Raw genomic sequence first — 67521 nt, 5'->3', positions numbered from 1 at the left:
AAGCGGGATGACGGGCCCGAGAAGCAGGAGGACGAGGCCGTGGACGTGAGCCCCGTCATGATCTGTGTCTTTGTGGTCATGTGCTGCTCCATGCTGGTGCTGCTCTACTACTTCTATGACCAGCTCGGTGCGTCCCTGGGGCGCCCGGGGAAACCGAGGCCCGGGCCCCAGTCCCCCCGGAGAAGCTGCTTGGTTGTGGGGTGAACGGAGGCCGCCATCCCCAGCCCAGAGGAGGGGGCCTTGGGCCGGGAGCCGTCCCTCCCATCCACCGGGTGCTGGCCACCCTGAGGGGCAGGTGGCATCACAGCCCCACGGAGCTCTTCCTGGGGGCGGGGGGGCGGGGGGCCCCAGGCGGCCCCTGCCCCTCAATGCCTGCCCCACCCCGCAGTCTATGTGATCATCGGGATTTTCTGCCTGTCCTCCTCCACGGGCCTCTACAGCTGTCTGTCACCATTGGTCCAGAGGCTGCCATTTGGCAGATGCAGGTAGGCCCCCGTGGGCGGCCCCTGCCCGGCCTGGCACCCACGCTCTGCTCGCCCAACTCCATTGGCCTCCCGTCTCCTGGTTCCTGAAGCTCCGAGCTCTGCTTGGACGGTGCCGAGGACGCCCTCCCTGTCCCGTGGCCCCAGTCTGGCATGGCGTGGGCAGGCATCCCACACTCGCTCAGCGCTGGCGGGGGCTCCCGGCCTCAGGAGCAGGGCAGAGCAGGGACGTGGGTGGTGGTTCTCCGGCCTCCCTCTCCCCGCATCCCGTTCCAGCTCAGGCCCAGTGGGGACAGCGTGGGTGCCTGTCGGTCCCAGGCAGGGGTGGCAGGGCAGGGCCATGTGGGCGCAGGTGCTGCTGGTCCAGGCCTGGGCGGGGGCGGGGGGCTCACCTGCCAGGGGCCTGGTCTGGTTCTGAACAGGCCGGCGGCCCACCGCTGAAAGGTTTAGACGAAGACGGATGGGTGCTCAGAAAGCTCAGCTCGTGGGGTGAGGCCTTTTCAGGCTGCTGTCCAGGGTCAGAGGTCAGGAGCCTGCAGCAGGCAGGGCGGTGGGCTCCTGCGGGCAGGGCGCTGGCTGAGGTGTGCCCACGCCTGAGTGCCCACCCCAGCTCCGCTCTGCTCTGCCCTGGGGGACCTCCCTTCCGGAAACGCCATAAGGCGTGAAGACCGATGTTAATAGGGAACGTGGAGCGGAAGAGGGGGCAAGGCAGGGGAGTGGGGCAGGGGGTGAGGTGACCCCCTGGGTGCTGGTGGCGGCCAGGAGCCGGCCGCCCCTGACGGCCCCCCCGCCCCCAGGGTCCCCGACAACAGCCTGCCCTACTTCCGCAAGCGCCCTCGGGTCCGCATGCTGCTCCTCGCCCTGCTCTGCCTGGCCGTCAGCGTGGTGTGGGGGATCTTCCGGAACGAGGACCAGTGAGTGCCACCCCCTCTGCGGGCTGTCCTCAGACGCTCCCTGGGCCTCGCCCCCCCGAGGCTGCGGGTATGGGCTGTGTGGCGGCCAGGTGCTGCCGCCCGCATTCGGTGTTGGCACGTTTGTCCGGCTGCCGTGTGAGCGGCGGCGATGGGGATCTGGATACGAGCCGCCCGCCCTCCTGGCCCCAGGTGCCCCGAGCGCGGGCCCTCCAGGCGCCTCGGCGGGGCCCGGTGCCCCGGTGCAGGGAGGCCTGGAGGCTGCAGGCCCCCCCGCCGCCGCCAGCCCCTCTGACACCATCTGGCGCTCCGTCTGAGCCTCTCGTGGGGCAGTCAGCCGCTCTTGGCCGCGCTGCCGCTTGGAGCCCCGACAGATTTAATTGGCAGAAGGAAAACGTGAAAATATTTTGAGTCCTTTGTACACAAAGAGAACGCGAGCTCTCACAGTTAGACTCAAGCCAGGAGACTTGCTCCGTTCTGTAAAATTAGAACCGGCCCTGTTCCCCCGCGTCCGGGCGCCCCCTGGCCGCCTGCGAACCTTCTCTTTGTTCTTCGCGGCCGCCCCGCCCGGGAGAGGCTTTCGTCCTGGTTCCACGAGGGTGACCCGGGTGTGGGCAGGGGCGAGGCTGCACGCGGCGCACGTGGCCCTGCGGTGGCGGCTCCCTGGTGGTGCCGGGGTCACACGTTTGCCTCTGCGTCCCCTCTGCCTGTCCGTCCCTGAGCCCCCGTCTCCCGGGCCGAGAGGTGGGGTGTGGAACCTGGCTGGGCAACAGTTTGACTTTTCTAAATTGTGTAAAAAATAGTTTTGAAGAGAGATTTGAGTCCTGTAGCTGCACGACGCCCCCGTGCCCGCCCCATGATGTGTGTGCGGTGTCGGGGTCGGCGGTCGCTGCCCCACCTGTGCCCAGCACAGCGAGGGGCCCTGCCCGCCCTCCTCGGGGCCCGCGCCCGGGGCGTCACAGCGTGACAGGGTCGGGCTGGGCGGGGGCAGCTCGGGAAACTCGGCAGCGGAGGAAGGAGCGACCGGCAGAGCCCCTGCCCCAGCGGGTGACCGCCGCTCTGCCTTCCAGGTGGGCCTGGATCCTTCAGGACGCGCTGGGCGTCGCCTTCTGCCTGTACATGTTGAAAACCATCCGCCTCCCCACTTTTAAGGTGAGAGCCCCAGGACGTGGGGCCGTGGGCTGCGGCATCCTGAGGGCCTCCTCCGTGTCCGCCGCGTGCCTCGAGCGGCTCAGGCCTGCCCTCACCCGCCTGTGCTCGGGCGTCCCTGCCCTCCATGGGCAGCGTGGTCGTTGTGCCTTGGTCTCTCCCGCCGCCTCCCCAGTGACAGGGCTTAAGGGGCCGCTGAGACCCGCCTCCCAGCATGGCAGCCACGCCAGTGACCCCCGGGCCGTGAGGAGGCCTGGAACCCTCCCCGGGGGGGGGGGGTGCTCACATGGGCAGGCAGGTGCGGTCGGCGGCCCCCAGCCGAGGCCCCAGGCCGTCGTCCCCAAGGAGGAGCATGCGGGGAGCCGTGACGGGCTCGGCATCCCACATCCACGGCAACCGGTCACACAGCGTGTGACCGTCCCCCAGAAACCTCGCGAGCCTGACCTCGTGGTGCCGGGGGCGGGACTGGGTTTGCACGGATGTCCCCTTGCGGCTTTGTCCCAGTGGCACCCCTGAGCCTTGTGAGGGGCGTGAGGGGTGGGACGCGTGCTGGGGTCTGTGTGCCTGCCGGCACCTCGCCGGCCATCAGGACCTCGCCTCCCCAGGCCTGCACGCTGCTGCTGCTGGTGCTGTTCGTCTACGACGTCTTCTTTGTGTTCATCACGCCCTTCCTGACCAAGGTGGGCGCCCCGCCCGCGCCCCGCTGCCGCACCCCCCGCCCCGCGCTCCCTCCTCTCTGACGCGGTCCCCCCTTTGTTAGAGCGGGAACAGCATCATGGTGGAGGTGGCGACCGGGCCCTCGGACTCGGCCACCCACGAGAAGGTACGTAGCGGGCCCGCGGCCGGGGCGCTGCCGGGGGAAGGGGGGCTCAGGCGGTCCTGGAGCCTGCTGCCCCCTCGCCCCCCAGCTCCCCATGGTCCTGAAGGTGCCCAGACTGAACGCCTCGCCGCTGGCCCTGTGTGACCGGCCCTTCTCCCTGCTGGGCTTCGGGGACATCCTGGTGCCAGGTACTGGGGCGCGCCACGCTGGGGTGGGTTCCCGGGGAGCGTCTGGCCAGGGTGGCCGGCAGGTGCAGCCGGAGTGGAGCAGGCGGGGGCGGGCAGCCCCCCGGGCTCCTGTGTTGCTCGTGGCGGCCCTTGTGCTGGGCCCTCCTCCGCACCGAGGGGTCTGTACCTGGCCGCTGGCCAGTGGGCCGGCCGTCTGGAGGAGCGGGGATGGTGCACGCTCTCACGGCGCCCGGCCCACGCCCTTCTCCCCGCAGGCCTGCTCGTGGCATATTGCCACAGATTCGACATCCAGGTACAGTCGTCCAGGGTCTACTTCGTGGCCTGCACCGTGGGTAAGCGCCCTCGAGCCCGGACCCGGAAGCGGGCTCGCCTCGCGCCCTTCCTCTTGTGTCCCCACGACTCTTGAGGTCGCGTGTCCTTCCTCGTATTCTTTTTCTTTCCTCTTCTGTCCTCGTCTCCCGCTTGTTTCTCTGGTTACCAAAGCTGTTCACGCAGAAGTGACCTTTTCTGTGGGGCCCCGATTGCTTTTAACGTTTTGCAAAGCGGTTGGATTGCCCGCCTCTGGCCAGCCCTCCAGGAGGAGCCGCGAGCTCACCCGATGCCGCCTGTCGGCGTGCACGCGTGCTCCCCCCCACCAGGCGGGAGGCGTTCTGACCCCCTCGTCGTGCGTGGGGGGGGGGCAGCCAGGCCCGGCAGAGGGGAGGCCCCAGGGCGACCCAGGCTGACCTTCCGGGTGCACTTCGGGGTCGGCACCGTCTGCCCCTTCCCGCCCTGGCTCCTGCAGGTGCGGGCACGCCCCCTCGTCCCCCTCGCCATCCCTGGACCTCCCCTTGGGCTTTGCGTCCTCGCGATGGTCCTTGAAGTGCCACTGCGGGGGTTCTGTGTGCGGCCCCGTTTGTCAGGTGGTTTCTGTAGTTCCTTGTCGTCGAAACCGCACACCTCTTATCGGCAGCAGACGCCTTTATTCCTCCGTAGTTGGCTTCTGTTGAACCACTTCTTTAGGACGTGGGCTAAGTGTCAACAGCGCTCTCCCCCAGGAGCGCCAGGTGAGGACCAGACAGGAGCTGCGGGCGGAAGTAGGTGCTAGAGACCAGCTGTGAAGGTTTGTTTTCTCGTAGCTCCTTCCTGAGGTCCCTGAGGTCGCGGTCAGGACGGGGAGCCGCTGTGTTGTGGGGGAGCCCACACGCCGTGTTCGTGCCGGACAGAGAGCCGGCCCCCTCACCCCTCACCGCCTCCCGGCTGTTTCACGAGAGCGGAGGTGCCCTTCTGTACCCCCACGGGCCGCTCACCGAAGTTTGGATTTCCTGATTTTGTGCATATGTTGCTTGCGTGCAGCATTCTCTTTCTACCTGAACGCCTAGAGAACGGGACAGTCAGGCGCGGTCACAGGCCTTCGTCTAGCGGCCTCTCTGGGTCCGGAGCCTGGGCCTCGCCGCCGCCCGACTGTCGCCCCCGCCGGCCTCCTGCCCGTCCCAGCGCGGCCGGGCGGGACCGTGCGTCCGGAGGAAGCCAGCCGGTCCGTGCGCGTGCAGCCCTCCCCGTGTGCCCGTCCGGCGCTCCGCCTCCCCGGTCCCGGGTGCTCCTCGGTCCCGCTCCGGCGTGCCCACGGCGGGGGTGCGGGGCCGTCAGCCGGGGTGACGCGCGGCCCGTCTCTCCGCAGCCTACGGCATCGGCCTCCTGGTGACGTTCATGGCGCTGGCCCTGATGCAGCGCGGCCAGCCCGCTCTCCTCTACCTGGTGCCCTGCACGCTGGTGACAAGCTGCGCCCTGGCGCTCTGGCGCAGGGAGCTGGGCATGTTCTGGACGGGCAGCGGCTTTGCGGTGAATACCGGTTTGCTATGACTGTCTGCGAGCGGTAATAACCCCATAAGCCCTAACTAGAATTACAGTTGAGTAAAACCTCCCGGTTTCACGACTAAACCCCACAGCCCGTGTCCCGTGCTCAGTGTTTCCCCGTCCCCACGAGGTTTGCTTTGCTGTCGTGTCCCTGTGGCTCTGTCCCTCCGGGTGTGGCTTGAGCACAGTGCCAGTCCCAAGGGGCGGTAACACCCCATCGGATTGGACCTTGGCTTCCGGCTGTTCCCACCGTCAGGGACGCGGCGCAAGCTCAGGGCCCCGGAGCTCCTCTCCAGGGTGGGCTCACGGCGCTCATCTTGGTGCTGCCGGTTTTTGCACCAGACGAGGGGGCTGGAGGCCCCTCGTACCGTAGCATCGTGCGTTCGATGTGAAAGCACGAGGTCTCGTGTGTCCGCGCCCCAGGCTGTGCTGACCTCCTCCCGCTGCCTGTCAGTGAATCACGGGGAGCAGCCCCTCCGTGGCGGGAGCTCCGAAGGGCCCTAGGCATCTCCCGAGTGTGACCCGCGGCCCCCAGGGCGGAGCCTGTTGAGCGTGTTTTGGAAGTGGAAACACGCATCCTCTCCATCCCGGCCTAGAGACGCTGAACGGAGTGGGGCTCCAGGGCACCCCATTAATTAACCAGACGATGTAACCCGGTGATGGGGCTTTTCGCCCTCCCCCGGACCCTCGGGGAAGCACCCCGGCTTCACTGCCTACCGTCCTCAAAGGGTCTCAGTCCCAGTGAGCGCTGGCTTTGCCACAGAGCAGGTAGCTTAGTTCTGGAAGGTTCAGGAGGTGGGGAACGAGCCAAACACGTCAGAGCCAGGGTTTCTGCCTTGGGTGGCCATCCCGTGGCCCGCCTGCTGGTGGTCGTAGGTGGTCCCGAGGGAAGGTGGCTCCTGGGCCTGGAGCTGGACCCTCCAGGGACGCTGACTCCTCTGCCCTCCCGCCCTAGGCTGCCCCCCAGGCTTTCCCGACCCGCCCCACACCTGACTGCGGCCTCTCTTACAGAAGGACCTACCTCAGTCTCCTTGGGCGCCATCTGCAGCCGAGGACCCGCAGCCTCGGAAGGACTCCGACACCGGCCTCCCCCAGCCGCCTCCAGGCGAAGGACTGGCCAAGTGCCCCCCGCCCACGGAGCAGCCCCCGGAAGTGTCTGCGCCCGAGGAGACGGGGGCCGGAGCCCCCCCCCAGGAGCCCGCGAGCCCCGCAGGCCCCACCCCCGAGCCCACGAGCCTGGTAGGCGCCTCGGCCTAGGAGGTGGCGCAGACTCTCAGGCCCTCGGGGCTGTCCCGCCACGCCGAGAGACCCCGAGACTGGACCTGCCCGGCCCCCAACTTGGTGCTCCGGTCTGGCCGATGTCCCCGCTCTTTCTCCTCGAGCCGAGCCCAGCTGCAGCCCGGACCCTCTCCAGCCCCGCTCCCAGCTCGCGTGGCTGCCACGAACCCCTGCCCCGCTCTGGCCCACGACGTCACCATCCGCGTCACGCGAGCGCCCAGCTCCACGGTCCTGCCTGTCAACTTGGTGTTTCCTTGGCAAGGGCAGGAAGCGCCACCTCCGACCGCCCACGGCTACAGATCGCCCACATCTGGTGCTTACCACGCTGCCGCTTCCCTCAGGTGGTCGCCCGCGCCACACTGGGCCGGACGCCGGTCGGCAGAGCCCCGTAGTGCAGCCCGGCTGGTGTGCGTGCCGCCGGCTGGCCGGGGTCGGCGGGGGCCGCGCAGGAGCCTCTTCCGTCCGCCCGGGCCGCCCGCATCTGTGGTCCAGCTTCGCCGCCTGCTAATAAACGGCCACGACTTGTTGAACTCGGGTGGTGTCGCCTCTTGGGTCTGAGTCTCTGGGACGGCCCTCGTCGGGGCAGCTGGGCGCCCCGTTCACGGGGCTGCTTCTTTCCCGTCAGCTCCGTTCTTTCGGGTTAGAGGGACTGGGGGGTGCCCCCACCCGCCTCATGACATCTGCACGCTCCCAGCCCCACCCCAGCCCGGCCTCTGGGAACAACACTGGCCAGGCGAGCGCACTTTTTATTTAAACCACCTGGGAGCTTCTAGAATGTGGAGAATATTCTGGAACTGGCATTTTGTCTTCTACCTCACTGACAGGGCTCTGCGAACGTCACGACGGGAATGCTGCAGCAGGACTGGCCGCGGGGCAGCGGCCCCCACACCGTGGCACACGCCGGTCCACGCAGCCTCCAGCCTCAAGCCCAGAAAGCTGTGTCCACTGACGTGACGCGAAGGAACAGACCCCCCGGCCACGTGGCCCAGCTCTGTCCCCCGTCTGTCTGCTGCTCAGTTGCAGACAGCAGGCACGGGGTCAACCATGATCCATTCCAAAAAATACCAGCGCCAGACAGACTCACTCACAGCCTTTGTTAGCCATGCTGCTCTAAGGAGGAATGATGTTTATTCCAAAAAAAAAAAGACGTCTTCCACCTGTTTGTGTGTCTCTTAAAACAGCAGGTGACCCGGGAGGGAGACCAGCCGGCCCCAGGGAGCCGCCCGACGGGGAGGCCAGACCGGGGTGCAGGGTCTGAGCGGACCGTCCCCATGTCGACCCGCACGTCCCTCGAAGCCATTGTGTACGTTGGCGTAGGAGCCAGAATCTCTCCGTTTTCCGTGTTTGACAAGCGCCGGGGCGTTCGAAGGCGGGGGTTCGTTCCTGGGGTTTCCGCGTGCAGTCTCCGCTCGCTCCTGTTTGAGTCTTACAATTAAACACAGCTTTTGAGAGCTGCTGCTTGGCCCTCGTCTCCTCCGTGCTGTGGCCCCGGCCGGCAGGGTCGGCTGCGCCGAGGTGTGGGAGCGAGTCCACGGCGGCCCGGCGGGGCCGGGTCCCCATCCGCGGCGTGTGAGAGTCGAAGGAAGCTTGGCAGCCTGTCGCGGGCCCGTGGACTTGGTGTGAGGAGCTAGCTGGCCGGCGGCTGGGCTCGCCCCAGCACTCGGCGCGGCCACGGCCAGGACGCTGCTGGACATGGAGATGTGGAGTCCCACGTGGTTTCCCCAGGTCATGGAATAGCCTCCCCTGGATAGTTTCCACCTAGTCAAAAAGGTGCAGCCCTTAGTGAGCGCCTGCGAAGGTCGCCCCCCCAGCCCTGCCACCTGCGGTGGTGGCCACCAAGCTGTCCTCCGTGGGAGAGAAGGCGTGTCTCCAGGGCCGCTCCACTAGGCCGCATGGGGCCGACGGAGACGCAGAGACACATCGACTCCTCCAAGACCATCCCGAGACCGGGTGCTCGGCACTGCGCGCCGAGGGTCCCCAGCCAGGCCGCAGAGCCCGGGGGCTCTGGTGGCGCACGCCTTGGCCCGCCGGCCCTGCTCGCCCCGGACTGGTGCTGGGCCACGCCATCGTGAGGGTGGCGAACGCGCGGGTGCCCAGGAGGGGGGCCCCATGCGCTTGTGTCCACGGGGAGGGGTAGCACAAGTTGGCCCTGGGGAGACCGAGTTCCTGCTCTGTGTGGTGGGGCACAGCTCTGCGTGGACGTGGGACTGCAGAGTTGGAACAGTGCTGTGAGGACAGCGGTTTTGTTTTCCTGAGTCGCAGGGCTTACATAGTTTTCATTAACTATTCATTCCATCCGTCTTCATTGAGCACCTGCTGTGTGCCCCCGACTCCACCTGGGGGTACGTGTGTGAGGCTCAGACCCACTCTGCCCCAGGCGGCTGAGCCTGGGGAGCTGGGGAGGAAGGACAGGACACGGGTCCACACCTGCCTCTGTCTTCGGGGGCAGGCAGGTGTCAGGGAGGGTACGTGGGGGAGCAGGTGGGGCCTCCAGTGGGGAGATGAGCGTGGCTGGTGGGAGGGCAGGGGTCGCTGGCCACATGGGGAAGGCATGGCCCATGTCACCAGTGGGCTGGGAGGCAAGAGTCCTAGAAAGAGCCCAGCGGTGGCTGCCCTGTGGGGAGAGGAGGGTCCCCCCACACACAGTGCCCCCGCTCAGGGACGGGTGCAGCAGTGGGAAGAGCCCACTGGCTCTGGAGTCCTGGCTGCATGCTGGAGCTGAGTGGCCTTGGTCGTGTCACTCCCCTCCCTCTGGGGCTGAGCACGAGAGCTGCTTCTGCAGGGCCTGGCTCGGGAGATGGGGCCACACGGCAGGCAGCTGGCGCCCGGAGGGACTGCTCCCTCTCCAGCGCCGTGCTTGGCTCCCCGTGGCTTCTAGCGCTTCCCACAGAGGACGTCCCCACCTAGGCCTGAAGATGTTGCCAACGTTGGTCGTAAGACAGCTGGTCCCTGAAGGCAGTTCAGAAAATACCCCCAAAGTGGCTTGAGCGAAGGTGATGGTTCTAACGAAGGGTGTGTTCTCCTGGGTGGGCGTGGAGGGGGTAAGCGGGGGGTGGGGGGTGGGGAGGCTGGGCTGCCGCGTGGCTGTGGCAGGTGCTGCAAAACCGAGGCCAAGCCACTGCCCCAGCCTGACCGTGAGAAGCACAGCAAACCCCAGCAGAAGGGCGTCCCACAGACCCCTCCTGGCCTTCCCCGACAGCCCACGGCATCAAGATCGAGGGGCCGCGAGCACAGAGCGAGTGCGTTAGGGAAACCGGGGATCCGAATCAAGGGTGGATGTTGGCTAATAATGTGTCGGTATTGGCTCATGCGTTGTGACAGTGTATGGCTCGAGCATTAGGTGGGAAACTGGGTGCAAAGGACCATCTCACACCTTGTCTGTAAATGGAAAGCTGTTCCACAAGTTTACTTTTTAAACTGTCCTTATTCACACACAGCCCCATCCCCAAGCTGTCTCCCCAGGGTCGTGCCCCCCGTCCGGGCTCACCTGCCCCGGCCTTGCCCTCCACCTGGACCAGGTGCGGAGGCCGCAGCGGCCCCGCCCCCGGCCCCGCCCCGGCCCCGCCCCCCGCTCGCTGGTGCGGGCGGCTCCGGCGGCGGCGGCGGCGGCGGCCTCGGCGGAGCGCGGTGAGTCGGGGTCTCGGGGAACGGGCCGGGGCGGCCCCTCTCCGCGCCGCAGCTCGCGGGTCGGGCAGAGCCGCTGTGTAGCCGGCTGGACGGGCGGAGCGGACGCCCCGGGGTGCGCGGAGGAGGCCGGGCCCGTCGCGTTCCCGGTCCCCCGCAGGCGCTCCCACCCCCGAGCGCGCTTTCCCGCCCTGTCCCCGCTAAGCCGGACGGAGCCGGGCCGGTGCGGCAGGCCCCGGGGGTCAGGGCCGCTCTGCGTCCCCTGCCTGGCCCTCAGCATCTGCGTGCCCAGGGGGCACCCGTCTCAAGGGTGCTGGGGGCCACCCTGGGAGGGGTGCGGTCAGAAGGCCTGACACTGGGGGAGGATGTGTGGCAGGAAAGCCAGCCTGGCACCCATGGCGGGCTGTCATCGGGGCTCTGCGGTCCTGCTTTGCCCAAGAACCGGCTGAGGATGGGGGGGCAGGGCCCTCCTCCTCCATCCCCCATCTCAGGGGCCAACCCCACGCTCCTTGGACCCCGCGGGGGAAGGCGTGGTCTCTGGCGGTGGTCGGAGCTTTGGGGACCCTGTGTTCACATCAAACACAAGCCCTCCAGCCCCATTTCGTGTCCACTTTCTGGGATGTGGAGGGAAAGCCTCTGGGCACCTGGCAGGTAAGTGGACTCGTGTTCTGTGCATCTGCACCCAGGACATGGCCATGAGGGTGTGGGCCCCGTGGACCCAGAGCCTACACAGCCTGCCTGCCTGTGGCCCCTCGCCACGTGTGAGGTGGTGTCTAGTCGTGTGTGTGGTTGTGGGGCGGCTGTGTGTGTCGCTAAGTGTGGGACCGCGTGTGGGAGATTGTATGAGTTTGCACGTGGTTGTCCGGGGTCGTGTGTACGGGAGCGTGTGTGTGAACTCACCAGTGTCTGGAACATGGGGTCGCCGTCACGCACGCGGACCTGATGGCTGGACAACGGCAGTCCCCCCAGAGACGCTGCAACACACAGCCCTCTTGTCCCACCAAACCGGGGGTCGAGACTTGGGCGCCGAGCCGACCGCGGTGCGTAGTCGAAGCCGTGAGCCCTGCCGCCCGTTCCGGCTTTGAGCCCCACGCCTGACGAGCGTGTGTGTTGGGCAAAGTTCTCTCGTCTGCAGAATCATGAGTGTTCGGGGTGTGCAGCGTAGAGTGCGAGGGTCTTTGGACGGTGTGCTGGGCGGCCTTTGGCTCAGGCTGGGGACTCCTCTTGGGAACAACCTGCGTCGAGTGGCCTGAAGAGAGAAAATCCTAGTACTCCCGCGATCACTGCCGTCCGTGGACTGCTTGACGCGGTGGCCGAGCCGAGGCCCTGGGGGGGACCCGGGAAAGGCCGAGTGGACGGGCCGTGTCCGGGTGAGTCCTGCGCATCCCAGAGAAGGACAACAGAGGCAGGGGAAGCGGATGCGCCCGTCTGGGCTTTGCCCTCCTCTGTGTGGGACCAGGAAGGAGAGGCAGGCAGGGTGCGCGTGGACGCGGCTGGGTGGTTCTGAGCGAGGCGCGGGGCTGGGGCACCGGGAGATGAGCGTGGAGAGCCCTTGGTGCCCCATCTCCGCAGCTCGGCGGCCTCGCCTGGACAGCAGCGGCCCATTTCGTGGTAGAGAAGCCACCAGCCAAGTGGGGGAAACGTGGAAGTGTAAGCGCGAACCGTGTGTGAGGAGGAGGGGAGGCGGAGACACAGAGGCGGAGGGAGGGAGACAGACACACAGAGGGGGCCTCTCCAAGCCTCGGTTTCTTCAACTGTAAGATGGGGTACTCGTGCTGCCCCCTCCCCCGGGGTCCCTGGGAGGGCTGAATTACCTAATTGGAGGCTGTGAGCCCCACCCAGTGCCAGGCAGGACCTTTCTGCGCGTGGCGGCCCCTCTTGCCATAAGCACACCTCGTCTGCAGACGCGGGGATGGCGACACGGCTGTCCCCAGCTATGCATTTTAACACATTCTGGGGCGTTGGCTCACGCCTGCATACGACTCTGCTGTTTTTCCTACTTTACCTCTTTTCATTAAAAACAACAATTTTGGAATCATTTTAATTGCACAGATGGCACGGAGGGTCCCCACACACCCCGCACCAAGCTTCCCGTGTGAAAGCCTTCCGCACCCCCAGAACTAACGCTCTCGGCGACCTTGTCCCGGTTCCCCGAGTGCCCCAAGCTCCAGTCTGAGACCCCGGATGCCATCTTAGGACCTGTATTAATTTTAAATTACACAAGTCCTAAGTGGTTGGAGGTTTCTTTTTTTAATCTCCGAGTCTTTATCCGCTTTCCTGGGTACCACCCGTGTTTATCAGCCCCCCGCCTGGCACCCTGCGGGGTCCCCGACTCCCAGCTCCTCTGTACGTGTTACTAAGGGGAGTACACGATATCATCACTGCAAACAGTTTTCTCACAAACACCTCTTCCCATGCAAACCTAACAAAAAGTCCACAGACAAAAAGGGAAAAAAAGAGCCCGAGCTTATTAAATTTCCTGTAGGCTTGCTGAGTGATTTATTTCATGCAGTGGGGGCGGCAGGCGGGGGAATTTCCTGGCGAGGCCCGAGCCCCAGGAGCGGGGCAGAAACAGGAGAGGTTGCAGGGCGGACAAGGGATGCCTGTTCCACGGGCCGAGTGGGATGCACGGGCCCGAGAGCCCGCGGCGTCTCAGAGGGCTGAGGGGTCCAAGGTGAGGAGCCCTTTGGGGTTTACTGAAGTGGACAGTTGACCCTGCTCGGAAACAGTGGCCCCCAGCGCTCTCCTTCCCCTTGGGGAGGCTGGACCAGTGCTTCAACCGGCTGGTCCAAGCAGCCGCTGGAAGATTCGCGGCGGGCCCTTGGCTGCTGCAGAAAGGATGAGGGGCCGAGGGGCATGAAGAGAAGGAGGCCAGACGGGCCGCCAACGGCAAACTGTGGAGCCTGGCGGGAGGACAGAACGCCAGACAGGCCGGCGCCTGCACAGTGCTGATTGGATGATGCGTAGCACGTTATTCCAGAAGTTAGCAGATTAAAGCATTTCTTAGGGGCTCCTGGCTGGTAGAACGTGTGACTCTCGATCTCAGAGTCGTGAGTTCGAGCTCCACGTTGGGGGCAGGGTTTACTTAAAAAACAAACAGATAGACACACACATCTGTTGTACCACGGTTTCTGTGGATAATTCGTCTAGGTGGTCCCGGCTCGGGGTCTCCCGAGAAGTTGCAGTGCGGATGTTAGCCCGGGTGGCCTCATGTAAAGTGCCCCCCACCCCTGCCCACCGGGGCCGGAGGGGCCGCTTCTAGGCCTCTGCACAGCGCCGTGTGAGCATCCTCACGGCAAGTGGCCTCAGACAGCCTGGCGGCGGCCACATACCTCTCATGGCTGCCCTCCGAAGCCTCGGTCCATCGCTCTGGTACACTCCCCGTTAGGAGCGAGTTGTGGGGGCCAGCTCACGCCCAGAGGGAGGTGAATAGGCTCCACCACTGAACGGAGCGGCAAGTAACTGGGGACACGTGTAGAGCTGCCACGTCCTGTGGTCCGGGGCCAGTTCCCCACTTCTTCCATCAAGGCACAGCCGGTCCCATCGGAAGGGGTAATAAATCAGTTGTTTAGTGCAGGGCCTGCCATGTGGAAAATGCTGTTTACTTATTTGTGGCACTTTTCCCAGCCGATTTTCACTCTCGCGAGGAGCTACATCCCAGCTGTTGCTGTGAAGCCAGACTGTGGAGTGAGAGGACTGTTGTCTCGGGCAGGATTGAGTTAAAGAATGCAGAGAACGTGCCAGTTGTTCTTTCCCTGGCTTCCACTTCTCCCAAAGGGACCCATGGACATCCAGGCTCAGCACCTTGGTGGAAACCATCCTGCGGTCTATGCCCATGGGTGCAGCTTGCACAATCCAGGAAAAAACAGATGAAGTGGGGACGTGGAAGCAGGAGTGGAGGCATCTGCCATAAGGACCTAAATAAGCACTGCAGGCAGCAGGCACAGCAGATGCAAAGGCCCTGGGGCAGGATTGGGCCTTGCATGTTTGAGGAGCAATGAGGAGGCCCTGTGGCTGGAGCAAGGGAGGAAGGAGGAGGAGCTGAGGACAGAGAGCAGAGAATGGGTGGGATCAGGTCTTGCAGGCATTTTGCCCTCAGTGAAAGCCATGGGCAGGATTGAGCAGAGGTGGGTCATGGCCAGAGTCAGCTTTTAGCTGCTGAGGATGGAAGCAGCCAGCTCTGCGACAAGACCTCGGTGGTGCTCTGTTTAACGCAGGGCAGGCATGGCAGAAGTGGGCCAATGCTAGATATATTCTGGGCGTGGGGTGGCACCACTTCCAGGCAGACTGATGACAGCTGCGGAAAGGGGTCACGTGGACCCCAGGGGTTTTGGTCCGAGTGATCACAAACACGGAGGTGCTGCCTGAGGTGGGGAAGCCTGTGGGAGGAGCAGGTGTGGAGGGGCTGAGAAAGCTATAGGGTTCAGTCTGATGTGCGTCAGATCTGAGCAGCTTGGCAGCCATTGGGATGTGGTCACAAATCACTACAAATGTGGAGGCTTGAAACAGCTCACATTTAACACCTTCCAGTTTCTGTGGGTCTGGAGTCCAGGCATGGCTTAGCGGGGGCCCCATGCTCAGGGTCACACGAGGCCGCGATCAGAGTGCTGGCTGGGCTGTGTTCTCAACTGAAGCCCAGACTGGGGAACTACTTCCAAACTCATTCAGGTCATCGGCAGATGAGGGAGGGTCTGGTTTGGTGGCCTGTCCACTGGTGGCCACCCTCAGCTCCTACAGGCCACATGGGCTTCTCCTATATGGCCATGTACTTCATCAACCAGTGAGGGCATTGTTAGCTCCAGAGTCTTACATCATGTGATAGAGTCATGACAGGGACATCCCATCACCTCTGTGGCATTCCAGTGGGTAGAAGCAAGTCACACACACTCAGGGGGATGAGACTGCCCAGGGCTGTGAACACCAGGAGGCGAGGGCCCATGGGGTCACCCTGGGTCACCCAGAAGGATGTCCCAGTAACCAGCCGGACCTGAGTCTGCAATTCAGAAGATAAGTGTGGACAGGAGCTGGAAGATGTCAGGGATGTTATTAAAACCGCAAGACTGGATGGCATCACGGAGGGGAGGGCACATACCTGCAGGTAGGCCATGAAAATACTCATTAAATCTTCTTTAAATGGTCTATTTAAAATTAAAAAAAAATTAAAATGTAGTCACTGCCACAAACAAATAGAAAACAAAATGAGGTGAGAGACAATAAATAAATACATGCCAGGGAAGAAAACCAAACCCAGACTGAGGTGATGCCAGAGGACACTCAGTGATTGCAGGAAATAAAGTAGTGGTGCAATATCTTGGAAATATCTAGTGAATGCAGAGGAATTCCCAAATGGCAAAATATCAACGTTTTAACAAAGACAGCCCATGACAGGGCTGGGAATCAAGTGAGGGGAGATGGTCGGGCATGTGTAAGGCCGGGTCTTGTCTTTGCATGCAATGTCGGTATCTGGTTGTTTGTGGATTTTTTTAAATATTGTGTAAAAATAATATTTATCTTGACTGAGGATATTTATTTTGACTGAGGTTTTAGGTGCCCCCCTTAACCTTTGCCCCTGAGGCCAGTGTCCCCATTGCTTCACCCTAGGCCCTGGGCTGGGTATCTCCCCTAAAGGCTGTGCACCCACGGCTCACACCCTCCTTTTGGAAACAGTCACTGGCAAGGGTTAGAGTGGCATTAAGGACACGTTGGCCCTAAGCCGAGACTCTCCGTGGCATCACTGGGAGGCTGGAAACGGTTGTTCCTGCCTTGTTCCCAGTATGGCTCAGCTCACATCTTCTTGCTCAGCACTCCCTTGGGAAGCCCTGAATGGCTCCAGACCCTTCCTGGCAGATGAAGACAGAGGGGGAGTAGGGTGACCAAGTGTCCTGATTTCAGCTTATAACTACAACACTCCCAGGTGACCTGAGATGACTGGTCACCCCAAATGGGAGTGACTTGCTCAGTGTCACCCCATCACTGCTGAGCTGGGAGGGCTGTCAGGCTTTTCGCCTCTGGCCTGGGCCAGAGAATGCTGGGACAGTGGTGTATGTATTCCAAGCTGGAGGCCGGTCAAGCCCCAGGCTCAAGCTGGCGACGCTGGCGTTCACAACTCCCAACTCAGCTCTGCATGCTCTGGGCTTTTGTCCTATGTTCTAGAGACCCTTGCTCTTGCTTCCCTCTATCTTGGCGCACACTGCAGATCTTAGAGCTAGTGTCGGTTCTCCTTGAAGCTTCTACTGATCCTTCCTGTAGCTGGGGACAGCAAGTCTCTTGCCTGTTCATTTCTCTTATTTTATAACTGCACACTCATTCTTTAGACTTGTCTGGGGTGTTCTCATGTATCTCTTGAGCGCAGGTGGTAACTTATCCTCCTACGTTTCTTTCAAAAAAATAAGCTCTGCCTCATCCTGTCAAGGGGTTTCTCTTAGCTCAAGGTCACCGTGCGAGCCAGCAATCGCCGTCTTGTGTTCTCTCTTATTTTCTCTTAATCAGCTATCTTCCCTCTTTGCACTGAGCTTTTGTCGTCCATTCTCTCCCACCCCTAATCTTTGCAAAAAACAAAAAATAAAACAAATTCTAGAAGATATTTTGTAGTCTGAGATTCAGGGCATGAAGGATCTTCTGGAACCTTCCATCCCTTTACTCTCCCTCTCTCTTAAGTAAACTGCCCACTTGTCTGAGACAGCTTGTCTCCATTATATCTGAGTGAAAAGGGAAAGACACATCTAAACAGGCAGATTTGGTTTTGGCTGACACTTTTTTTTTTTTTAAGATTTTATTTATTTGACAGAGACACAGCAAGAGAGGGAACACAAGCAGGGGGAGTGGGAGAGAGAGAAGCAGGCTTCCTGCAAAGCGGGGAGCCCGATGCGGAGCTCGATCCCAGGACCCTGGGATCATGACCTGAGCCAAAGGCAGACACTTAACGACTGAGCCACCCAGACACCCCACTGACATTTTTTTTTAAAGTCCTAAACGAACTTTGTATCTTGGTTGGAAGTTTACTTCAATTTAGAAATATGGGTGTCTGGGGAAAGTTGGGTTTTAAAGTGACTTGACCTAATGACTGGAGACTGATAATTAGCCCGTGATCAATCTGGCCTTCGGCTTTTGTTTCTCAACATTAAATGGAAGATAAAGCAATCCAGAGAGGTTTCTATGTGGAGGTCTTCAGCCAGCTTTTTCCAAAGCTAATATAAGCACACTGACAATTTACTTGTTGGTAAAATTGTCAGCTTTTCACTCAAGCAACGAATGTCCTGTGTCGGCTGTTTGCAAAGACTTTACAGGGACATGAGGACAAGGCAAAGGTGCAGAAGGTGCATGTCTGTCCTCGAGGAGTTGACAGGAGTCTAGAAGTTTCTCTAAACCGGTGTGTCCATTTAGTACTTCATAATCACTTCCCAGTCAGGAAGCCCTGTTGCCTCTGTGGCTTTACTCTTTTATCCTCCAGGAGTTATTGTGCCAGCATCGAGCACCCCTCTTTCTGGAATATTCACACTCACAAGGAAGGCACAAACTCCTGCTCCATCCACTCTTTGATTTCTCTTGACAATTTTTTTTTTTTATTGCAGTAAAGTACATACAACATAAAACTCACCATCTTAGCCATTTTAAGTACACAGCTCAGTGGTGTTAAGCACATTCACATTGTGCAGCCACCCCCACCCTCCGTCTCCAGAACTTTCCATCTGCCCACATGGAGACTCTGTCCCCATGAAGCACGGACTCCCCACCCCCTGCCCCAGCCCTGGCTCCCACCCTCTCTTCTGTGTGGATGGGACTCCTCTGGGGACCTCCTGGGAGTGGGGTCTGCGGGATGTGTCCTTCTGGGTCTGGCTCCTCTCACTGAGCCTGGCGTCCTCGGGGTCCCTCCATGTTGTGGCAGGTGCCAGGATTCCTTTGGGAGAATAAACATGGAATGGCTGGAAGTGGGAGCAAGGGGTAGTGAGTGAGGAGTTGGGGAGGAGAGTCAGGGCCAAGACTTTGAACTTGGTGCTGAGGGTGGTAAGGAGCTATTGAAAGGCAGGGGAGTAGCACCATCATATTTGTACAGAGCAGCGTCTCTTCCCCTGAGCACTACAGACATTCAGGGGAGGTCACTCTCTGTGCGGGCATCTTGGGCACTGTGGGGGGTGGTGGTGAGGTGAGCAGCATCTCTTGACTCCCACCCCCTCAATGTCAAGAGCACCCTCAGTTGTAATAACCACAAATATCTCCAAACATCTGCCCAGTGTCCCCTGGAGGCAGAATCACCCCAGTGAGATCCCCTGGTCTAGGTAGATCTCTCTAGTTGCATGAAAGATGGGCAGTTTGGAGCAGGCCTGGAGTTAGCAAGAACACCACTAGCCCAGGGAAGGGGTGAAGGTACAGGAACAGGAATGGGTGAGTGGGAACCCTGGAGAGGAGGAAGGAGGTGGAGTGGCCAGACCTGGAGGTGACCAGCAAGGAGGGGAAGGAAGATGAAGGGATGGAAGATGGGGTGGGGTGGGGTGCTGTTCTAGAGCAGCTTTGAGAGTGGTGGTCCCCAGAACTCAGGGGAGGGAGAAGTGAGCAGCTTTGCTGGGATAAGACACATCCCACGTGGGACATGCGGAGGTGTAGGCAAAGATATCTGGGTGTCTATTCCCACCTGAAGCTCCAGAAGAGACATGAACTGGAAACTTCTATGTGGGGGTTGCTTGTGGATAAATGATCATTGGTCCTGTGGACTCTCCAAGGGGCAGCACCAGAAAAAGGAGCCATGGAAAATGGGGTGGGAGAGGGCCTACAGATAGTGATGAGAAGGGGCTTTTGCATGGACTCTGGCATGGGTACAACAAATGGTTCCACATGCTTTGCTTTGTGGCTACTGACATGGTCCCATCAAGATTTGACCAGCAAAGGAGCCAGTTAGTGAGAACACAAAGACCTCCCAGGAGGCCCCTCTATTACTCCTGCTGCCTCCAGGGATCCCCTAATCAGATTGGAAGAGGAGCTTAGAATGGAGTTTCCTCTCCTGACCACCAGTTGGTTGAGGCCACGTGTCCATGAGTCTGCAAAGGCCTTCGGGGAATGGGCATCCTGATGTGTGGGGAGGTGAAAACAGCTGGAACTCCAGTATCCCTGATATCACGTTGACTCTTGTGTTTTTGTTGTTTTGTTTTACTGTACCATAGCTGAAGAGGTAGATGAAGAGCATTTTCTTTAGTGTCCTGTAGAAGTTACTGCTCCCTGTTTTGGTTTGTCCATGAGCCATAAATCTTGATCTTATAATGATGACAACGCCATCCTGCAGCAGTTCAAGCAATGATTGGCTCCCTTGCCAGGGCAATCCAGAAGGCCTGGCCTCTGGCAGACCTGGGTCACTCGGTCTTGTCCCTTGAAATTATTCCCTGGCTGTACCCCTCATGTCCACCTGGTCTCTTCCTTCAGGGCATTGATCTCATCCTCCTTCCTGTTGGCAGTCAAGATGGTGGCCAATGGCCCCAATGGCAGTTTAGGAGCCCCATTGTAAAGAAGGATGCTTCTTCCGTACCTTTATTAGTTGAACTGTATGAAATTGATCACGTCCTGTTGTTTTTGGTGTAGAAAAAGGGCAATTTCAAAAAGCTGAAACTCGGGGAAGAAACTTGGTTGGCTTGCTTCAGTCATGTACAACCCCTTGGGCCAATTGCTGACAGGACTGAGGGGGTGGGCACCGTGACTGATAGGCCCGGGTTTAGTGTGGCCCCGGCACTGAAGGGGGTGGGCATGAGAGCCGTGACTGGCAGGTCTGGTGGCCAGGTGGGTGGGGCAACATGATTGGGGTAAACCTTCTCCAAAGAAGGGGATTTGGGAAAACAAAAATGATATTGCTGTCCCACATGCCATTAAAACCGAGAACTAAAGGGATAAAGGTGATCACTGGCCACAACTAGGCCTGAAGAGGTTAACTACCTTCCTGGGGGTCACAAAAGTAGCTGGGCTAAAGCTGGAGTGTGCATATTGGTCTTCTGATGACCAGCATTCCTTCCATCTGACTAGAGAGTACTCTGGGGGAGGGGCAGGTCCTGATTTCAGGGTGTTTTCCTATAAAGATGCCCACTGTCCTCAATCAACACTCAACCCCCTCCTGGGTCAGCACTGCCCACAAAAAGCCTGTATTAGCTTCCTGCTGCCACTAACCATGTGGGTATCCCAGTGCTAAACCCAGGTGTGGGCAGGGCTCAATCCCTGGGGCCCCAGGGAGACCCGTCCCCTGCCTTTTCTAGAGGCCCCGCATCCCTGGCCTGCGGCCTCCCCTCCATCCTCACCACCAGCAGCGCAGGGTCTGCCCATCTCTGGGACTCTGACCCTCCGCCTCTCTTCTCATGAGGATGCCAGCCCCTCCCCCCACCCGACACCCAGGGCCATCCCCACTTCAGGGGCCTTGACAAGGTCCCACCTGCAAGGTCCCTTTAGTGAGCGAAGCGACATATCCAAGGTCCATGGGACTAGGACATGGACATCTTTGGGGCCATTATTCCACCTGCCACAGGGTCTAAGCAAAATGCCGTATCTGTGGAAATGCCCAGAGACACTGTCAGATTGTTTGGACCAAACAGTCACTGCCGTTTCTGAGCCTTCCTTGGTTCAAAGGCAGATTTTGTAGCCTGATTTTTATCTGCCCTCCACCATGACTGCCAACTGCTGGATGAGGTTTCTCTGCCCTTGGAGGAGGCCGCGTGGGGGTCGTGCCGGGGCGCGAATGCACTGGTGCGAGTCCAGCCCAGGGTTCATCAGGACTCAGAGGTGCAGCCAGCAGGCGGCTCAGCCTCTCCTGGGTTTCCTTGTTTGTTCAGAGGCTGGCTCCTGGCTCTCCACATTCTGGATGTTTCTGCATGGAAACAGTTCAAATGCGTCTCACTGTTCCCCATGGTTCTTGGCTTCCTCCTCACCTCCTCCACTTTGTGACGTATGTGCCTCCTCTCTCTCTCTCCTGATCCCTCCCGCCCTCCCGTTCTTCGTTCCTTCCTCCCCTCCCTCCTTCCATTTCTTTTTTCCTTCCTTCCTTTCTTGTGATAAAATACACACTGCATAAATTCACCATCTTTGGGTGCCTGGGTGGTTCAGTCCTTAAGCGTCTGCCTTCGGCTCAGGTCATGATCCTGGGGTCCTGGGATCGAGCCCCGCGTCAGGCTCCCTGCTCCGCGGGAAGCCTGCTTCTCCCTCTCCCACTCCCCCTGCTGTGTTCCCTCTCTCACTGTCTGTGAAAAAATAAAATCGTTAAAAAAATAAAAATAAAAAATAAAATTCACCATCTTAATGATTTCTAAGCGGACAGCTCAGTAGCGTGAAGCACACTCACCCTGTCCTGCGACCACCCCCACCCTCCAGAACTTTCCATCTCCCCACATGGAGACTCTGTCCCCATGAAGCACGGACTCCCCACCCCCTGCCCCAGCCCCCACCCTCTCCCGTCTCTGTGGACGGGACTCCTCCGGGGACCTCCTGGGAGTGGGGTCCTGTGGGATGTGTCCTTCTGGGTCTGGCTCCTCTCGCTGAGCCCAGTGTTCTCGGGGTCCCTCCACCTCATGGCAGGTGTCAGGGTCCCTTCCTAAGGCTGGATCGTGTTCCCTCATGTGGATGGACCACGCTGTGTATCCTTCATCCACAGATGGACACTGGGGGTGTTTCTGCCTCTTGGCCGTCGTGGATGCCGCTGCCGTGAACACAGGTGCGCAAGAGCCTCACAGGCTTCCAGTTCCTTTGGGTGTATACCTAGGATGGAATTGCTGGTTCCTATGGTCACTCTATGTGATAATTCTATGTAATTCACGTGGTGATTGTATTTCATTGTTTGAAGAGCCACCAAACCATCTTCCCCGGCAACCACCCCATTTTCCATTCCCACAAGCCTTCTGATTTCACATCCTCATCAACTCTTGTTATTGTCTGTTTTTTGATAATAGCCATCCTAATGGGTGTGAAATCTAATTCTTGCTTTGTAAGGAGTGTACGGCCAACTATAAATTCAAAGGTTAAGACTGCCCCCACATCTGATGCTGTGTGCAAGTGCAGGGGTATTCTGGAGTGAACTGTGTCCCCTCAAATTTCACGTTGAAGTCCAAACCCCCAATACCTCAGAATAATTATTTGGAAATAGAGGCTTTACAGAAGTGGTCAAATTAAAATGAGGTCATGAGGGTGGGCCCTAGTCCTATATGATTGGTGTCCTTATAAAAAGGGACCCTTGGACAGACATGCACACAGGGAGAACATCCTGTGAAGACAGAGGCAGAGTTGAGGTGATGCTTCTACAGGCCAAGGGTCACCGTGATTGCTGTGACCAGCAGAATCTAGGAGAGCCTGGGGCAAGTTCCCCTACATGACCCCAGAAGGAACCAGCCCTGCTGCCCCCTTGATTTTGGACTTCTGACCTCCAGAGCTGGGACAGAATCAATCTCTGCTGTTTGAGCCACTCAGGTGGTGGCGCCCTGTTATGGCATCCCCGGGAGACTCACACAGGGAGATCCCCCACACCACTCTTGGGTGTGACAATCCCCTAGAATGACTCAGAACTCGCTAAAAGCTGTTACAGTCGCAGTTATGGTTCACAGGGACTAACGTGTCAGATTAAGATCAGACAGAGAGCAGACCGCATGGCAGGGAGCAGCTTAGTCCACTCAGGCGGCTCTAGCCGGACACCACTGACCCAGTGGCTGATGAACACCACGTATTTATTTCTCAGGGTTCTGGAGGCTGGAAGTCCAAGCTCGAGGCGCCGGCAGCTTCCATGCCTGGTGAGAACCTGCTTCCTGCCTCACAGATGGCCATATTCTGTGTCCTCACATGGAGCAGGGGCCAGGGAACTCTCCGAGGCCTCTCTCATAAGGGCACTCATCCCATTCATGGGGGCTGCACCCTATGACCGAATCCCCTCCCAGAGCCCCCACCTCCTAATGCCATCACCTTGGGGAGTAGGGTTCAGCATATGGATTTGGGGGCACACAGACATTAGTCTACTGCACCAGAACACCAAGCATGGCACTTCCATCGTCCTCCCCCTGTGCACTAAGGGGGTGTTGTTCTCGGGGCATGTGTGATGACACACATCGAGTATCACCAATCCGGGTGGCCCCACTAACTTCCAGTTTTGGGGTCCGGAGTTTTTACTGGGGCTCCACTGATTGGCATGACTGATTTGATTCATTGATTGTCCACATGGCTGATCTCAGCCTCCCAAGAGATCACCTCCCAGAAACTGAGGGCAAAGTCTGGCCTTTCTTTTTAAGCAATCCTACATTTTGCCTACACATCTTTTTAACAAGATCTCTTTATCCCCTTGAATTCCCACTCCGTTCTCTTCTGGCCAGATTGGCCTTCTCAGATGCTTCTTTCGGAAAAATTAAGAAAAGAGAAAGCAGGCACACTGGCCCCGTGAGTAGTCCGTGGGCCATCGGTACATAAAAGGGGTTTTGCTTGAGACAGTTAAACCCAAAATGTGGCCTTCTCTTCCAAGGACACCAGGACTCCTGCAGCTGACCCTGGTGTGGATGCTGTGTGTGGGCTGAGGCCTGCAATCCATGTTTTCCAGACAGGATCAGTCGGACTCTGGTGACCGCAGCGTTTTAGTCGGCGTCTGTCCAGCTGTGTGGCTTGATGGAACACTGACAGTGCCCGCTAAGGACAGCTTTGGCCACATCCAGTATTTTGACATGAAGCATATTCACTGTTGTTCAGTTCTAAATATTTTATTTAGGGGCACCTGGGTGGCTCAGTCAGTTAAGCGTCCGACTCTTGATCTCAGCTAAATATTTTATTTAATTAGCTATAATTTCTTCTTGGAGTCATTAATTTGCTAGAAGTAATTTTAGATTTTCAATCACAATTTCATTAGTTCCAGTTATCTAATTTAACTGCACTGCTGTGAGACACGTGGATTGAGTGTAGAATTTTTGGGTTTTGTTGATATTTGCTTTATGGTTAAGTGTGTGGTTTTTATAAGTATTTCATGTGTGCCTATAAAGTAAGTTTATCCCCTAAAATAGGAAATATAGGTCCATTAAGTTAACCTGTCTAGTGTTGAGTTTGGTACTGGGTACTAAGAGTTTAGAATTTTTCTCTCTTCCATTTTGTGTCTTTCGCCATTTACAAGAGACCACTTAAAACACCTAACTGGCGTAAGAAAAAAATCTAAGCTCAAAAATTCTTTTAAGTTTAGTACATTTGTATTTTTTCTTTCTCTGCTTTCCTTCCTTTCTCCTGCATTTTCTATCTTTCTCACTCTACTTTTTGGAAGCTATCAATTTCAGTTCTATTATTGAAGTTGCTCTTAAAATTTTATCATGCATGCTTCATTTAATGAAGGCTGAAATTAATCACTAATCTCTCCTTTTTCCTCCAAGCCTTAGTCTTTCAACTGTACTCATCCCTCCATCTTGTTGCTGGTTCAGCCTTGGTATCTGTGCACCCCAAGTTGGTCATTATTATTAATATTTTATAGACACAGTGCTTTTCAGATGTTTCTCCATGTTTGCCAATCTCTGGGCTCACAGTGCTTCTTGCGTTTCACCTCTTCCTTCCAAATCCGATTTTATTCTTCCTCAGTGCACCCTTTAGTAGTGTTTTCAGTGCAGGTCCGTTAGTGCTGAATTTCTGTCTTCCTGCAAATGTCTGCATTTCAGTCTCTTCCTTGACCAGGTGGGGTTAGACAGATGATTGTTGATGGACACCTACTTCCACCTAGCACTTTGAAGGTATTATTCCCTCACCTCTGGTTTCTGTTCTGATGAGATATCTGCTGGTGCTCTTAACCAGCATTCCTTTGTGGGTGGCCTGTCTTTACTTTCTAGTTACTTCTATAATCTTTGTTTTTATTCTGTAGATTTACTCTGAGGATTTATCTGTCATGCTTGGCATTTTGCCTTTTAAGTCTGAGGATTCAGGTCTTTCACAAGTTCTGGAAAGTTCCCAGCTAATTTCTAAGATTGACTCCCATTTGTCTAGTCTCTCCTTCTCAAACTCCAGTGAGATATGCACCCTGCTACCCCTGTGCGCATCTCAGACAGCCCCTCCTCGTGATTTCTGTGGTAGGCAGAATTCTAAGAGGTTCCTAAGGTTTCTGCCCCCGGCACATGTGCCCTGTATAACCCCTTCCCCTGAGTGAGAAGAACCACTGAATATGATGCCATGTTGCTTCCTTGATTAGGTCACATTAGATGATCAAGGTGTCAGGATGTGGCTCCCATTATTGCCTTGTATTCTGCACAACTCCCATCTTAGCACAATGCAGTGAGTTTCCTCCACTGGCCTTGACAAAGTGGCTGCTGGGTTAGGGGCCTGTGAGCTAAGATCAGCCCCTGGCCAACAGACAGCAAGGAAGTGGGGGCCTCAGCCCCCCAACTGCAAGGAAACAAAATTCTGGCAACAACAGGGAGCTCAGAAGTGGATCCTTCCCCAGCTGAGCCTCTGGATGAGAATGCAGCCCAGCGAACACCTAGTTTGCAGCCTAGTGAGAACCTGAGCAGAGGAGCCAGCTGAGACAGGCCAGAATCCTGACCACAGAAACAGCAAGAGAATGACTGTGTGTTGTTCTAAGCTGCTACATCTGTGATGATGTGCTGACAAGCAGCAGCTGACGGACACACTTCCTCTGCGCTGGCCCTTACTTTCCCTCCTCCTGCTACAGGGCTTTACGCATTTTGTCCTTGCTGTGTGGAAACCTGTTCCTTCCACGGACACTTACTGAAATGCTTATCCTTCAGAACTCAGATAACACATCCCACCCCCAGGAAGCCCTTCCTGACCCCCCTGTCTAGATCAAAGCTCCTTTTTACAGACTCAAAGCCCCATGGACACGTCTTTATTTTCAAGGCTTCATTGTAGCTGTAATTTTAATTTATTTGGGTCTCTGCCACTAAGATTTAAGCTCTCTGAGCTCAGAGAATCTCATCTACCTCATTCAGGGCTGGGTACTCAGCACAGAGCATCCAGGCCTGGCCCGTCATAAATATCAGATGGGTAGAAAGCCGAATGAATGGTGCTTCTATATTTGATGCTAAATAGCATTGGGCCCCTTCTGTGCCCTAATGACAGTGATGACAAGACAATTTGGAGAACACAGGAATCCTTAGAAAACCCACAGGCTTGGTGGGGGGCGGGGGTGGGGGTAGCAGGGGCAACTGGGGCTGAATGAATATAGTGTGTGTGTGTGTTTGGTCGGGGGAGTGTCAATGAGCTCATACACTAAACTTCAGTTTCCAGCCCTAATCACAGAGGTGAATCTTGGTGTCTTTGTCCCTAAAACATTTCATCAAGTGATTCTTAGAGATTCCCTGGCTCCTCAGAAGGCAGTTCAGCTCAAGTGTAAGAATAAAGGGATAAGTGTTACACAGCCTCACTCCCCGCCACCCCCGCGCATCTCCCCTTTCTCACCAGCTCCAGATGGTGCCGGTGAGGCATGGAGTGGCCATTCCCAACAGGGGCACACTCCCTTGGGGATGGAATATTTTGGCTGGGCCCCAGCACAGGATTCCAGGCTTAACAACGAACATATAGCACAGCCCCATAAATTTGGATTTCAGATAAACAGCAGATACTTTTTTTTAGTGTAAGAATGCCCCAAATGTTGCCCAAGACGTATGAAGGACTATATGAGCGAGGTTCTCTAGAGAAACAGAGCCAACAAGAAGGACAGCGGTACTTTACGGCTCACACGACCGGAGGGGCTGGCAAGGCAGAAGTCCCCAAGCGGACTGGACACCCAGGACGGAGTTGATGCTGCAGCCCCAGTCCCCAAGGCCGCCTGGAGGCAGCCATCTTGTCCTCTGAGCGCCTTCAACTGATGGCACACGGCCCACCCACAGCGGGGAGGGTCATCCGCTCTACTCAACCTCCACTAATCTGAAAGTTAATCACTTCCGGGGGCGCCTGGGTGGCTCCGTCGTTGAGCGTCTGCCTTGGCCTCAGGTCATGACCTCAGGGTCCTGGGATCAAGTCCCGCACCCGGGCTCCCTGCTCCGCGGGGAGCCTGCTTCTCCCTCGCTCTCTCTCTCAAAAAAGCAAAATCAAGAAAGAAGTTAATTACATCTAAAAACCAGCTCCAGGGCAACATCTAGAATAATGTTTGACCGGAAAACCGGGCACCATGACCTGGCCAACTAGACACGAAAGACTGACCCTTCCAGGGGCAAATTTATGCCCCAAAGTACGCTTTACTTTGAAATGCGAGCGTGCCCGGGCGCTCCCTCCTGACCCACAGGCCCCCGAAGCAGCTCTGCGAGCCCCGGCAGCCGTCGGCCGCCTCCGCGCACCGACTCGAGGGGCCCCCCGGGCTCCCTCTCGGCGACGTCGTGGCGCCCACGGCCGGAGCCCGGCCCGCGCAGACGGGGCGCGGGTGCAGGAGATCCGCGGGCTGGGGGAGGGGGAGGGGGCGGGTCCGGTTCGCGCCGGCCTGCCTTCCCAGCACCGGGCGTCCCCGGAGGACGTGGGCTGGTGGGCCGCACTCTGCGCACCTGACAAGCGGAAGCCGGAGGCCGGCGCGGTGAGGCCGCGGCTGCTCTTCACGCCCCGCAGGCTTCCCAGGAGACCGAAGGAGAGCAGGAACTGCGCCTCAGGGACACAGCCTCGGGTCCCGCGCGGCCGGCTCGCGAGAAGGCCTCGAGGAGTCTCTGCGAGCGTCTCGCGAGACCGCAATCAAAGCCCAGCCAAATGGGACCCCCGGTCTCGGGTTTCTCGCGAGACTGAGATCAAGGCCTGGCGTATGAGACCCCAGCTCAGGTCTCTCGCGAGACTGAGATCAAGGCCCGGCCTCGTGGGACACCCCCCCTCCAAGTCTCGGGTCTCTCGCGCGATTACGATCAAGGAGTGGCCTCGAGGGGCCTCGGCGGGGGTCTCTCGCGGGACCGCGATCAACACCCGGCCTCGTGGGACCCCCCCCGTCTCAGGTCTCGCGAGACTACGATCAAGGCCCGGCCTAGTTGGACCCCCGGTCTCAGGTCTCTCGCGAGACTGAGATCAAGGGGCGGCCTCGAGGGGCCTCGGCGGGGGTCTCTCGCGGGACCGCGATCAAGGCCCGGCCTCGTGGGACTCCCGGTCTCGGGTCTCGCGAGACTGCGATCAAGGCCCGGCCTAGTGAGAGCCCAGCTCAGGTCTCTCGCGAGACTGAGATCAAGGCTTGGCGTGGTGTGGCCTCGGCAGGCTCTCTCGCGGGACCACGATCAAGGCCCGGCCTCGTGGGACACGCCCCTCCAAGTCTCGGGTCTCTCGCGAGACTATGATCAAGGGGTGGCCTCGTGGGACCCCCGGTCTCGGGTCTGTCGCGAGGCTGCCACGGAGGGTCGGGCTGGACGCGTGGACACGAGGAGCACACGGCTGCTCCCGGTCCTCTAGGCGCTGAGGCCCTAGCGAGGATCGGTGCCCGGCGTGCTGGCAGTGGGGAGGGCAGCGGCCTGTGCCTCCGGCGGGGATGCTGGCGGCCGCGGGTGGTCACGTAGAGTCCAGGGCCACGCAGGACACCGTGGGCTCCCGAGCTGGCGCCGGGCCGGGCTCCGTCTTGTCCGCTCTGTGTCCGCGTTTTCTGCGCGGTCAGGTCGGACGGCGGCCCGAGACGTCCCCAGTCCTGGTCCGGGACCTGGGACGTGTCCCCTCCCGCGGCAGAGGGGTGACCCTGGGCTCCCGGGGGGCCCGGCGTCCTCACGAGGCCCTCACGACGGGGAGGCAGAGGGTGGGAGTCCCAGAGATGGGCAGACCCCGCGCTGCTGGCGGTGAGGATGGAGGGGGGGCCGCGGGCCAGGAAGAGGCCGGAGCCGGGTCTCCCGGGGGCCCCGGGGGGACCAGCCCCGCCCGCGCCGGGGTTTGAGGACTTCTGAGCCCAGAACTGCTCAGTAATAAATCTGGTTCCTTCCCGCCACTGGGTTCGTGGTGATTTGTTACAAGCGTCGCGGAAAGTCGTGCATCCCTCGTGGCGGCGGACCCCAGCGGCCCACGCAGCCCACGTGCACAGGCCCGGCCAGGTGTCCCACGGAACCCATGTTTTTTTTGTTTTGCTTTGTTTTTTTGAGATTTCATTTATTTATTTGTCGGAGAGACAGCACAAGCAAGGGAAGCGGCAGCGGAGGGAGAGGCAGGCTCCCTGCTGAGCAGGATGCTGGGTTCCAGGTCCCACTTGAGCTGGAGGCAGACACTTAACCGAATGAGCCACCCGGGCGTCCCTGAAGTCGTGTTTTAGCACTGAGACAGGCACCTGGGGCTCCGTGGGAGGCTGCCACATGTGCACGAGTGAAACCCTTGCTTGGGGGACAAGAAGCATCCTCCAGCTCTGACCCTGTTTTTCGGTCCTTTCTTGCTGGCGTTCAGGTGGCCTTCCCCGGGTCCAGGAGCCATGGAGCCCACGGCGGGTGACTTACAGCTTGTGCCTGGGGCGGCAAAGGAAGTCCCGGCTCCCGATGCCACGTGCTGCCGTGTGGCCCTCTCCGCTGTGGTGGCCACCGGCATTGTCATGGTCACCCTGGGAGTCCTCGTGGGTAAGTGGCTGTGGGCTTGCACGGGTTCACACACCAGGCGACCTGCACTTGCTTAGGAGTGGCTCAGTGTTATCTGCGTTACGACTCCAGAATCAAAGGGCTGAGCATGCAGGCATGGAATTGAAGGCTGGCCCTCAGGCCACCAGGACGTAAGTCAGGCCGGCCAGGAGCCTGGGTCTGGTGTGCACTGGGTGGCGGTCTGGGGTGGGTGGGTGCACGGGTGGGCCAGGCACCGGGTATTCATGTTTCCCGCGGACTGGGCTTTCCCAGGAAGTTTTCACTGTGGGGTAAAAAAGGAGACAAGTTGGGACAGTGAAATGAACTATTTTAAATACTGAGAAGTTTGAAAAGTACTTATGCTTTTTGAAGTGTAAGAAACGAACAGTGGGGCGCCTGGGTGGCTCAGTCGGTTAAGCATCCGTCTCTTGATTTCAGCTCAGGTCATGATCTCAGGGTCGTGAGATCGAGCCCTGCATCAGGCGCCACGCTGGGTGTGGAGTCTGCTTGAGATTCTCTGTCTCTCCCTCTGCCCTGCGCCCCCCCCAAAACGAACAGTGGTTTATGCTCCTACAATTCACAGTGGGCCCTATTTCATATTTGCTTCCAGTAGATAATCATATTATTTAGGGTGAACCATACAAAATTGTGGCCTCTCTATACAACGTGGGCCTGCGGTTGTGAAAATAAACAGAGGAAGCTCTCTTTATATTTCGGTAGAATGATCTAGAGATGCCTACATTAGAAAAAGTAGGGAGAGGTGCCAAACAGCAAGGAAGGAAAACCTGTCTGCCTGTGTTCATCAGTAGTTTTTCTGAGGGAGTTTCAGAGCCTAAGTAACCAGTTACCTCCGGGGAGGACAGCATACGGTGGATCACAGGAGGGAGATTTGTCAGCAGATGCCCTTTGGTGGCTTCGGATTTTGAACCATGTGGATCTGTTATACCCGTTCACATGTTGTCTTGTTGCAAAGTATAAAACCGATCACTGCAGAGGGCCACGACGTCCCTTGGTTTTCCGTGTGACGTCTCTGCGGTTTACAGCCCCGCAGGTCTCCACACAGGGACACGGTTCCAGAGATGATGTCTTGTGCTGTCTTGTGAGAATGCGTGAGGTGACAGCAGGGTCTGCATACCCTCTGGGGACTTGCCCCTCTCCTTCCACCGCGAGTCCTAGTTCCCCTGTGAGACCATGAGCCGTTTTCATTCTTAGCCACCACGTAGAGCAGCTCTTCCAGTGTTGTCTGCCTCATTGCTGCTGGGGATGGCGGCCCTGAGCCCTGTGGGCTGGTTAGAGTTAAAGCAGTTAACATTAAACGGTATTTACAAGTCAATTCCTAGGGCTGCCTGGATGGCTCGGTCAGTTGAGCATCAGACTCAGTCTCAGCTCAGGTCTTGAGCTCAGGGTCCTGAGTTACTCCGCGCCCAGCGTGGAGCCTACTTTAAAAAAAAGTCAGTTCCTCGTCCCCACCAGCCACCTGCATGGGCAGCTCATGGACACCGCACTGGACAGTGCACATCTAGAACATTCTGTCATCACAGGAAGTTCTGGGCAGCAGTGCTCTGGAACAGGCCTATTCTGAGCCGATAAGCTTCCTACAGTTTTATTTGGGGATGTGAAGGTCACCTTTCATTCATGAAATAATGATAGTAAGTGGCAGTTTGCGAGAAAATGTTCTCTTGTGGCAAAACAGTAAGTTGGCAATTCTGCATGGGTTTCTTTGATTTTTATATGGAGTACGTATGTCTATTTGTTACGTATTTTTAAATTTTTTTTTTTAAGATTTTTTTTTTTTAAAGATTTTATTCATTTATTTGAGACAGAGAGAATGAGAGACAGAGCATGAGAGGGAGGAGGGTCAGAGGGAGAAGCAGCCTCCCCGCCGAGCAGAGAGCCCGATGCGGGACTCGATCCCGGGACTCCAGGATCATGACCTGAGCCGAAGGCAGTCGCCTAACCGACTGAGCCACCCAGGCGCCCTTTTTTAAAGACTTTATTTATTTATTTGACAGAGAGAGACACAGTGAGAGAGGAGCACAGGCAGGGGGAGTGGAGGGGAGAGAGGCAGGCTTCCCGCCTAGCGGGGAGCCCGATGCGGGGCTCGATCCCAGAATGCTGGGATCATGACCTGAGCCGAAGGCAGGCGCTCAACGACTGAGCCACCCAGGCGCCCCTTGTTACGTATTTTTAAAAATTTTTATTTTATTTCATGTTAGTCACCATAGAATACATCATTGGTTTTTGATGTGGTGATCCGTGATTCATTGTTTGTGCGTAACGCCCAGTGCTCCATGCAGAACGTGCCCTCTTTCTGTACGTATTTATGGAACATCTGGGGTACCTCACAGCCTGGCGTGACTGGCAGAGGCCCCCTTATGGCTGTGGGCGTCAAATGCAGGAAAGTTTGTGCTGTGGGTGTGCATGTGTGAGCGTGTGTTCGCGCACGCCCATGTGCGAATGTCCTCACACTAGGGGGAGGCAGGGGCGTCCTGGAAGCACGCACACATGCTGAGAACAACATAAATACAATCCCCATCAGGACCCCTGAAACTAAGGAAGCCTTTAAGGAACATTTACACAGTTTTAAAATTTTTGTTCAATTAAAATTAAAATGTATCCCCTTCTCACAGCTCAGAATTTTAGTTGGCGATGTTAGCCTTGAGGGAAGCTGGGCATCGGGCACACAGGACCTCCTGGCTATTTCTGAGCTTCCTGTGGGTCTGTCATTATTTCAGAGGGACAACAGGCTTAGTTGGGGGGAGCCCAGTGGGCTCAGTCCGTGGAGTGAGCAATTCTTGATCTTGGGGTTGTGAATTCAGGTCCCACGTTGGGTGTAGTGATTACTTTGGGGGGGAAAAAAAGAAAGGCTTAGTTGGGATACGGAGCATAAACGCTTTGCTCTCCACAACAGGATGCTCGTTTCTGTTGTTAGCTTCTCAAATGAGAAGTCAAACTGTGTTTGGAATTGGCTCCGAACGTGTATTCTACCATATTGAATAAATAAAGATCTAAATATCTACCTAGACGAATATTCATTCACAATACATAGAATTGGGACCCAGCTTTTACGGTTTATGTGGCCGCTACTTTCATTTTTTTTTTTTAAAGATTTTATTTATTTATTTGACAGAGAGAGAGAGAGAGTGAGAGCAGGAACACAAGCAGGGGGAGTGGGAGAGGGAGAAGCAGGCTCCCCGCAGAGCAGGGAGCCCGATGCGGGACTCGATCCCGGGACTCCAGGATCATGACCTGAGCCGAAGGCAGTCGCTTAACCGACTGAGCCACCCAGGCGCCCTCATTTTTTTTTTTTTATATCGTAATTAGGGTCATTTTTTTGCTAGTGTGTCATTTTGTGAGTTCTAACGTATTTTCGACAGGAACCCACGTTTTCAGTGGTCGCTATTGTAGTCTTCATTTTAAGACTTTTTGTGACTCTTAGTCTTGGGTATTGTGTACTTCTTGTGACTGGAGCAGAGCAGGCGTGGGTCACGGCACATGGTTGGACAAGTCCGCAGCTGTGCTGGGCTCGCCCGCTGCCCACGCCACGTGGCCCTCCTGCAGGATCCCTGCCGCACCCCCACTCCTCTGCACCCGCTCTGCCCCTCCCCACCCGTGTTTATGGGTCTGAGTCTTTGCTGTTGCTTCTGACGCCGCGTTTCCAGCAGTTGGAAACCTGTGTTCTTTCACAGGGTGGCATCATGAGACTGGCCCGGGGTTGTGGCTGGGATCAGGCCCCTGTGGCATCAGGTGGGAATTGCTCCAAATTGGAGGGAGGGTCTTCTGAGGCCATTTCAGCCACTTTGGGCGGAAGCCAGCTTCAGGCCCTGAGCCAGGCACACCTGGTGAGACGGGTGAGCAGGAGCCAGTCCCGTCCTCAAAACACCAGGGACGTCTGGGCGCCTTGAGGAGGGTGATCATAGAGTCCGTCATCGAACCCAGAACGTGTGTGAGAGGTGACGGGGGCACTGTTGATGACCACTCAGGGCCCCCAGGAAGTCGGCCCACCAGCTGGTTGTTGGGGCGACGGCCCCTGGGTGGCTGGGGGCCTTTGGGGCTGACTTAACTGCACCCTGACCCCGAAGGTGGGGCTCTCTCACGGGGCCCTGGTCTTGTCCGCAGCCTCCCTCTCTACACAGGGTGTCGACGTGGAGCACACGGCTGAGCTGCAAGGGGTCCAGTATGCCCGCAGCTTGCAGCAAGAGACCTCAGAGTACTACCGCACGCTGACGCCCACTCTGGAAAGGCTGGTGAGGGCAGCCAGGGGCTGTGTCCGGGCGAGCAGAGCAGGGGGGACACCCAGGCAGGCACTGAGGCAGGGAAGAGGGCACGTGGGGCCAAGAGGACGAGGCTGCCGTGGCCGGCGCTGGTGGGCTCTGGGATGCAGGGCAGGGCGGCATCGGTGGGGACTGACCCCTGCTGGGCTCGTAGGAACGTCAAAAGGTTATAAGTTTTAGTCCATTGGCGAGATCAGAACCCGCACACAGGGCTGGTGGGAACCTGAAAGAGGGCAGCCGCTGTGGAAGCAGGCAGGCAGTCGGTCAGGTCAAACGGTTTCCATAGGGTCCAGCAATTGTGTGTGTAGGTGTCCACCCAAGAGAAATGAAAGTTCACGTCCACACGGAAAGCCCTCACACCCATGTCCACAGCAGCAGGACTCATAAGAGCCAAAAAGTGGAAACACCCAAATGCCCATCGATGGGTGAATGGATAAATGCAAGGAGGTCCACCCACGCACGGGAGTGTCCCTCGGCCGCGGGCGGGAGCAAGGTGTCCACACGTGCGGCCCCGGGATGGACCCCGAGCCCACGACGCTCAGGGAGGGAACCAGACACAGAAGGCCACACGGGGTGTGAGTCCACGTGGGTGACACGTCCGGAACAGGCTCATCCGCGGACGGGAAGGGCGCTCCTGGGGCCGGGGCTGGGGAGTGACAGCTGATGGGGACGGGGTTTCTTTTGGGCTGATGGAATGTTCGAAAACTGGTTGCGGTGATGGTGCAAAATTCTGTGAATGCACTAAAACCCATCTGGCTGTACACTCTTAAAAGGTAAGTTGTAAGTTAGGTGAATTATATCTCAACTTAATATATTCTAAATTTCATTCTCAGAGAAGCAGGAGGGTCGCTAGGTGAGGAGTCACAGTTTGAAAGGAGCCCTCTGCCTGTGGCCAGGAGGCTGTGTGGTAAGACATGAGAAAAGCAGGGCGACATTGCTGAGTCATCCCGTCCACACCGGGGTCAGCACACTTGTCCTCTAAGGCCAGACAGGCAAGATCTTTGGCATCTCGGGCCAGACACTCGCCGGCCCAACTACTCAGCTTGGCCTGAGGCATCTTGAGAGGTGCCACAGGGGACAGGTGAATGAGCGGGTGTGGCTCTGTGCCAATAAAACTTTATTTGTGGGGACGCCTGGGTGGCTCAGTCGTTAAACGTCTGCCTTCGGCTCAGGTCATGATCTCGGGGTCCTGGGATCGAGCTCCGCATCGGGCTCCCTGCTCAGTGGGAAGCCTGCTTCTCCCTCTCCCACTCCCCCTGCTTGTGTTCCCTCTCTCGCTGTGTCTCTCTCTCAAATAAACAAAATCTTAAAAAAAAAAAAGAAAAACTTAAATTTGTGGACACTGAAATAACACATTTCAAATAATCTCCATGTGACATGAAATACTATTTTTCTTTTTATTTTCTCCAACCATTTAAAAATGGAAACGCCATTCTTAGTTTCTGAACTATACAAACACAGGCAATGACTTGAATTTGGCCCGTGGGTGTTAGCTTCCTAATCTCAGTCCCACACCCTCAAGCATTGTCCAAAAGAAAGAAAACAAGCCCCATGCATAATTTAAAATTTTCTAGCAGCTACATTAAGGAAAAAACGGGTCTGCCTTGGGCTCGGGTCATGATCCCAGGGTCTTGGGATCGAGCCCCACATCGGGCTCCGTGCTCGGCAGGAAGCCTGCTCCTCCCTCTCCCACTCCCCCTGCTTGTGTTCCCTCTCTCGCTGTCTTTCTCTCTGTCAAATGAATAAAATTAAAATAAATAAATTCTTAAAAAAAAGAAAACAGGTAAATTTAATTTTAATAATATATTTAACCCAGAACATCCAGAGTATTATCCTTTCGTGTCATCGACATAAAGTAGGTATTGAGGAGACGTTTCGTATTCTTTTTTCTTTTTTGCATTGAGTCTTCAAAACCCAGTGTGCATTTTGCACTCACATCTCGATATGGATGCAAAGTTTTTATCAGGAATACCTGATTGATACGTAGATTCCATAACATTTACATATGTAAGTTGCTCCGAATATACTTAAGAATTTTCTGGCAACTGGAGTATCTGTTTTAGAATTTAAGCGTGAACTAACTAAAATGTAGAGACCAGTTCCTTCATAGTACCAGCCGTGTTTCAGAAGCTCAGTAGCCGTGTGTGACCGGTGGCTGGCACGTGGGGCAGGCAGGTGGAGGATACTTGCTGAAATTTGTGGACTGTTCTGTGGGCCAGCAGGTCTGAATGCGGGCAATAGGGACACGGACTTGGAGAGTAGAAATAAGAAAAACAGGTTGGAGGGAATTTTAGGAGGGAGAACTGTGTATTGTGAGCTTAAGAAGCAGGCCTGGTGACAGAACACTGACCATGAGCAGGGACACCGTTAGTAACTCCACTGGAAGAGCAGGTAAATTGGGACATCTTGTCACCCTAGGTATAGGTCACATGAGGTGCCAAGGGGACTCTCAGGAACCCCCAGCCTTGGTGCTGCACCTGGAACAACACCCATCCCAGTTCCCAGGACAGGAACCCTTCAGTGCTAAACCTGAGACAGTCCTAGGAGAAGTGGACAGTAGTCACCTGAACGCCACACGGAGGATAAGCAAGTTCTAGTAGCATCTGTTTGCGCAAAGCAGGATTTTCTTAATGTAAAATTCATGTAAAATAACCATTTTTTAAAAAGTTTTATTAAGTGATCTCTTCGCCCGATGTGGGGCTTGAACTCACAACCCCAAAATCAAGAGTCAAATGCTCGGGGTGCCTGGGTGGCTCAGTCGTTAAGTGTCTGCCTTCAGCTCAGGTCATGATCTCGGGGTCCTGGGATCGAGCCCCGCATCGGGCTCCCTGCTCCGCGGGGAGCCTGCTTCTCCCTCTGCCACTCCTGCTTGTGCTCGCTTGCTCTGTCAAATAAATCTTTTAAAAAGTCAGATGCTCTGGGTGCCTGGGTGGCTCAGTTGGTTAAGCGACTGCCTTCGGCTCAGGTCATGATCCTGGAGTCCCTGGATCGAGTCCCCCATCGGGCTCCCTGCTCGGCAGGGAGTCTGCTTCGTCCTCTGACCCTATCCCCTCTCATGTGTTCTCTCTCTCTCATTCTCTCTCTCTCAAATAAATAAATAAAATATTAAAAAAAAAAAGTCAGATGCTCTACCGACTGAGCCAGCTAGGAGCCCCCAAATTAACCATTTTTAAAGTGAACAATTCTGGCATTTTGTGTATTCACAAAATTATGCAACCATCACCTCTGTCTAGTTCCAGAACATTCCATCACTCCCAAAGCAACCTGATCTCCATTAGCCATCACTCCCCAGCCCCCGGCCCCCACGAGCCCCCTTCCCGTCCGCAGATGAGCCCGTTCTGGACATGTCAGCCATGTGGACTCACACCCCGTGTGGCCTTCCGTGTCTGGTTCCCTCCCTGAGCGTCGTGGGCTCAGGGTCCGTCCCCGGGGCCGCGCGTGTGGGCACCTTGTTCCTGTTCATGTGGATGGACCACATTTTATCCATCCATCTGCTGATAGGGCAGTATTTTCATCCAAGTAACTTCCAAGTGCCCTTTCCCCGTCATTTACACAGCTCTGTGACTCTGTGTGTACTGGGTGTGAGAAGAGGCATTTTCCGTGCCTCCAGCTCTGCGAGCACGCGGCAGGTCCCCGCGGGGCGGGCGCCTACTCCGTGGCCTCCACGTGTACCACTGTTGTTTCTGTTGCAGTTTGTGAGCAGCTTCCAGAAGACAGAGTTGGAGGCCAGCTGTGTGGGCTGTACCGTGCTAGGTTACAGGTGAGTCAGGGCCTCCTCCGGGTGAAGCAAGCCTGGTGGACACCCAAGAGATTCCAGAAGATTCCAGCAGGAGCCCTCCCTCTCCAAGGGCTTCTCTCCTACCTACAGGGATGGGAATTCCAGTGTCTTCGTGCATTTCCGGCTCCACTTCTTGCTGCAAGCCCTGCAGCCACTGAGCCTGGGCCTGGAGGAGGAGCTATTGCAGCAGGGACTCAGAGCAAGGCTGCAGGGGCATGGTATCCCCCTGGCTGCCCACGGCACCATCGTGTCCGCTGAGCTCACAGGCAAGTAGGCAACAGACACTGGAGGAATTAGGAGGCGGCTGTGGGAGACGAGACCGTTGAAAGTTGCAGTAAACTTCAGGTTTCCCACAGTTGTTCCCTCTGATGAAAAGTTAACTCGTGCACAATACTTTTCCCTCAGGGGTACGGAGCAGGTAAGAGCGACCTGCAGATGGCCAGAGTGTAAATGCTTTTGTCTTTGCAGCCCATTGGATCTCTGTCGAGACTACTCAACTCTGCTGTTGTAACAGGAGGGTTAAAGACAGAACATAAACCAATGGGCACAGTTGTGTATTGATAAAACTTTATTTATAGAATCAAATGGTGGGCTGCATGTGGCCCACAGCCGGTTTGCCAACCTTGGTATAGGAATAAGAGTAAATGCTGTGCCCTAAAATCTGATGATGCAGATTCCCTATCATGTACCAGAAACTTCACATAAAACCTGATGATGCGGTGCATCGTGAGGAGAGCCAGACGTGAGTTCAGTGTGTCATCAAGTTAAAATCTGGTGGCCTTGACCCTGCCCTGCAGGACATTTATGGTCCTTCCCCACCTACCCTGACATGTTAGTGGACTCTTAGTAACCTCTATATCAGTGCTAATTGAATTCTCCGTTTCCTGCCTGCACAGCCCACTGAGGTGACCACCAGCCCCATGTGGCTCTGGAGCACACGTCACGCAGCCAGTGGCCAAGCAAGAGATTGTTTCATCTGATTTCATCTTAAATTGATTTAAGTTAGAATGTAAGGGGCTCCCACGGTGCACAGTGCAGCTCTTGGCTTTGCAATCCAGTGTTTTCAAAGAACTGCGGAACTCGCGGAGTGAGCTTCTCTCTCTTGTCTGTTTCACTGCAGGAAGTCACAAAGGGCCACTGACAGAAAGAGACTTAAAATCAGCAGGTATGTCCTACCCTCTCCCATGGAGCTCCCTGCCCTCTGCCGAGTTTCTCCGATGGCAGTCATGAGGAGAGGTTTCCCAAGACTTCTTTCCAGTACACAAAGGAGTCCCTCGAATGCAGTAAATACTACTTCTGCACAGCAGTCTCCTCCAGGGGGCCGGGAGGGGATAGAGTCATAGTCCTGTGTGGGCAGAGGACTTAAAGACGAGACACTTTGAGGGGCGCCTGGGTGGCTCAGTCGTTAAGCGTCTGCCTTCAGCTCGGGTTGTGATCCCAGGGTCCTGGGATCAAGCCCCGCATCAGGCTCCCTGCTCAGCGGGAAGCCTGCTTCTCCCTCTCCCACTCGCCCTGCTTGTGTTTCCTCTCTCGCTGTGTCTCTCTCTGTCAAATAAATAAATAAAAATTAAAAAATCTAAAAAAAAAAAAAAAAAGACGAGACACTTTGAATTACACATGACCAAACACGAGTGAGGGAAAACAGTAACAATTTTTTTTGAAAAGTGGTGGAAATCTGCCTTTTTTTTTTTTTTTTAAAGATTTTATTTATTTATTTGAGAGAGAGAGAATGAGAGAGAGAGAACACATGAGAGGGGATAGGGTCAGAGGACGAGCAGACTCCCCGCCGAGGAGGGAGCCCGATGCAGGACTCGATCCAGGGACTCCAGGATCATGACCTGAGCCGAAGGCAGTCGCTCAACCAACTGAGCCACCCAGGCGCCCTGGAAATCTGCCTTTAAAAGACAAAAACAGACAGTTTGGAAAAAATAAAAAAGAGTGGGTGCCACACAGAGTCCTCAACTAGGGGTGATCCAGGCCCCAGGGGACTCTGGGTAGCGTCCGGGGACATCTGTGGTTGTAAGGAGTGGGGGCTCCTGGCATCGAGTGGGTAGGACCAGGAGGGCTGCTCAACCCCCACAGAGAACAGTCCGGCCCCAAATGTGAACTGTATACTTAAAATGGTTAGTGTGGTAAACTTTAAGTTGTACGTGTTTTACCACAACTTGAAACGTTCAATTTCACCTGTATCTTGCTTTAGAAAATCGTGGGTGCTGGAAGATGTGGGAGTCCATGTGCTGTGCCTACATTTCCATTGCATAGCCCTGTCTTCATGCTGACCGACGTTCTTGTTATGTCTCCATACTAATTCTGAGAAAATTATTTCAGAAACGTTCAGGGCTAAAAAAGTAAAAAAGAAATGTTTTCCATGCTCTAGAGGCTCTGAGTAGACAGTGGCATCTTACTGCAGGCAGGAGAGATGGAGCGGGGATCAGGAACTTGGTTCTTTTTTGCCCTCAGGTCACTGTCCAGGGAACACCTTTTCCTGCCAGAACAGCCAGTGTGTGACCAAAGTGAACCCGGAGTGTGACGACCGAGTGGATTGCTCCGATGGATCTGATGAGGCCCACTGTGGTCAGTCTCCTATCTGGCCGGTCTCTGGGCCACGTCCCTTTCCAGGGTCAGCTGCTGGCTCTGCTCTCTGGCCCACTGTGCACGTTACGTATGGGCCCGGTATTCACTGTAGCTGGGCTGAGAAAAGCAGGGGGCGGGGGGTGGCCGGGCACCTATGATATGGCTGAACAGACAGGTCCTCACCAGACTGTGGGAAGCCTCAGATGCCAGGACCTGGAGCTCTGTCCTATATGCAGTAGGATTTGGGCAAGGGCATCTTACAATTAAAGTGCTGTAAGAGTAGCCAACATTTTCTAGCAATGCTAGCCCACACAATAGGGTAAGGGCAGCAGTTTAAGCATGGAAAGGAAGGGGGAAAACAATCCTAATGTGCAGTGGATGTGATTGTCTGTATAAATGAATTAATAAATTGACTAACCAGCTGTTAGAAAATAAGACCGTTCAACACTGAGACGAGAGTAAGATGAACATCAACACAAAGAAAAGCTGTTGCTGTGCTTTATACAAGGAAAAACAGATCAGAGGGTAAAAGGCAAAAAATCCCAGTTGTGATCAAGAGCAGCAAAAAATAAACATGTCAAGCCTATAATATTACACAGAATTATAAAACTTCACTGAAGGACATAAAAGTGGACTAAGTTGAGACATAGCATTTCACAAAAAGATGTATGTATGAGAATTTTGAAACTTGCAAAATACATGGTGAAGGAGACATTTGTAGCGTGTGGCACCTGATGTGAAGGACGGTCTGTGGAGGCCGATTGAGCAAGGGCCCCCCTCAAGGTCAGTGATTCATTCACTGGAAGGACTCTCAGAACTCAGGTGTTCTCTGCACGGTTACAGCTTCTTCCAGGGAAAAAGCCATCAAAGGAAAAGGCGCACAGGGCAGAGTGTGGGCAAGACCGGGAGTGAGCAAGTTTCCCGCTGCCCTCTCCTGGCCCTGAACTAACTGTCCCATCAGCAGCATGTGACAGACCACACAAAGTGTTTCCAACTTAGGGCAGCCTTGTGTCCAGGGTCTGTCCTGGGGGTTGGTCACATGGCCATGTAACACCGCCCAGAGTCCCAGAGCTGCCAGAACGAAGTGACGTAAACGGAGTGGACAAAACAGTGGAAATGTCCCCTGTCACAATGCGCGGGGCTGGAGGCCCGAGGTCAAGGTGTCCGAGGGTCTGGTTCCTCCTGAGCTGGTGGAGAATCTGTTTCCTGTTTCTCTCCCAGCTTCTGGGGTTTGTTGGATGCCTGGCATTCCTTGGCTTGTAGAAGTGTCATCCAGATCTCTGCTGTCATGTTCACATGGCCTTCTCCTCGTGTGCAAGTCTGTGTCCAAGTTTCCCCTTTTCAGGACACCAGTAATTGGATTTAGGGCCCTCACTCATGACTTCATCTTACTTGGATCATCTGTGAAGACCCTATTTCCAAATAAATCACATTCACAGGTACTGGGGGTTAAATTTCAACATCTTTTCAGGGATTGCAACTCAGCCCGTAACACTTAGTTTGCAGCCCCTCCAGAGGTCAGGCGGATCCCACATGGCCCAAGGCCATCAGTCACACTGTGGCATAAACTTCCTGGGCGACCTAATGCCCCAGGTAGACAGAGCTGCTCTTATCATGCAACATTCCAGGGCCTTAGAGAGCTCCTCCCCGGAGGTGGTCAAGGGCCGACCTTCTTTGAAATGTGCAATGTTTGGACAGTCCGGGGCTGCTGAGTTCACTGTTTACTGCATGGCAACATGAGCTGCGGTAGAGACATCAGGAGGGGCCCGTGGCGGGGAGGAAAAGGAGGAAAATGCCCGCTAGACAGGTAGAAACACAAGAAAGCAAAGTGTTGGCCCTTTGGTTTATGAGTTAGCACAACCCCAAATCAAGTCAGAAGTGTGGAGTTCCTACCCGGACCTAGCCTTTGGCCAGGAACCATATGACAGATGTCATACGGCGAAGTCAAAGTTGCATGAAGGCCACCTGTGCTCGAGGCGGAAAAAGGGTTCCTGGTTGAAGGCGTTCTCGGCCACTCCCTGGTGCAGGCAGTCTTTGGGTGTTTGACCTTTGTCGGGCAGCTGGAGATGGGGCAGGAGGGGACAGGGAGACCCCAAAGGAGTCAGCAAAGCCAAGTGCAAGGGATCTAGAGCAGGTGTTTCAACAAGAGGGCCGGGGGATGAGAGATTCCGCATGGACGTGCTGGGAGCTCGGTCACGGCCCTGCCTCTGGGGCTCCTGGTTGGTGACCTCTGTCTTGCAGACTGCGGTCTACAGCCCGGCTGGAAGACAGCCGGCCGGATCGTGGGCGGCATGGAAGCGTCCCCCGGGGAGTTCCCGTGGCAAGTCAGCCTTCGAGAGAACAATGAGCACTTCTGTGGGGCTGCCATCGTCGGGGCCCGGTGGCTGGTGTCTGCAGCCCACTGCTTCAACGAGTGAGCCCCACACCCCTCGGTCCCACCTTCCTTCCACTCTGGGAGCGCCACCTCTCCTGGGTCCACAGAGCCCTGTGGAGCTCTCTTCTTTTCCTTTCCTTCTTTCTCTTTTGTTGTTGAATCTGAATGTGTTCTTGTTATTTTTATTTTCAAAATCATGGTAAAATTTACATAACACGAATTTACCACTTTAGCCATTAGAATTCAGCGGCATGAAGCCCACTCACACCATCATGCGACCACCCCCACCCTCCGTCTCCAGAACATTCCATCTCCCTAAACTGAAACTCTGTCCCCGTGAAGCACGGACTCCCCACCCCCACCCTCCGTCTCCAGAACGTTCCATCTCCCCACACGGAGACTCTGTCCCCACGAAGCACGGACTCCCCACCCCCACCCTCCGTCTCCAGAACGTTCCATCTCCCCACACGGAGACTCTGTCCCCACAAAGCACGGACTCCCCACCCCCTGCCCCAGCCCCGGCTCCCACCCTCTCCTCTCTGTCTGTGTGGACGGGACCCCTCTGGGGACCTCCTGGGAGTGGGGTCCTGCGGGATGTGTCCTTCCGGGTCTGGCTCCTCTCACTGAGCCCGGTGTCCTCAGGGTCCCTCCAAGTCGTGTCAGGTGTCAGGGTCCCTTCCTTTCTTCTTCAGGCTGAATAATGACGTTCCATTACGTGGATATACCACATTCTGTGTATCTACTCATCTGTTGCTAGATACGGGCTGTTCCCACCTCTTGGCTACCGTGAATCCTGCTGCTGTGAACAGGGATGTGCAAACATCTCTTCAGGACTCTTCTTTCAGTTCTTCTGGGTATAGACTCAGAAGTGGGATTGCCGGGTTGTCCGGTAATTCCGTGTTTAACCCTTTGAGGACCCTCCAGTTTCCCATGGGGGCTGCACGGTTTCCCGCCACTGCCAGCCGTGTGGGAGGCTCCAGGTTCCCCACATCCTCACCAACGCTTGTTACTGTTGAGCTGTCTTAGTGGGGTCACACTGCGGTCATGGTTTGCGTTCCCTGACGGCCAGTGACGTGGAGCGTCCATTTGTAGGTCTTCTTCCGAGAAATGTCTGTTCACGTCCTTCGCCCATTTTTTTTTTTAAGATTTTATTTATTTATTTGAGACAGAGAATGAGAGACAGCATGAGAGGGAGGAGGGTCAGAGGGAGAAGCAGACTCCCCGCCGAGCAGGGAGCCCGATGCGGGACTCGGTCCCGGGACTCCAGGATCATGACCCGAGCCGAAGGCAGTCGCTCAACCAACTGAGCCACCCAGGCGCCCCCTTCGCCCATTTTTGAACCGGGTTGTTGCTTGTCGTCGTTGAGGATGGTCAGGGTCTTTAACGAACCAGAGTGGCTGATCCCAGAATGGAGCTGGTCAAAGGTGGGAGAAGGTTCTAGAAGCCCCTGCACCAGGCACTGCTGTTTGGTTGCTGCAGTCTGAGGAGTCCTGGGGAGCGGGCAGGGCAGCAGCATCCTGGGCTCCTCAGAGAGACCACTGCCCACTGACCACCCCGTGGGATGCCGGTGAGCCCGAGTGCAACCTGCTGTCTGCCTCGGGGTGACGGTCCGGGGGACAGACGTCAGAAACAGGGACAGCTCAGGACAGCAGGAGTTGGGGGTTTTCCACTTGAAGTTTTATTCCTCCCATGTGTTATCACGGCAGTGTTTAAGCAGACAGAAGCGGTAGAAACAGTAGAGCCAAACCTGTGTACCTGTTCCCTGATCTCGGCGAGCGATCGCGTTTTGCCGTGTTAGCGCTGGTTCCTGCTGCCTGCCCCGTATCTGGGCCTTTACGTGCATCCTTTCTTTGCCAAACCGTTTGATACCCCTCTGGCCCTGCTGCTCATGTCTGCACAAATAAGGGACGGTCCCCCGCACGCCCGTAATGCCGTCCCACGCCCGCACCGCCGAGGGAAGGTCCGGCCACATGCCGTCCGCCAGCGTCCCGTCCGCGTCCGGCTTGCCCCAGTTGTCCCGAGGGCCTGTTACAGCTACCTTTGTTTTCTTCTTTTTTACTCTGATATAATACAGATAACGTAAAATTTACTATCTGAACCATTTTTAAGGCAGTAAGAGTTTTGGCCTTGAGCTGAGTTCTTAAAGATACCGAGAGAGGGTGGGCGAAGAGGGGAGGGCTTTGTGAAACAGAACCCAGCCTCGTCCCGTGTTTCTGCCGGGAAGTGTACTGTTCCTTGACTGACTGTGGGGCCCATGAGGGGCCTCGCAGGGCTGGGCTTAGGGTGAGGAGAGCGAGGCCCTCGCCGGGGGGCGGGGGGCGAAATGTAGGGGGTCGCCAGGAACAGACATCGTGACGAGTAATATCTTCATGTCGTGTTGCAAAAAAATCAAAATGAGTGCAAAGAAAAAAATCAACAATGAACGGAATATCCAGCTCTGAAGTCGAGACCAGAGCTGACGGGCGCGGGCTCGGGGAAGGCGAGGGAGGTGAGCGCAGCCAGCACAGCCCGACCCCGTGCTTACGTCCGAAGTCCCTGCTTTGTTCACCGTGGGCCTTTTGCATTCGTTCAGGTGTTTTGCTGCCTGGTCTGTGGTTTCTGGCGCCCCCTTAACATTTCGTACCCAGATCTGTCTTTGCCAAGAGTGTTGATCCTCGGGGCAGGATGGATTTCTTTTTTTTTTTTTATAAATTTATTTTTAATTTATTTTTATTTTTATTTTTTTTTAATTTATTTGTGAGAGAGAGAATGAGAAACAGAGAGCATGAGAGGGAGGAGGGTCAGAGGGAGAAGCAGACTCCCTGCCGAGCAGGGAGCCCGATGCGGGACTCGATCCCGGGACTCCAGGACCATGACCTGAGCCGAAGGCAGTCGCTTAACCAACTGAGCCACCCAGGCGCCCAGGATGGATTTCTTTTGCATTTATGTTCACTTTTGACAACGTTGCGTGGAAACACCGGTTGTGATGATTGGGTTTCGGGGCGCCCCCTTAACGCTCGCCCCCCCGGGAGAGTGCCTCCCTCGCCTCCCGCTGCCGCCTGTCCCGTGGGTGGGCCTCTGAGCTGCGGTCCGTCTGTCCTGCAGGTTCCAAGACCCGAGAGAGTGGGTGGCCTACGCGGGCACGACGTACCTCAGCGGGGCCGAGGCCAGCACGGTGCGGGCGCGCGTGGCCCGCATCCTCCCGCACCCGCTCTACAACGCGGACACGGCCGACTTCGACGTGGCGGTCCTGCAGCTGGACAGGCCCCTGCCCTTCGGCAGGCACGTCCAGCCCGTGTGCCTCCCCGCAGCCACGCACGTCTTCCCGCCCCGGAGGAGGTGCCTGATCTCCGGCTGGGGCTACCTCAGGGAGGACTTCCGTAAGTGCTGCGCTCGGCGGCTGGGCCGCGGCGCGGGGGGTCCAAACAGCCCACCCCGCTGTCCTGATCCTGTGCTCTGAGCGCACCTGCCCAGTGGGGGGTGTTCACAGCCCCAGACGGGCCCTCGGGGTGATCTCGTGGTCATTGGCACCTACTGTTTCAGCTCCGACCAGAAACCAGTGTCCTTTTTTGCCTTTTGGTGCATTCTGAGGGTGATTTCTAAAAGGGCCCCGAGAGTACAGATGGGGTGCCGGCCGGGGAGGCGGGGGCGTGCCTGGTGAGGAGCGCGCGTCAGATACCTGCCGTCAGGGGTGAGCGACAGCGCCCCTGACTCGCGTTCAGGTGAAGGACTCAAGGGTGTGCGTTAACTATGGCGCGTTTAGACAGAAGCACGTGTAACAGGAGGTTACGTATCGGTCGGTTCTCGAAAATCTTGGGACCAGAGGCTCGTGTCCTCCTGTCCCGTGATCCTCCAGAGGCCATGCTTCCTACTCGCTAATTCGGGGTTCGCGGTGACTTCACAAAACGGAACTGCCTCGGATGAGAGCCGCCTTTCATGTGACGGGATGTCGTGGGGAAACCGAAATGGGCTGGGGGACAGCTGTAGGGAAGGCCCCAGGACAGAGACGCCGCGGGTCCGGCCTGCTGGAGGAGGCAGAGCCTCAGGGAACAGGAGGGCACCCTGCAGCGAGAATTCCCAGTGTCGCGGAAAGTTCTATTGGATGACGCCATCTAGAACGTTCTAGAGCAAACTGTCCAACACAGCCACTAGCCCCAGCTCAGCTCAGTGGCTGTGTGGGTTTTCATGGATAGTGCAGGGAGTGGGGGATGACCTAGGGCCCCCAGGTTCGGGGGCAGCTCTACCCAGCATGAAGGGTCTGGGGATCCACCGTGGCTGACCTCCCTCGCAGGGCCCACTGCCTGTGTTCTGGGGTTTTCCCGGGTCTCTTTTTACCTGACACGAAAGAAAGAATGCTGGGTGATTTTTACATCTTCTGAAAAGGAAAGGTATTGGCCACATGGACCTAATTAGGAGGGAAGACGATCCAGACACATTTGAGCCTCCCCAGCTCACCGAGCGCTGGTCCAGGGGACTGGGCAGGAAGCAGAACAGTCTCCCTGCGTGGGGCTCAGCCCAGACCAGCACCATCCAAGAGCACTTTCCTTGGGACGGCCGTGCTTTACTAGGTCTGTGTCCCCTGCTGCAGGAGACACCAGCCCCCTGCAGCGTGGCCCGTGCGGCTGAGAAACTGAGTTGTGCGTTTTATTTCATTTGAACGCATTTAGATCTGCATTTAAGTAGCCACATGTGGCCAGTGGCTACCGTTCTGGACAGCACAGCTCTAGAGGGAAGTAGGTTGTAAAGATGGCAGATGGGGATGGACACAGTGGAGGAAAGTAAGGTAGGCATGGGGTGGGGGCTGCAGCTTTAAATAGGTGGTCAGGAGGGGCTTCTTAAGAAAGGAGATGAGGGGGCACCTGGGTGGCTCAGTTGGTTAAGCGACTGCCTTTGGCTCAGGTCATGATCCTGGAGTCCCGGGATCGAGTCCCGCATCAGGCTTCCTGCTCGGCGGGGAGTCTGCTTCTCCCTCTGACCCTCCTCCCTCTTATGCTCTCTGTCTCTCATTCTCTCTCTCACAAATAAATAAAATCTTTAAAAAAAAATTAAAAAAAAAAAAAGGAGATGAGGGAGGAAGGCTGGCAGATTCTGTAGAGACAAAATTCCAGGCAGCTGGAACGGCATGTGCAAAGGCCCTGGGGTCAGCAGTCAGACTTGGACTTTTTCATTTGAGCGGGAGGTTGGGGCGAGATCACCCCAGAAGGTTTGAGGAGAGGGGCCACATAATCAGATTTCACATTCAGCAGAGATGAACCGTAAATCAGCCGGTGTCGGGCTAAGGAGTGCTTTCTGCAGAGGAGAACGAGCAGACCAGCAGAGGGCTAGTGAGGGAGACTCAGGCAGAGGGGTTTTCAGGGGGAGATGAGGGTGTTAACTCGGGTGCCTCTGCTGTCTGGGCCAGAAGGTTACGGGTGGGCCCTTGTAGAGTGTGGCCTCTGCCAGGTTCTGAGCTGGGTGCTGAGCAAGCCCCTCCCGGCGGGGGATGCGGGGTCACAGCGGACACGACCCGCAGCCTCCGGGCTCATCCTGCCAGTCTCTCCCTGTCCTGGGCAGTGGTGAAGCCAGAGACGCTGCAGAAAGCCACCGTGGAGCTGCTGGACCAGGGCCTGTGTGCAAGTCTGTATGGCCACTCGCTCACCGACAGGATGGTGTGTGCCGGCTACCTGGATGGGAAGGTGGACTCCTGCCAGGTGAGCCCCGCGGCCCACACCTGCCCCACCTGCCCCAGGCCCAGGGGGACGGGGTCCTCACAGCTTCCGGCCCACCACCGAGACGTCCCCTGCTCGGATTTCCTTCCTCTTAGTTCATCCCTCTAAAGTTCATTCCTCACCTCTAAAGCTGGATGGGGAGAAGGTAGGGAGAGAGCGCTGCAGGTGCTCCAGGAGCCGTATCCAGACTGGAGCCTGGAGAAGGCGTTGGGAAAGATGGAGGGGGGCGTGTGTCTGAGAATGTGAGCATCCCGGTGAGCCGGGTGTGCAGAGAAGGGGAAGGACTGCAAGACAGGAGTGCAAGGCAGAGCAGGCACTCTGGGAAATGCTGGGGCCGTTCTGTCCGCCTCGGCGAGCACGGACATCCCCACAGATCTCGTGGGCTAAGGGGAGGAGGGGGTGTTTATTTGGGTGGGTCTTCAACTGCCCGCGGTGGAACTGGAAGCGATCTTAGACATCCCGTTGACTTTTTTTTTTTTTAATTTTTAAAATTTATTTATTCATGAAAGTCAGAGAGAGAGGCAGAGGCAGAGGGAGAGAAGCAGGCTCCCCGCCTAGCAGGGAGCCCGATGCGGGACTCGATCCCAGGACCCTGGGATCATGACCTGAGCCGAAGGCAGACGCTTAACCATCTGAGCCACCCAGGCGCCCCTCCCATTGACTTTTTACAGAAGAGAAAGCGGGTTCTGAGATGTGGACTGTTGGCCCGCCTCTGCTCTGTGAGCTTGTAGGCGGACAGGTCTCAGAAGTCCCCGGTGGGGCTCCTTCTCTGACTCTGCAGCTCTGGGATTGGGGCTGGCTGCGGCCGGAGCCCCGACGCTCTGAAGGCAGGCCTTTGTCTCCTAGGGTGACTCAGGAGGCCCCCTGGTCTGCGAGGAGCCCTCCGGCAGGTTCTTCCTGGCCGGCATCGTGAGCTGGGGTATTGGCTGTGCGGAAGCCCGGCGTCCCGGGGTCTATGCCCGCGTGACCAGGCTGCGGGACTGGATCCTGGAGGCCATCACCATGGTGAGCAAGCCTCTGGCCCCCACCGTGGCTCCCACCTCCGCCAGCCACAGCACTGCCCGGCCCACCAGTCCCGAGAGCCCGGTGGTCCACACCCCCGCCAGACCCACGCGGGGCCCCAGCACGGCGCCTCCTGACTCAGGGACAGCCTCTAAGCCACAAGGTATTTGCTGGGGGCACAGGCGGGCGTAGATGTCCACTCCCTGCAGGGTTGGATTGATGGGTACTGGGGAACAGATGGGCGATGGGCTAGTAATGTCTGCCGTGAGCACAGGCGAAGGCGGACTGGCATCCGTCAGACTGTGCGGCCAGGTCGGGCCGCGCATGGGCTCTACATGGAATGTCCTCACGGGTGAGCCGGGGGCTGGTGACTTTGAGCTATTCCACTCAGGGATCCTTCCAGACACACCCCACACATAAATGTACACACACAGATGACTTATATCCGAGAACCTGCGTTTCTTCCTTTTTTGTTTTTCAAATTTTCCTGCACACACTCGCATGCTTCCTCTTCCATGAAAAGAGCAAGATCAGCTTATCTGGTTTTTTAATTTTAATTTTATTTTTAATTGCCGTGTCAAACACATAAAATGGGCCATCCTAAACTTTCTTGCGTGTCCAGGTCAGTAGCATTATGTTCACCTTGTGCAACGAGTCTCCAGAACTTTCCATCTTGCAAACCTGAGGCTCTGTGCCCACTACACACAGTTCACCCCGCCTCCCGCCAGCCCTCGGCCGCCTCCATGTCTGTGACTGGCTGTCCGCTCCCTCCCAGGAGCCGAGTCACGTCGGTCCTTTTGTGATTGGCTTCTTTCTCCTCCATGTTCCCGGTTTTACACAATTAGAGTTACAGCTCGGCTTAGGGAGAATCTGTGTCTTCCCATCTCCACAACGTGGATCTTCCCGTGCAGGGACGGGGTGCGTCTGTCCGTCTTGTGCATCTCTTTATGGGCTGTTTGCTCGCATGAGCTGGCCCGGTCCTTGTTAACTGTGGCCGTGTCAGGGTAGACGGGAGATTTCTGTTGTATTCTCAACTAGTTTGCAGCCGGACGGCTTACAGAGTTGCCTCCCGCGAGTTGTTCCATAAAGAGAGCAGACCTGGGCGAAGCCAGTGGTCAGGTTTGCCGGTCGCCCCCTCCCCTGAGGACGCTCCGCGGGGCATCGCGGTGACCCCTCCTGCTTTCTGCCCCACTGCAAGCTCTTCCATGAAATCTTCCAGGAACGTTCAGTGGCCAGTCACACACACCCTCTTGCCCGGGGCACCTCCGTGTCTTCGGCCCCGGGGAGCTGCCTTAATTACAACCTGGGGCCGAGCCGCAGAGATGGGGTTTCTGGACACAGCGGTCTATGTCTGTCTGTCTGCCTTCTGTGGTCTCCAAGGACCCAGATCGGATGCCAGTCCTCCTTCATGGTCCCCTAGACCCGCGATGCTGAGCCTGTTGGAACCCTGCTCCATTTAAATGTCAGCTACCCCCTCCCTGTCCCCAAGTCCCGTAGTGCCCTGGTTCCCACAGGTCCTCCTGTGTGCGCCCCCTCCTCGCAGCGAGCCCCTCCGCCTGACCGCACGGGCCGCGGGTCTGTGGAGCCAGGGCGCTCTAGGACTCCATCTCCTTTTGAACCCGCCTGCCCCGCCGCACCACGTCCGGCCTCAGTTTCTTCATCCGAACGACGGGGATCACGGTGCTCCCGCCGCGGGCAGGCTGCAATGCCAGGACCCTCCTCTCTCGCTCCTCACAGAGTGTGGGGCCAGGCCCGCCATGGAGAAGCCCACGCGGATCGTGGGCGGGCTGGGAGCCGCCTCTGGGGAGGTGCCCTGGCAGGTCAGCCTGAAGGAAGGTTCCCGGCACTTCTGTGGTGCGACCCTGGTGGGCGACCGCTGGCTGCTGTCGGCTGCCCACTGCTTCAACCAGTAAGGCCCGCCCCCCATCCCCAGGTGCCCCCAGCAATCCCGCCACTGTGCGCAGGGGTGGGCCCCGGGCTTGAGGAAGGGGGTCCGAATGTCCAGCCGCAAACCAGGGAGGGAGCAGGCAGGAGAAGTAGGGGTTCTGGGGGCCCCGGCCTGGGCCGCAGCCTTGGGAGGAGGAGTCTGCGGAACCGGCCTCTGGGGACAGAGGAGGCCTAACTAGAGGAGGGGACGAGGGCCCCTTCCCCTGGGCTCCCAAGAGCGGCAGCGTCCGTGTTCGATGCCCCGAAGCACCAGGGCTGCTCACTCTTGTTACAGACGAAGGGAAGGAAGCCCAAAGGGCTCCCTGCCTTGCGCCTGCCCCCAGCCTGGACCGCTACTGGGGAGCAGCCCTGTGGCCCCTCTGTCCTCCTGGCACCCGTCCCCAGAGCGGGGGGAGCTCCGCCCGGCTTCCCGGGGGCCGCAGGGGTGCCGGCGGGCGTCTGAGTGGCCCCTTGTCGGCAGCACGAAGGTGGAGCTGGTGCGGGCCCACCTGGGCTCCGTGTCCCTCGCGGGCGTTGGCGGAAGCCCGGTGAAGATGGAGCTCAGGAGGCTGGTGCTGCACCCCCAGTATGACCCCGGTGTCCTGGACTTCGACGTGGCCGTCCTGGAGCTGGCCAGGCCCCTGGGTTTCAACATGTTCATCCAGCCCGTGTGCCTGCCCCTGGCCATCCAGAAGTTCCCCGTGGGCCGCAAGTGCATGATCTCCGGATGGGGTAACACGCAGGAGGGCAACGGTGAGCTCCCGGCCGGGGCCTCTGGTCCACCACCTGCAAACCACTCACCTCTCCGCTCCTCCGGGCTCACAGACTCCCGGCCACGGGCCCAGCGTGGCTGCATTTTCGAGTTTCATTGGCCCACGGCCCCGCCCGTTCAGTTTACAGCCCGTCCCCGGGGCTTTCATGCTGCAAGGGCATGTGCTCTGTGGCTCTTTGTAGAGAAAGTTTGGAGACACTTGTGCCCGTCTGAGCCCCCAGAGTTCATGCTAGCCTTTGAGCCTCCGAGTGGCCTCCTGCAGGCCCCCCACGGCTCTAGGGAGTCTGCGGGCGGACGGTGGTGAGAGTCTCAGGCCGAGTAGGCACCTGGGGTCACCTTCTCACTATGTGACTCGACGCAAATCCCTGCAACCCTGTGGGACTCAGGTTCTTCGTCTGTGGGTGGGGGTGGCGCCTCCGTCTCAGGTTCCTGCGCAGCTGAACCCATGTCGTGGGGGGTCTCCTCGCAGCCACCAAGCCCGACATTCTACAGAGAGCGTCCGTGGGCATCATAGACCAGAAGGCCTGCAGCGCCCTCTACAACTTCTCCCTCACGGACCGGATGCTGTGCGCCGGCTTCCTGGAGGGCAAGGTCGACTCCTGCCAGGTGAGTGTCAGACCAGGTGCCCACACCCTCCCACACGGCCGGTCCGCTCCTCCTTGTTCGGATCTGGGTTTCCGAAGCGCTCAGCGGGTGCGCAGAGACAGAAGGGGAAGAATCGTCAGTACGACACAGCGAACCGGGAAGCCTGGAGAGAACCCAGGCGTCTTTAAACGTTGGTTTAGAGAAATGTTCTTTCCAAGCAGAAGATGAGGGGGCAGCTCAGAAGTGTGTGGTGGACGCACACAAAGCATAGTCACACCGATTTAGGAAGACGTGCACCTGTGTTCACTGGAGGAAGAGCTGATCACAGGCTGTGGTGCGTGTGACGGCCCTCGTCCCGCAGGGCGGCCGGCAAGCACCTGAGCCGTGGGCCCATCTTAGGGGACACCTGGCTCCAGAGCTGTGAGAGCCGGAGAAATCCATGGGCAGAGAGAGCTATAGACCAGTCTTAGAAACATCAGTGCAAAACCCTCAATAAATGTTGGCGGATTAACTCTAGGAATGTGTTAAAAGTAAAAAAAAAATCAACCACAGTGGGTTGGTTTCCTAAGAAGGCTGGTCCGAAACAGGAGAACCCAGTACCACCAGTCATCACATCAGTGGATCGAAGGGGAGAAGGCATCATCTCCAAAACCACAGAAAAAGGCATTTGATAATTTTTTTAAAGGTTTATTTATTTGAGAGAGAGAGAGCTGGGATGCAGAGGGAGAACCTCAAGCAGACTCTGTGCTGAGATCCTGACCTGAGCTAAAACCAAGAGTCGGAGGTTCAACCGGTGTCTTGGCATTTGTTAATTTTTAACAACCATTTGTAATTACATTTTAAAAAATTGTAGCCCTATGAGAGCTGGACAACAGAAACCTGCAGCAGACATCATGCTTGGTGGCGAAACAGAAGCTTTCCGTCAAACACAAGGCTTCCTGCTGTTGCCAAGTGTGTCTAGATTAATACAGAAAGTCAAGAAAAAAGAAAGGAGGTATGGGATTTGTAAAGTAGATAAAAATGTAATCTGCAGTAACATAATTGGCTACCAGAGAAGAAAAAAATAAACAAACTAGAAACACACGGAACCGGGCGCCTGGGTGGCTCAGTTGGTTAAGCGACTGCCTTCGGCTCAGGTCATGATCCTGGAGTCCCGGGATCGAGTCCCGCATCGGGCTCCCTGCTCGGCGGGGAGTCTGCTTCTCCCTCTGACCCTCCTCCCTCTCATGCTCTCTGTCTCTCATTCTCTCTCTCGCAAATAAATAAAATCTTAAAAAAAAAACAAAACACCCATCTTAAAAAAAAAGAAAGAAACACACGGAACCAAGGGAGAGACGAAGACGACTCCTGAGAGTGAGACAGCTTGGCTTCACACGAGAGCGTCATACAAGGTCAAGAACGTTTCTTTTTCCAGCCGAAGTCAACATCCTTGAGAAAGGGATCCCACTGACTGGTGTCCAGAAGTAAACTCTAAAAGATGATCAAGGTTTTCATGGAGAAAATCACTAAACTCTGAAGAAAATAAAAAGGTCTGAATAAACGGAAAAATACACTGTATTGTTTGGTGGGAAGACTCGATGTTATGAAGATCCGTTTCTCCCCATTTTTTTCTGTAAGTCAGTGCAATTCCAGGCAAAATTCCAGTGGCGTTTGCCATAGGACTTGGCAAGCTGGTTTTAAAATTCATGCAAAAGAGCAAAGTAATGGCACATGACAAGGCAGGATAATTCTGATAAAGAAGAATCGGGGGATTGTGTATACTCCCAGGAACAAAATGAAAGAACCCAAAATAAAATAGAAAGTGTCAGTAACTCCTATTTTTGCGTAAACAATCAGCCCAAAGCTTAGTGACCTGAAACAACAGTGGTGTATCGGGCTCGTGAGTCTGCGCTTGTAAGGGCCCAGGGGTTATCTGCTGTCCCAGCAGTAGCTCGGGGGACACAAGTGGGGCCTGGAGGATCCACCTTCCAGGCGGCGCACTCACACGGCGGGACTTCGCTGGAGGCTGTGGACCCCGGGGCTTCCTCACGACCTGGCACTGGCTTCCAAGTGCGAGCGTCCCAAGAGAACGGGCAGAAGCTGGGTCCTGTGACCTCGCCTTGGAAGTCACATCCAGCGACGCCTGCGAGGCCGCCAGCCTGCTCGCATCCACGGGGAGGACCACCAGAGTCCCGTGAGCCGGCAGGTGGGCGTGCCGTGGCCTTGGGAAAATGCGTTCTGTCCTGCAAATCGATAAAACCAGCAGTAGGAACAGAACCCAGACAGCCAACAAGAAAGGAGACCAGGAAACAGAAGCAACACACGGAACCAAAGGAAACTTCCTCCACGTCTGCCGTTACCAACCTCAGAGACGCCCGGAGTGCTGCGTCCACAAGAGGAGTGGGACGCCGGAGGGGATTTTCCAGGGGCGGGGAGAGGGAGCGCTCGGGAGCTGACGATGAAGTCTTCCAGACAGCAGAACAAAAACACGCATGGATGCCTAAGGACAAGACAAGAGCCCCGCAGCGGAGTCGGGGACCTCAGCTTCCAGACGGAGGGAAGGCGCTCGCTCGCTCGGGTGGTGAAGGGGGAGGCAAGACCGTGGGGAGGGAGCGCCTGCCGGGCGCCGCGAGGAAGACACACGATGCCCGCCGTGCCCACAGTGAGTCGGCCCCAGGAAGCGCCGGGGCCCCTGTGGCGGCCGACTTCGGTCGTAACCCCCAGAGGCACTGCTAATACCAGAACACCCATGACAGCATGAATGCGCATCCACGGGCAGCAGCGGAAAGAAACGGGGCAAATGGCTGCCCTCCCGCTCTGCGACCCCAGGCAGGCGACTCCCCGTCCCTGGGCCTCTGAGGCCCGTCTGTAAAACGGGCTCATAGTCCTACCCATCTCCTAGGACGGTGGCGGCAAGAACGGTGCCCTGCAGAGGATCTTCTCTGTTTACTTTTATATCAAATAAGTTACATAATGTAGATTTTATCTGTTATTCTGTAGATAACTGATAAATTTGTAATAGTTAATGTGGTATCTCGAAACTGTTGACCACAGCAAGTTGCAAAAGGTTACATGTAACCCATTTCTGTAAATTTTACAGATAACACTGCATACTTTCTAAAATTACAGATTCACATAAAAGCATAGTGGGACACACCCCAAACTCCTAAATTGTCCGCCCCTGGGGCGGTGGGGCACCGGGACCAGCGGCAGGGCTGTCCGTCCCTGTGGCCGCGTAACAGAACGCCCCGAAGCTCGGTGGCCTGAGACAGCCGTTCCACTACCGTCCCGGGTCCCGTGGGTTGGAAGCTGCCGTGGGCCCAGCGGGGCCGGCGTGTGTTCCATGCACGGTGGCCTCAGCTGGGACGGTTCAGAGGCTGGTGTGCCAGAAGCATCTGAAGGCGTTTCTCCTCTCGTGGCTGGCACTGGCTGTGGGCTGGGGTCTCAGCCGCACCCTCCACGGGGCCTCCTCACGGGGGCTCCGCCCGAGCTCATTTCGGCCCCCTCAAAACGCGGAGCAAGCTGGAAGCAAATGGCACCTGCATGACCTTGCTTTGGAAGTCACCTGGCATTGTTGTCCCCGCAGTCTGACCCCCCCCCAGCGCCCCATGGGAGGAGGGCCAAGGTCTCGGTGTTCCAAGAGCAGGTGGGCCGAGAGAGAGAGACTCCTGCCATCCTTGGGAAAAACAATCTGCTATGTAGCCTCAGCTTTGTTGTAAGATTCCAGATTCTTAAAGAAAAGCCCTGGGTCGCTGGTGTGATTCCTTTGAAACCTAAGGAAGAGGGCTGGCGGCTAATGAGCCGTGAGAGCATCTGTGATGGTTATTGTTTTATTTAGAGTTTTCTGCATTTTTTTTTACATCTTCAAAACAAAAGCAAGAACAACTGAAGCTCAGAGAGAAGTGACTCAGTCAGGGTCACACAAGGTCACAGAGCCGGGCGTGGGCCTGAAGCCAGGTCCCCTGAGGCCCCCGCTGCGCTGACGCGGCCCCGTGTGCAGAGGGCACAGCGAGCGCTCCCGTGGGTTTCCCCGTTGTACTGAGAGAGAACCGACGTCCGTCACTGTGTCCGCGCCAGGGGCAGCATGGCGGTGGTCTGACTCACATCCCCCTCCCTTCACTTGCAGGGTGACTCTGGCGGACCCCTGGCCTGCGAGGAGGCCCCTGGGGTGTTTTACCTGGCGGGGATCGTGAGCTGGGGGGTCGGCTGTGCTCAGGCCCGGAGGCCCGGCGTGTACACTCGCGTCACCAGGCTGAAGGGCTGGATCCTGGACACCATGTCCTCGGGCCCCCTGCCCAGCCCTCCCCCGCCCACCACGGGACCCCCGCCTGCCACCAGGCCTTCCTCCAGGACGGCGGCTGGCCCCACGGTCCTGGGGGTCCTGGCCAGCAGAGCCACCCTCCCGGCCACCCGCAGGGCGACCAGCCAACCTGCCAGCAGGACTGCCACCACCGTGAGCACAGCTGCGGGGGGACAGACGCCACCTCCAAGCTCCCCTGGCACCACCGTGGGCTTCCAGCCACCAGGTAGCAGGAGGGATGGAGGGACGTGTGGGTGGCGGGGGTCCTGCGTCCGCCGTGACAACAGCAGACATTTATTCTCTCCCGGTGCTGGGGGTCGGAAGTCTGCACACACGCTGTCCTCTCCCCGTGTCCTCACGGGCTCGTCCCTCTGTGTGTGTGTCCTCGTGTTCTAACTTCATCACCTCTTCAAAGACCTGTGTCCAAGTGTCCCATCCTGAGCTCCTGGAGAGGACACGAGTCAGCCCATGATAGGTCCTGAAAGCCGGGGACACAGGCTCCGGTCAGGCAGCCCTGACGGGAGGGTCCCCACTGCTCTGTCCATGCAACCAGTGTTCACCCTCCTGTGTGCGGGCCCATGCGAAGCCTGGGGTGCAGTGGGGAACCAGGCAGGGAACCAGACGCTCAGTAAGATGGCAAGCAGGAGTGAGGAGACCAAGCCGACCCCACAGGCTCCCGCGCGGGGCCCCGGGGGACGCCCTGGAACAGGCTGCAGGACACTGACGGGCACGGCACCTGGGAGGTCTCTGAGCGCTTCTAAAGCGCTCGGTTACGTTTTATTAAGTATTAATCAGAAGTGTATGAAACATGTATTTGCAGGTCCGAAATAAAGCCCCATCAAATACAGCTGGTTTCATATGGGTCAAGCCGGGACCTGTCAGCGGGCACTGGCTGCAGGGAAACTGAGGGGAGAACCAGGCCTGGCTTCTGCAGGACGTGGGCTGTGTGGGTGGACCCGTCTTAGCGACCAGCCCACTCCTCCCACCGGCCTTGGTTTTGAGGGGTGGGATGGTCACCCGAGCAGAACTCAGAGGGAAGGAAGTGTTTTTGCCACAGACACAGGGCTCTCTAGAGAAGGGTGAGGCGGGGTGGAGTGGGGACCAGGGGCTGGGGGGGCAGGGGGAAGGCACCAGCAGAAGCCTCTTGGCTCTGCCTCTCTGTGCACACAGCACCCCCCCCCCCCAAGCAGACATGAGCTCTGCGCTCTCACATCCAGGTGCTGAGGGACAGTGTCTGGTCTGGCTTCCTTCAGGTGCGGAGGCAGGTCAGCAGGGACCAAGCAAGCTTCTGGGAGCTTCCCCCAAAGGAGGCAGGCACTCAGCACAAGGGGCTGCTGGTCTGTGTAGCTGCACCCATTTTCCTTCTTACTGATGAGTTTCCCAGAATTCCGATGTTCCGAGTCCCCATCCCCAGCATCCTCACCGACTCCCCTCCAGAGACTCTGATCCAGGGACCTTTCCCTGCTTTCCTCCTCCATCAGTGTCCCTGTTGTCCTTGTGTTCAGGGTATGTGTGTGGTCTAACCCTGTGACACAGAAGTCGGGGGAAAGTGCTTGTAATTCTCTGGCCTATCCCAACCTTTAGGATGTGTCCCCGGGGCTATTCTTTTCCTCTTCCCTTGCACACGTGTGTACGGAGTCCTGGCCCCAGGATCCTGAGTTGCCTGGGCACAGACCTGTCCCCACAAAGTCAGGCTTATAGGCTCTTGCCTCGAGGCTGCCTGCGCGCCATCAGAACCAAACAGAGGAAGAGGCGGGTCACTGTGGGGTCTGGGCGCATGGTGGGGTATAGGGGACCTTGGAAGGAAGCGTCTCGATTGGCTAGGAGCAAAGCCGACCACAGGCCGAGGGTCTGGGCACAGGTCTCGACTCTGAGGGGGACCCGGGTCCTGTTTCTTGGGGAACCACAAAGTGGAGACAGGTGCAGAGCGTCCGGTCCAGAGCCCTGGAAAACTAATCTCCGGGAGACTGCCGTCCCTGGCCAAAGGGGCAGCTCCCCTTTGCAGTAGCTGCTGCGGGTCTGGCTGTAGTGAGTTTCCAGCAGCGATGCGTGGAGAGGGGGAGCGTGTCTCCCTAAGTTTGCAGCTGGCTTCTCTGCATCTGGCCTCCCACCCTGGTGACTTCCTAGTCTGACAGCTACAGCCTGCAGGTTCTTAGCTTGGGGCGCAGAAGAGGTGAGGAAGCCCCCCGACATGGCACGCTTTGCCGCGCTGTTCCGTGTGGGACACCATTTCCAGAGAGCAGTTTCCATCCGATTCCCCAGGCCTCCTGGTCCGGGTCCTCGGGACTGAGGGAACGGGGAGGGTGGCCTCTCGTCTCCCCCTTCTTCCCTTCCAGCTGAGGCTGGGGCAGGAGGCTGGAGGGCAGGGAAGGCGCCCAGGGGTGGGAAAGCAGGCTGGGGAAGGGGGCCGTTCTGGAGGAGGAAGGTTCCCTTTGGGAATGACCAGGCGGGTCCCCGTGCGCCCCCATAGGTGGGGACGGGTTCCTGCGGCACCCGTGGAAACCACAGTTTGTCCTTCCTGTAGTTGTGTTCTGAGAGCACATCTTGTGGGGAGGGCGGGGGGGATGTCACAGTTGGAGGAAGCATCCTGGGAAGGAGAACCGGGGAGTGCGTCCAGAAGACCAGGCAGTGCTGGAGCTGCAGGGACAGGGCAGGGGCCTACTGTGCAGCAGCCTAGGGTGTGCAAAGGCCCTGGGGCAGCAGGGAACTCGGCTCCTAGCACCCTGAGAGATGCCTGGGGCTGGACAGGGAGGTGAGAGGAGGTGCTGGCCTGACCTTCAGCCAGGAAGGGGTTCCAAATGTTATCTAGAAGCGCCCAGAGAGGGCTCATTTGCAGAACCAAGCGCCAGGTCCAGTGTCTCTTCCAGGACTTTACCGAGCCAGGTCCCCCAACCCACTGCCGCCCCTCCTACCCTAGGTGCGCAGGCGGGGCTGCGAGGCGGGGCTGCGAGGCGGGGTCTGTCCGCTGAGCCACTGAGCAGCCCCCCACTCCCCCGCAGGCTGCGGCCTGGCACCCGTGGCAGCGATGACCAGGATCGTGGGCGGCAGCGCCGCGGGCCGCGGGGAGTGGCCGTGGCAGGTGAGCCTGTGGCTGCGGCGCCGGGAGCACCGCTGCGGGGCCGTCCTGGTGGCTGAGAGGTGGCTGCTGTCGGCGGCGCACTGCTTCGATGTGTGAGTCCGGCCGCCCCGTGGAGTTCACTGGGCCGACTTCGCAGGCGAACACTCAGGGTCGCCCCTCCGTGCCTTGGCCAGGAAGGACCCCTCCCCAGCCACCGGCACCCCCTGCCCCAGGCCGTCGCCTCCCCTGCTCACCCACCACCGCGAGCTGACCGCCACCAAACCCTGGCCACAGCCGCTCCCAACACCGGGCCCGGCCCGCGGCGGGGGTCTCCGGGGAGCTTTGGGGCCCTTCCCTCCCTGGCTCAGCCCACTGGGACTTGGCACCAGGCCCAACGTGGCAGTCCCCTTCCTGGCAGGGCGCTCCGTAGGGTGGACCAGGCTAGGGGTCAGGGCCAGAGGGGGCGGGCAGGTAGGGCCGCGACCTTACGGCCACCAGACACAGCGCGTGGGAGCGGGCGGCACCCCGCCCCCTCCCCGCCGTCCTAGGGGGAAGGGACGGCTCCGGAGGAGCAACCGGGCGGGCGGGGGCGGGGGCACTCGGCCGACACCTGTCCCCGCGCGGCCCGCAGCTACGGGGACCCCAAGCAGTGGGCGGCCCTCCTGGGCACGCCGTTCCTGAGCGTCGCCGGGGGGCAGCTGCGGCGCGTGGCGCGCATCTACAAGCACCCCTTCTACAACCTCTACACGCTCGACTACGACGTGGCGCTGCTCGAGCTGGCGGGCCCCGTGCGCCGCAGCCGCCTGGTGCGGCCCATCTGCCTGCCCGAGCCCACGCCGCGGCCCCCCGACGGCGCGCGCTGCGTCATCACCGGCTGGGGCTCGGTGCGCGAGGGAGGTAGGCGCGCCCCCCCCCCCGCCGGCCCCCGCCCGCGCCCCCGGCGGCGTCGAGCGCGCCCCCGGCCCATCCGGCTCCGTCCCGCCCGTAGGCTCGATGGCGCGGCAGCTGCAGAAGGCGGCCGTGCGCCTCCTCAGCGAGCAGACGTGCCGCCGCTTCTACCCAGTGCAGATCAGCAGCCGCATGCTGTGCGCCGGCTTCCCGCAGGGCGGCGTGGACAGCTGCTCGGTGAGCGCACTCTGCAGCGGGAGCGGGCGCTCCGCCGGTCAGAGTCGCACCCGCGGGGGCGGGGGTCGCGGGGCCAAGTTCTCACCGTTGCGAGGCCTACCGGGCAGGTGCCACGCTCCGACGCCCACTTCTCCAGCCCGCCAAGTAGGGCACCGATCCCGGCCTCGAATTCTCACTCCACCACCGTTTATTGGGCATCCTCCCCTGGGCCCTGCAGAGGAGGGATGGAGGCTGGGCAGCGAGGCAGCGCGAGGTCCCCTTCTGGCCCGAGACCAATGCCCGTGTCCATGAATGTCTGCCGGCCAAAGCAGCGGGTGTCCTAACACATCCCATCTCCCAGGAACTAAGAGGCTCAGGGGAAAGCGGCCCAGGCTCAAGGGCATCTGGGGGGGGAGGGGGGGTACTGGCCTGCTCTGAGGCCTTGCCTTTCCTCCCCTCAGGGTGACGCTGGGGGACCCCTGGCCTGCAGGGAGCCCTCTGGCCGGTGGGTGCTAACTGGTGTCACCAGCTGGGGTTACGGCTGCGGACGGCCCCACTTCCCGGGTGTCTATACTCGGGTGGCTGCCGTGAGAGGCTGGATCGGGCAGAACATCCAGGAGTGACCGGCCCGTGGCTGCCCACGCCTGGGACAAGAGAGGTGAACGCAGCAGGAAGCGGCTGGCCCCTCTGCCCGAGGAGGGGAGTCTGGGGCGCGGGCGGGAGGTGAGGGGCTGCGGGTAACCGGGCGCAACCTTACTGCGTATTTTGTTGCAATAAACAGCCCCTCGTCCCTAGCCAGCCGGCTCAGCACCTCCGTGTCACAGCAGGACCACTTGCCCGCCCCTCAGCCCGGCCTGGGGGTGGGAGGGTGCGGGGGAGAGGAAGCGAGGCCTCCTGGGGGCGAGGACCACCCTCCAAGGCTTCGGCGCAGCAGCTGGGGAGGGGGCTGGCCAGCCTCCTCTTCCCAAGTCCCCTTCGTGCAAGGAACCTGTTCCCGGTCATCGCGGACGCCCAGCCGCGCAGGGGGGAAGCGGGTCGGGGGGAAGAGGCTCGGTCCGGGCGGGGCACCCAGGACACGCGCTACCGCCTCCCACAGAGACCCCCTGAAGGGAAGAGCGACGGGTTCTTTTCCGCCCTCCCTCGTTTATTTGCCCGCCCACGTCAGGCGCCCACCGCTCAGGTGGGGCCCGAGCTGCGGCCGGGTCAGGTCCGGCTGCGGGTTCTCCGCCCGAGGCTCGAGGTGAGCCTGTGCACGCCGGGGGCCGTGCCGCCGGGCCGCCGGCACCCGGCCAAGTCCCAGGGCCCCCCGGATCCACGCTGCGCTCGCGCGCAGGCGGGAGGGGAGCAGCGTCCCAAGGGTCGCCGGTCTCCTCAGCAGCACGGGCAGGCAGGACGCACGAGCGGACCCCCGCTTCGCAAAGGGCGTTTATGGAACTGGACTGGAGGGTGGGGGCCGGGCGCGACGGGGTCACATGTTGGCTCGTTCCCGCTGCAGCCGCGAGTTGTAGGCGCGGGACACGGTGTTCCAGGCGTCCATGTAGCGGTCCATGCACATGGCGATGCACTTCTGCAGGCGGGGAGGGCGCGCGGCTCAGCTCCGGCCCCGGCCGGCGCCCCCACCCGGGGCAGCCGGCCACGCACGCGCAGGGGCCCCACCGCAACGCCCGCCGGGCCGCGCACGCGCAGGTGCCTCCCCGCGGCCCCGCCGGTCTCACCTGTTCCGAGTTGTCCAGGGAGCCCCCCGGCTTCCCGATGCACTTCCGGAAGCACTTGTCCGTCATCCTCTGTGGGGACACGCGAGCTCAGCCGCGACACCCGCCCCCAGCGGACCCCGCCGCCCTCAGCACCCGCCCCGGCCCGACCCCAGACCTGCAGCAGCTCCTGCGCGTTAGCCACGGCGATCTGCACCTTCACCTGCTCCATGATGAGCCCCGGATCCAGCTTGCCGCCTCCGGAGCTCCCGAAATCCGAGCCGAAGCCACCCTCCATGGCTCCGCAAAGCCAACCGAACCGAGACCGCGTGCGCCAACCCGTACCCACGCCGGAAGTCGGCCGCCCAGGGCACCACGGGAAATGCAGTCCGAGAGTGCTGGGAGCGGAGCCGGGTCGGACTACAACTACCACAAGGCCGTGCGCCCCTCCCCTCCCCCCCACTTTCCGCGCAAGCGCGGTCTACAACCGGCTTCCGCGCCGGCCGCGGGTGTCTCCGACATGGTGCCGGCGGGTGGGAGGTACGGGGGCTGCCGAGAGGACGTTCCCGGCTCGCCGTGCGGGCCGCGCATGCGCACGAGGCCCCCCCCGCCCGCGGCAGGCGCGTCACGTGACCGAAGGCGCAGGCCGGCACGGGAGGCCCGGGCAAAGCGGCGGGGGTTTCCGACGCCCCCCTCTCGCCGGGCCGGGGAAGCTGTGTCAGAGCGGACTCGGGGGCAGCACTTAAAACCAAAATGTTTATTGGAGTGTTGTACAAAAAGTTTCCAGTCATAAAATGCATATTACAAATCACTGGAGAAAGAAAAAGACCACACGGTTGGCATGCAAGTTCGTGGACGCCGCCCCCGGCCCCCCGGCCCCCCGGCCCCCCCGGCCGGCGCTCGCTCGGGGCGGCCCCCGGCAGGTCGTGCTGGTGTTCCGGCGGGGGCGCGCCCTGGGGCCGCGGGGCCAGAGCGCACCCGGGGGTCGCCGAGCTGCCGCTGGCCGGGTAGAGGGAACCGTCTCGCGTCCTTTAAAGCGGCTTAGAGCTAAGAATGACGACTACGAACTGTTTCCCAGGCCGGCGCTGACGTTGTAACACTGGATTCCACTCTGGATCTCCCAGCACTTCCCTGCCAATGCCCGTCCCCCACCTGCGGGCACCCCTCCCCCGGGCCAGGGCCGCCACGGGGCAGGCGGAAGGGGGGGAACCGGCTTGAAGACCGCAGAAACCACCTGCCGGACACGAGGGGGGCCCACTCCCTGCCCATGAGACCCCCAAGACCCCTCGCAGGACGTGGCCGAGGCCAGGGCACACTCGGGAGGACCCCAGCCCCACCCTCCCAATGCCGCAAGCCTCTGCACTCCAGGCCCGCACCGTGCGCGTGGTCCCCGAGGTGTGGGCGCGGGGTGGGGGGATGCACAGCCGGGGGCCCTCATGGGAAAGGTCATGTGCGGGGCGAGCTCCGCAGGGCCCACCAGAAACGGTGGGAGGAGTGGTGAGACATTTCCGTCCACGAGAAGAACCGAGCGCTCAGGTGGCCATGGAAAGAACTAGACCTAAAGCAAGGGGCTGCGGGCAAATTCTCGACGCAGCAGAAGCCTCCGACCCTCTGGCCACAAGCAGTTTCCAAGGGAAGTGAGACGGGGGTGGGGGGACCGCCCGAGGTGGGAGGCAGGCGCGCTGCTCCCGGCCTGGGGCGAGCTGGGAAGGGCTGGCTGCTTTGTAAACGGGCTGCCTTCTGGGGGCAGCGTGCCTCCATGGCTCAGTATGAAGTCTTGAAGACTCGAGCTGCACTTTCTGAAGGAATTTGCCGTCTGGGGCCTCAGAGGTCACCGAGATAGCCTCCCTCAACTCCAGCCCCTTGGGGGGCTGTCCCAGTGACGCTGGCATGAGGCCTCAAGTGGAATCCGGCAATCTGAGTACGGACCAATGTAAAAAAATAAATATCCATTAAAAAAATAACTTCTGTGTATCTATGTGGGAGGGGGTACAAATGGGAAGCGAACGTGGAGGTGGCCGGGTGGCCAGGAGCTGGCCTGGCGGCCATGGGGCCATCCTGTGGAATCAGCCAGCACCGGCATGTCTGAGAAACAGCATTTCAGCGAGGAGGTCACCACAGAAGCTAAGCTAGCGGGGCACACACAAGAACATACAGGGGACGGCGGGCGTTGGGACTCAGCCCCATGCACAAGGCACAGAGTGGGAAAACGTGGTGTGGGCGGTCCAGTGGCTCACCCTCAAGTTGCTCTCCTCACAGAGGGCAGGAAGTGGCTGCTCCCTGTGGACAGTGGCTCTGAAACCAGGGGCACTTGCTTCCAAGGTGACCCCATTTCCCTTTCCACTTGTCCCCTGGCCATTTACCTGGTGACAGGTCTCCAAACGGAGCTGTCCCTGTTCCCTGGGTTTCCATCTCTCTCTCCTGCCCCGTTGGTCCTGCAAGCTTGGGAACTGGACTAAGAAAGCTCCAGAAACTCGAGGGCCAGACAGCCAGGAAGGGAAAAGGAGGCCCACTGTGGAGTGCCTCGATACGTGCGTAGAAACCTGGCCTGCGGCCGCACACCATCGCTACCACAAACACACCAGAGCCCCGGAGCCCAGGCCGGGCAGCCAAAACCTGCACCCCGGCCCCTCAGCACCTGCGGCCGGGCCACCAAAATTCCACAGGGGATGCGCCTACCCCCCGCCCCAGGTCAGAACCTGGATTCTGGATTTGGTTTTTAAGGAGCTTCATAGAACGACTGAACTCCCAGGCAGCCCTGCTCTCCATCCGCTCGAGGCTCACAGGGCAGCCCCCGGAGACAAGAGCCGCAGCCCCGGCAGCCGCCCCTGAGCCTGGCCCGGCCTTCCAGCCTCCCCGCCCCACCCCCGGCAGCCATCAGGTTCTTCGGCCTCGAATTCAACCAAATGGTGAAATGGGCACCGAAAAGAAGTCTGGCCAGTGGTGAAGGAAGGGTCTGAGGAAGCCCACTGATAGGAAAGATCACAGAGACCCGCCCCCATGTTCTGGCAGTATGCTAAAAATTCTCTAGAAATGTATCAAGGACTAAAGACAGCCAATGATATAAAAATAGTTTTCGGTGGCTCTGGGTAAAGACAGGTCATCCATGAGGCGTGTTCCGTTCACATCACGCGGCAGCCTCTTGAGGTGGTCCTCGGGTCCCCCTGGAAAGAAAGGCCGGCAACCTCAGAGGCCTGCACATGCCCACCTGGCCAGGCAGGTCCCCCAACCCCTGCCAGGGAAGGGCCGCACCAGGGCCTGCGCCCCCTCCCCGCCCAGCAAGTCGACGGGGCCGGCAGCTTCAGCCTCAGCTGTCCCTGATCCAGAACCTTCGATGTCTCCCTTGCTTCTGTTCCCAGCTACACAGCCCGTCAGGACTTAAAGGTCAGACACGAGTCTTACCACGCAGAGGGGCTGCAGCTCAGCCCCAGAGCCTCAGGGACCCTTCGCCCGAACACCATTATGAAGCCCCGGTATCTCTGGCGGGAAGGAGCAGTGGCCTCAGAGCCCGTTCACTGAGGACCCTCGAGGCTACACCGGTGCCACCCGGAGGTGCTTGGGGTTCAACACCCCACTCCTAGGGACCCCCGGGCCAGAACCCTGAGGTCCACACAAGGGGCAGGAGCCAGGAGGCAAGGGTGTTCCCCCCATAGGCCGCCTCTGGCGGGGGTTGGGGGGGGCGGCGGGCGTGCGGCCCTCCAGTGGGGGCAAGGCCTGGGCGGTGACAAGAACCAGCCACCGCCAGCTTTGCCCAGACGCTGCAGCGGGAGCAGCACCGCCCCGGGACCTGCCGGTGGGCGTACACATGCACATCCACGCGTGCGTGTGCATGTCCGAGTGTGCGTCCCCATGTGCCACCTGGGGGCCTCTACCTGTTGATGGAAAAGATCCTCCTCGCCAAACTCCGCTGCCTCCTCTTCTCCCTCCTCCCCGTTCTCCGTCTCTCGCACCACCGAGGACTGCTTCACGGTTCTCATGGCCACTTCCTGCGCAGGAGAAAGGCCATACTTGACCCCTCGGGTAGCGGGGCGCAGCCCATCACGGTGGTGGTCAGGCCAGGGTGCTCCAGCCGAGACTTGGCACACCGAGAGCCACATTCTGAACCCAGGGTTGTGCTCCCTGGGCCTGTGGGGTGGTAAGGGTGAGATGGGGACCCCAGGAGGGACTCCGGGGCCAGGATGGAGGTGGCCCCCAGCAGGCCTCGGGCACTTACCTCCCCGTCGGCGTTGACCAGGATGGTCCGGAAGCTCTCGCCCACGCCCCAGCTGTTCTGGTTCTTCCACACGAGTGTCGAGGGGGGGCTGTGGGCCACTCCTGCACCAGCAGCCCACACCTGGGGACACAGGAGGGCCTCCCCATCAATGCTGGCTCCAGGCCCAGTACCACGTGCCACCAGCCAGTGCCCGGCCCCTGCCCTCTGGGTCCCGTGGATGGAGGACAGTTGCCAGGGTAAAGAAGACACTGAGGTCTGGTGGCCAAGGGCTCATGTCACCAAACGCAGGCTGAGCGGAGACCAGAAGCCCATCAGACCCCGGGGTCGGCGCCTGTGACTTCGATGCTGACGGGTCACCACGGGGCTCCAGAGGGTTCCAGGGAGGGTCCAAGGGCACACAGGTGACCCGCGACAGGACTCAGCTCTTCTCAGAGCCAAGTCACTCGACCACTGCCC

At 58.4% G+C, this 67521-nt stretch overlaps 4 protein-coding genes across 10 annotated transcripts in view; 2 read left to right on the top strand and 2 right to left on the bottom strand.

The window, feature by feature from the left end:
* SPPL2B (signal peptide peptidase like 2B) overlaps positions 1 to 8964 on the top strand; it is a 16903-nt gene extending 7939 nt beyond the window's left edge. For 3 of the 6 annotated variants that reach the window (XM_034996813.1, XM_034996816.1, XM_034996817.1), the window contains exons 6-15: positions 1 to 127; positions 389 to 485; positions 1280 to 1396; positions 2464 to 2545; positions 3148 to 3222; positions 3303 to 3365; positions 3451 to 3550; positions 3805 to 3882; positions 5211 to 5371; positions 6398 to 8964. The exon at positions 1 to 127 is cut by the window's left edge and continues 16 nt beyond it. In XM_034996813.1, coding sequence (XP_034852704.1) covers positions 1 to 127; positions 389 to 485; positions 1280 to 1396; positions 2464 to 2545; positions 3148 to 3222; positions 3303 to 3365; positions 3451 to 3550; positions 3805 to 3882; positions 5211 to 5371; positions 6398 to 6643 — 1146 coding nt within the window. In that variant the 3' untranslated portion in view covers positions 6644 to 8964. Of the gene's footprint in view, positions 128 to 388; positions 486 to 1279; positions 1397 to 2463; positions 2546 to 3147; positions 3223 to 3302; positions 3366 to 3450; positions 3551 to 3804; positions 3883 to 5210; positions 5406 to 6397 lie in introns of all 6 variants that reach the window. The other 3 variants (XR_004677769.1, XM_034996815.1, XM_034996818.1) reach the window with 3 other exon arrangements.
* A 20523-nt stretch (positions 8965 to 29487) lies between these two features.
* On the top strand, positions 29488 to 62063 carry TMPRSS9 (transmembrane serine protease 9). Its single transcript, XM_034996450.1, has 18 exons — positions 29488 to 29751; positions 33868 to 33995; positions 37715 to 37782; positions 37891 to 38070; positions 38925 to 38965; positions 40261 to 40374; positions 42616 to 42787; positions 45833 to 46107; positions 48281 to 48417; positions 49282 to 49600; positions 51175 to 51346; positions 51845 to 52116; positions 52605 to 52741; positions 56826 to 57225; positions 59999 to 60170; positions 60689 to 60954; positions 61046 to 61182; positions 61623 to 62063. Exons 1-18 carry the CDS (start codon positions 29610 to 29612, stop codon positions 61782 to 61784), a joined length of 3294 nt encoding a protein of 1097 aa, XP_034852341.1. The 5' UTR covers positions 29488 to 29609; the 3' UTR covers positions 61785 to 62063.
* A 221-nt stretch (positions 62064 to 62284) lies between these two features.
* On the bottom strand, positions 62285 to 63228 carry TIMM13 (translocase of inner mitochondrial membrane 13). Its single transcript, XM_034996449.1, has 3 exons — positions 63031 to 63228; positions 62877 to 62945; positions 62285 to 62728 (listed from the first exon to the last, which is right to left on the bottom strand). The coding sequence occupies exons 1-3, from the start codon at positions 63148 to 63150 to the stop codon at positions 62630 to 62632; spliced, it is 288 nt and encodes a 95-aa protein (XP_034852340.1). The 5' UTR covers positions 63151 to 63228; the 3' UTR covers positions 62285 to 62629.
* Positions 63229 to 65911: 2683 nt separating this feature from the next.
* Positions 65912 to 67521, bottom strand: part of LMNB2 (lamin B2) — a 15401-nt gene continuing 13791 nt past the window's right edge. For both annotated transcript variants that reach the window (XM_034996446.1, XM_034996447.1), the window contains exons 10-12: positions 67066 to 67185; positions 66725 to 66838; positions 65912 to 66016 (exon numbers count right to left, since the gene is read on the bottom strand). In XM_034996446.1, coding sequence (XP_034852337.1) covers positions 65975 to 66016; positions 66725 to 66838; positions 67066 to 67185 — 276 coding nt within the window. In that variant the 3' untranslated portion in view covers positions 65912 to 65974. The remainder of the gene's footprint in view (positions 66017 to 66724; positions 66839 to 67065; positions 67186 to 67521) is intronic.

This window comes from Mirounga leonina, unplaced genomic scaffold (genome assembly GCF_011800145.1).
Source record: "Mirounga leonina isolate KUSES-001 unplaced genomic scaffold, KU_Mleo_1.0 Mir_94, whole genome shotgun sequence".
NCBI classification, from domain to species: Eukaryota; Metazoa; Chordata; class Mammalia; order Carnivora; family Phocidae; genus Mirounga; species Mirounga leonina.
Note: the sequence above shows the minus strand (reverse complement) of the source record. Positions and strands in the feature narration are given on the sequence as shown.

Bases quoted from the DNA above. Each gene is read 5' to 3' on its own strand.
- TMPRSS9 (XM_034996450.1), top strand. From the start codon at position 29,610: ATGGAGCCCACGGCGGGTGACTTACAGCTTGTGCCTGGGGCGGCAAAG. The intron at 52,742-56,825 runs GTGAGTGTCAGA...CTTCACTTGCAG, and splicing joins GCAAGGTCGACTCCTGCCAG to GGTGACTCTGGCGGACCCCT. The intron at 61,183-61,622 runs GTGAGCGCACTC...TCCTCCCCTCAG, and splicing joins GCGGCGTGGACAGCTGCTCG to GGTGACGCTGGGGGACCCCT.
- TIMM13 (XM_034996449.1), bottom strand. From the start codon at position 63,150: ATGGAGGGTGGCTTCGGCTCGGATTTCGGGAGCTCCGGAGGCGGCAAG. The intron at 62,946-63,030 runs GTCTGGGGTCGG...GTGTCCCCACAG, and splicing joins ACGCGCAGGAGCTGCTGCAG to AGGATGACGGACAAGTGCTT. The intron at 62,729-62,876 runs GTGAGACCGGCG...CCCCGCCTGCAG, and splicing joins CCCTGGACAACTCGGAACAG to AAGTGCATCGCCATGTGCAT.